This window comes from Equus asinus, chromosome 20 (genome assembly GCF_041296235.1).
Source record: "Equus asinus isolate D_3611 breed Donkey chromosome 20, EquAss-T2T_v2, whole genome shotgun sequence".
NCBI classification, from domain to species: Eukaryota; Metazoa; Chordata; class Mammalia; order Perissodactyla; family Equidae; genus Equus; species Equus asinus.
In genome coordinates this window covers 21,194,882-21,259,236 of record NC_091809.1, presented here as the reverse complement: position 1 = coordinate 21,259,236, position 64,355 = coordinate 21,194,882, and the positions used below count along the sequence as shown (strand labels likewise).

The 64,355-nt window shown below is 39.9% G+C and overlaps 2 protein-coding genes across 16 annotated transcripts; one reads left to right on the top strand and one right to left on the bottom strand.

The window, feature by feature from the left end:
- Window positions 1–4,913: 4,913 nt before the first annotated feature.
- On the bottom strand, window positions 4,914–56,689 carry LOC106824483 (zinc finger protein 426-like). 15 transcript variants are annotated; one of them, XR_011496130.1, is made up of 8 exons: window positions 55,425–56,675; window positions 41,428–41,518; window positions 40,696–40,822; window positions 40,008–40,085; window positions 39,178–39,260; window positions 15,513–38,703; window positions 9,418–9,583; window positions 4,914–7,933 (listed from the first exon to the last, which is right to left on the bottom strand). XR_011496130.1 is itself a non-coding variant. In XM_070491939.1 (7 exons), exons 2-7 carry the CDS (start codon window positions 41,458–41,460, stop codon window positions 25,923–25,925), a joined length of 453 nt encoding a protein of 150 aa, XP_070348040.1. In that variant the 5' UTR covers window positions 41,461–41,518; window positions 55,425–56,689; the 3' UTR covers window positions 15,393–25,922. The 15 variants fall into 15 exon arrangements, 8 of the variants coding, with proteins under 8 accessions (XP_070348040.1, XP_070348039.1, XP_070348042.1 ...); XR_011496136.1 differs by lacking the exons at window positions 4,914–7,933; window positions 9,418–9,583 and having other exon boundaries at window positions 15,399–15,964; window positions 20,764–20,865; window positions 21,455–38,703; XM_070491939.1 differs by lacking the exons at window positions 4,914–7,933; window positions 9,418–9,583 and having other exon boundaries at window positions 15,393–25,982; window positions 27,345–27,416; window positions 55,425–56,689.
- LOC106824486 (olfactory receptor 7D4-like) lies at window positions 9,590–18,860 on the top strand. Its single transcript, XM_070491933.1, has one exon. The coding sequence runs from the start codon at window positions 13,630–13,632 to the stop codon at window positions 14,566–14,568; it is 939 nt and encodes a 312-aa protein (XP_070348034.1). The 5' UTR covers window positions 9,590–13,629; the 3' UTR covers window positions 14,569–18,860.
- Window positions 56,690–64,355: the final 7,666 nt, after the last annotated feature.

Below are 64,355 nucleotides of genomic sequence, written 5' to 3'. Positions count from 1 at the left end.
AAATATTTTTGCAGCAGAATAGACTTACTGGTAGCACTTACTAGTTCTATATTGACTGTCCTTGCTTCATTTTAGTGTCCACAATATCATCTACAAATAATGTAATTATTTCTGACATTCAGTACTCAGGCTAATTTCCTTTTCTCATCTTATCAATCTCTTTAAATGTCCAGGAGCACATGGAGTGATGGAAGTTGGTGTTGACTGCCTTGGTCTTTTCATGAATTTAACACAAATATTTTAGTGTCTTAATGTAGCATATCCTGTTGGATGCAGTTTTAAAACTAGCATGCTTTATTGGGTGTAGAAGTTGTCCTCGGTTTCCTGTTTTAGTGAGAAGCTCTGACCTGTCTGCCAACCACAGTAATGACTGTAGCATTTTCTCAATTGCAGTTTCTATTATGGTTATTGTTATGGTTTCTCTTCATTGACCTATTTTTGTGGTGAATGATGTTAGCAAACTTCCTAACATTAAAACAATTTCCGGGGCTGGCCCCGTGGCCGAGTGGTTGAGTTCGCATGCTCCGCTGCAAGCGGTCCAGTGTTTCATTGTTTCGAATCCTGGGCGTGGACATGGCACTGCTCATCAAACCATGCTGAGGCGGCATCCCACATGCCACAACTAGAAGGACCCACAAGGAAGAAGGTACAACTATGTACTGGGGGGCTTTGGGGGAGAAAAAGGAAAAACATAAAATCTTTAAAACAAAAACAACAATTTCCTAGTTCTACAGTAGGTATTTCTTAATCATGATGTATTATTCTCTTAAAGTACATATGAATCCATTTGTTTTAAATTTACTGTTTTATTTTGTGTTTATATTCAGGCGTATGTGAGCTTGAAAATTTCTTTTTTGTGCAACAGTTGATGTGTTTGGTCTCTATTTTACGTCTCACATTTTTATGTGTGGAGCACCCACTATGTGCCAGGCACCATGAAAGTCCCTGGAAAGACAATGGTGAGCAAAAACATTCACATCCTCTGACCCACAAATTAACATAGTTGTACCAACATGAGAGGCACTTCGATATACCGTATAGGATGTTGGACTTGTGGGCCTCACTCACTCTGTCCTTCTGACCCTCACTCTCTGTTCTCTGTCTCACTGGCTCCTCAAATCCTTTCCATTCCCAAGCTCACTGATCCATACGGCTACCACAGATTTCGTTCTCTCGGCCCCAAACTCTTCTCTTTCCTTATCTCCCCTGGTTTACAATTACCCATCCTTTCTCTCACAGCTCAAATATTAATATTTCAAAGAAGGTTTTACACCCACATCCCAAGAATAAATTGGTCCTCACTGATTTTTTCCTCTCTTTAATTAATTAGCATTTTCTAGGCATTAATAATATGAGACTTTTTTTCCATCATGGAGAATGGAAACACTTATAATCAAATCTTAAATTTTCCTTTCAATTTTTAGGATGATTTGATTTATAGAAGCTTTGAATATTTTTTATCAAATCTATCAGTCATATTTTTTGCAATGAGCTCTAGTGGCTGTTAATACAACAAATCACTTCTGAACATGTACAAATGAGCACACATGAGCACATACACTTTGTATTTTATTTTTATTGGCTTGTGATTTTGTTCCTTCCTATTATCGATTTAGTCCACATATTTTCCCTGTTTTTGGAAGAGTCCACCTGGTGAGCAGTCTATGAAAGATGGAGCCATAGGGAACTTCATTACTTAGAAGTGCTGCATGGCGGTCAAAAGAGTAACAGACCTGTTGCGTTTACAATGATCATAATTCCACCTTTGATGGCTGCCTTAGTTCAAGGGGAATATTGATAATGGTAGCTACGCAAGACTGGTTTATAGGGACCTTAAGAATAGAAGCTCACATTTATCAAGCATCCACTGTATGTCACAGGAATCACACTAGAAAAATCACATGCAGAATCTTATGTAATACACTCATCAGTCCTACAATGTAGGGCATATTTACTGCTCCCACTTTAGAGGTGAGATATCTGCAGCTGAGAGAGATTAAGTAACTTTCTCAAGGTCACACAGATGGTATGTTGGTGGATCAAAATTCTATTGTAGGAAGTCTGACTCAAGATCCCATTTTCTGAATCAAATCTTTATACTGTACTTTGGTAGAGTAATATATTGAAAATAGTTGTCCTAAAAGGAACAGGTTAATAATGATTATAATAACTATCATTTATTGATATCCTACTGTGCACAAAGGCATTTCTAAACTGCACAAAGAGGTCAATAGCAGTAATCACATTTTTAGAAATAAAAAATATGGCACAAGAGAGTTAACTGTGACCTCAATAGGAAGATAGGTCACAGAATTGTGGCTGAGTTGAAAACCCACGTCTTAATCACTATTATAGAGTTATTAGAGTGAAGGTAGTATGGAGATTATCAAAGAAAAGATCTTGACTGTCTTCAATTATTTTGGAAGAGTCATATGAAAGAATAAATTTTTTAAGTCCATACATTCAGATAGGATAATTTGAAACCAATAAGTAGGAGATAAAAAGAGAGAGATTAGGGTCAGCTCAGTGGCGCAGTGGTTAAGTGGCACGTTCCACTTTGGCGGCCAAGGGTTCACCACTTCAGATCCCGGATGCAGACATGCACACCATGTTGTGGTAGGCATCCCACATATAAAGTAGAGGAAGATGGACACGGATGTTAGCTCAGGGCTAGTCTTCCTCAAAAAAAAAAAAAAAATAGAAAGAAAGAAAAAGAAAAGAACAAAAAGAGAGAGAAAAAGAGAGAGAGACTTCTACTAAACTAAACAAAGTCTGAACGAGTACAAACATTTAAGAAGGAAATGAGCTACCACTATCCTGAGTGAATCACTGTCATTGGAAGGACTACTCGCAGGTGAAGTTCGTTCATGCAAAGGTGGAATCAAAAGATGCTGTAGCTCAGGTGCCAGCTGGATGTTCATTGACCATTGTATTTCCTGCCTTCCCAGAAGATACATCAGCTACCTGGAAGCAGGAAACTACACAGAAGTATCAGAATTCCTCCTCCTGGGTCTCTCAGAGGATCGGGAACTGAAGCCCCTCCTCTTTGGACTGTTCCTGTGCACGTACTTAGTGACCGTGATTGGGAACCTGCTCATCGTCCTGGCCATTAGCTCTGACTCCCACTTCCACACTTTGTTGACATCTGCTTCATCTCAACTACCATCCCGAAGATGCTAGTGAACATCCAGGCACAGAGCACAGACATCTCCCACATAGGATGCCTCACTCAGAATTTTTTTAAGCAATTTTGCTGGAGTGGATAACTGCCTCTTGGGTGTGATGGCCTATGATTGGTTTGTGGCTATCCATCACCTGTTGCACAACATGGTCATCATGAGCCCACACCTTTGTGGTCTCCTGGGTCTGATGTCTTGCTTGATTATTTTATCTGTCTCACTGCTTGATAGTCTACTGATGATGTGGCTGACCTTCTGTTTAGAAACTGAAATTCCACATTTCTTCTTTGAACTGGCGCAGGTTCTCAACGTGGCCTGCTCTGACACCCTCACCAATAACATCTGCTTGTATGTGGCCACTGCCCTGCTGGGTGTGTTTCCTCTCACCAGGATCATCTTCTCTTACACTCAGATTGTCTCCTCCTTAATGAGGGTGGCCTCTACAGAGGGAAAATAGAAAACATTTTCTATCTGTGGGTCTCACCTCTCTGCAGTCTCTTTGTTTTATGGGACATGCCTGGGGCTCCACTTCAGTTCTGCCGTGACCCATTCTTCCCAGAGAAGCTCAGTTGCCTCAGTGGTGCACACCGTGGTCACCCCCATGCTGAACCCCTTCATCTACAGCTTGAGGAACAAGGATGTGAAGGGGACCCTGGGAAGGTTCTCAGCTGAGCAGCCTCTTGTCCATGGTGGGTCACTGGCCTCAGAACATAGTGAACATTGTGGGCCCCAAAGGCAATTATTGCAAATTTAAATCTCTTTTTTTCTTTTTCTCCCCTAAAAAACACGATTGATTTTTTTTCTGTTCCCAAAGCACCTTCTGACTTCACTTTTATTTGTTTGTTGTGTTAGTTTCTCCTCAACAACTCCCTCAGTAATTCCCTTTTGACTTTTCTTGCTTATCTGCTGTCCGTAAAGTTCCGTGTTTGGTCAGCTTTCTTGCAGCCATTCTTAAAGTTTCTGACTTTAGATTTAAAGGGCTTATCATACTAAGTGCTGATGTCGTTTCCCCAAAGTTATCCTCTCAAACGCTGATATTCTTCACCTTTATTTGTTTGTGGTCTTGTTTTCTCAAGAAGAAATGGAATGAAAGCCACACAATAGTCACAAGTGCTTACCACATCAGGGCTGTGCATGTTTCTTCACATGTATGACTTTATTTCATCTTGAAAACTTTCCTTTCAGATATTTTCTCTCATTCACCCCACTTTTCAAAAGAAGAGACTGAACCAAAACCAACTTTGCTGTCCTACTTTTCATAAAAACAGTGATGTGATTTTCAACTTCAAAATAGGAATGTAAGTTTGAAAGCTGGTTTGTTGAGATGATTCATAGTAATATACCACCTAGAATAACTATGATGTTGCTTCATTCTTTGTGATCCTTCTTTCCCTTCTTCCTTCCTTCTTTCCATCCATCCTTCCATTCACGCATCAAAACCTTCCTTCATTTTTTCCCTCCTCCCTTCCTTTCTTTCATTTGACCTTTATCTCCCACCATTGCAGTTTTGAGATACACCCTCTAAGATCTGAAAACATACATAATGAATACAATAGAATCAGAGTTGGTTTTCATCTGGCGAAGTTTTAATATTTTTTCTGGGACTTAGTGGAGGTGCCGTCAGGAATGATAGTTACACATGTGTGGAAAGTGTTCAGAACTTAGCTCACTTTTTGAGAAGAATGTTGGTAGAGTTGAGTCTGTAACGCAGGATGGAACAGTAGATGCTGTCAGCATCCTCTCACATTCTCTGGGATCCTCTCATCATCTCCATTGCATGACTGCCAATGGTGAGCACCAGCTGGAACCTACTTTGTTCAATATGTGGTGGCAGGAGTGACAGGGAATTATGCCCTATCAGAGACAGCCCTTGAGGGTGAAGGAGAGGTGTGGGGTATGCCATGTCTTTCACCCTTTAAGTTGGATAATTCTGAGATTTGGATTTTGTACCATTTTCCAGAATTTCCCCACAGGATGAAAACTCTCCTCATTTCCTGATTAATGCAAGTTTTACTTGATGTATTTTCTTCCCTGTGTCCATTTCTCCTCTCTTCCACCGATTCATTGCTCCTTCTAATAAAGTGCTTGTACTTGAATCCTTGATTAGCATCTGCTTCTGTGGGAATCACAACTACCACTTAGGTGATAAAGTCATTATTTTTTGCTTTCATTTAATGAGTGACACGGGGAGTCATTGCTGGGTTTTAAGCAGACATATGACATGATCTGACTTGGGATTTTAAAGGCTCATTTTGGCTTCTGGGTTGATGATGGATTGTAGGGTTTGGGAACCTGATTGGAGCTGACTGCAGCCAGCCAGGTAAGATGTAGGCAGCTATGACCTGGGGAGATAGTAGTAAAAAGATTGAGAAGTGGTCAGTTGGACTATATTTTGAAGGTAGAGCCAAGAGGATGTGTTTCCAGGCAAGATAAGGGTGTGAGAGAAACATGAGGGACAAGAAAGCCTCCACGGTTAGGAGCCTGAACAACTGAAAGAATGGAATTGCATCCATTGAGACAGGGAGGGCTGTGGGTGGAGCAAATTTGGAAAGGAAAGGCGACATCAGAAGTTCAAGTTTTGAAATATCAAAAATGAGATATTGCAAATTTATAATTACTGTCTGGTTCCACTCATGTGAGGTAACAAGAGCAGTCAACTTTGTAGACACAGAGAGTTCAGCGGTGGGGGCCAGGGTCTGGGGAGGGGCTGAAATAGGGAGATAGGGTTCAATAGGGACAGAGTTTCAGCTTGGGAAAATGAAAAAGTTTTGGAGAGGGATGGTGAAGATGGGTGACCAACAATGTGAATGTACTTGATGCCAAGTGTACAGAACTGTACACTTAAAATTGGTTAAAACTGTACGTTGTATGTACTCACTCCAAGCCTATGCAGTTTGCTTGCTGGATTTGCCTGTTAGACCAGGGAGAGGGGTCCCAAAACTCTGTCCACAGCAACACGCTAAACTCCAATCATTGATTCCTCTGTGTTTTGAATTTAATGACATTTTTCTGTAACTTTATTTCTTCTTCAAATATATATTTATGTTTTTATTTTTCCCATCTTACAATAGGGTCTGGGACCTCCCATACTAAGTTTTGACATCATCCTGATACCTGGCCTTCCTCATTTATTCAGGAATGGCTCTAAGGTTTCTCCAGTGGTCATGTCTGCTGTGGTTTTCAGTGGGTGCCCTTTGTGGAATTAATAAAGTTCTTTTAAAATTCTGTTTTACCAGCACATTTTACCAAGAATTGTTCATGTGTGTTATTAAATGTTTTATTCATCTATTGAATTGACAAATATTTTGCTATGTGAATATTTCATATGTTGCTATAAAAATATTTAATTTTTATGTAGCCAAAAGAGTCTTTTTTAAAAAATAATTTCTGGGTTTCCTGCCTTGCCTTAAAAATTCTCTTCAAACTCTAGATTACATGCAGATCTTCTAATTTCCTTCTAAAATGTATTATTTTCAACAACATTTTAATCTTTAATCCTCAAAGAATGTTTTTTGGCATGTGGTGTGGAATAGTGGATCCAATATTTTTCCTCCAGAAAGATGGCCACTTGTTGCAGTACCCATTTATTGATAAACTATTCTTGACCTACTGATTTGAAATTCCACCTTTACTAAACGATAAATTCCTATATATACCTGTATCAATTTCTAGACTCTTCCATGCCAGTAATATTTACTTATGCCCATATCATACTCTTTTGATTACAATAGTCTTAAATTGTTTTAACATTTAGAAGTAAAAATATAGTGGTAGCTAAAGCTTGTTGTACCTTATGCTCTAGGTGCTCAGAGACGTTAAATTTTTTATGCTCCTAATGATATACTTACTATCATGATTTTCTCTTGTTTGGTTTCTGCAATGGCTATATTGAGATATAATTTGCATGCCATAAAATCTACCCATTTAAAACTATACGATTCAATGTTGTTTAGTATGTTCACAAAGTGGTGCAACCATCACAATTTTAGAACCTTTGTGTCACCCCAAAAGTACCCTTTGACTGTCATACCCCCATTTTCCTACTTCCTTACTCTCTAAGCTGCCACAAATCTACTTTGTGTCTCTATAGATTTGTGCTTTCATTCTTTAGACATTTCATATAAATGAAATAGACAATTCTTTATTTCTAATTGGTGTGTAGTTGTATCTCACCCTTGTTTTATTTAGGTCCTCTGTAACTTTTTTCAGCAAAGTTTTGTAGTTTTCAGTGTACAAGTCCTTTATGTCTTTCACTAAATATATCCCTAGGAATTTTATTCTTTTTGATGCAATTGTAAATAAAGTTTTTAAAATTTCCTTTTCAGATTGTCAACCACTGTGTATAGAAGCACATTGACTTTTTAAAAAAATTTGAGATCATAACGGTTTATATCATTGTGAAATTTCAGTTGTACATCATTTCTTGTGTGTCACCACATAAGTGCTCCCCTTCACCACCTGTGCCCACCCCCTACCCCCCTTCCCTTGGTAACCACTGAACTGTTTTCTTTGTCCATGTGCTTGTTTATATTCCACACATGACTGAAATCATCTGGTGTTTGTCTTTCTCAGTCTGGCTTATTTCGCTTAGTATAATTCCCTCCAGTTCTTTCCACACTGTTGTAAATGGGATGAATTTGTCTTTTTTCTGGCTGAGTAATATTCCATTGTGTATATATACCACATCTTCTTTATCCAATCATCAGTTGATGGGCACCTGGGTTGCTTCCATGTCTTGGCTATCGTGAATAGTGCTGCAGTGAACATAGGGGTACATATGTTACTTTGGATTGTTGATTTCAAATTGTTTGGGTAGATACCCAGTAATGGGATAGCTGCATCGTATGGTAGTTGTAATTTTACTTTTTTGAGGCATCTCCATACTGTTTTCCATAGTGGCTGCACCAGTTTGCATTCCCACCAGCAGTGGATGAGGGTTCCCTTTTCTCACATTGACTTTTCTGTGTTGGTATTATACGCTGAAACCTTGCTGAATTTGTTAGCTAGAGCAGTTTGTGTGTGTGTGTGTGTGTGTGTGTGTATGTGTGTGTATTACACATATCCCTTGCTTCTCTTTGGTTTCATGGTATTGTATCATACAAGTGTACCCTCACTTATCTAAGTAGTTCCCTAGTGACTCATAGGCAGGTTCTTGCTGATACTTTTATATAACAAGCAATGCTGCAATGAATAACTGTGTACACAGAACATTTTACACGAATATGCATGTTCCTGAATGGCAAATTCTTATCATTGGCATTTCTGAGTCAACTTTAAAATCAGAAACAGTAGGGCCAGCCCCATGGCATAGTGGTTGGGTCCGGCACACTCCGCTTCAACAGCCTGAGGTTGTGGGTTCGGATCCCAGGTGCAGACCTACACCACTCATCAAGCCATGACATGGTGGTGACCCTCATACAAATAAAGGAAGATTGGCACAGATGTTAGCTCAGGACTAATCTTCCTCACCAAAAAAACCCAAAAAAGAAATAGCATACATGGAGACATTGAGGTATAACAAGGACAAGATCTGTTAATATAGCTACAAAGAGTTTAGTGTTATTTCATGAACATTAGCAATTTTATTACTATTTTATAAGCCAAAGCATCATTTTACTGCCCTTCTCCCATCTTATGATGTGTTTCCTTGAAAGCAGCCCTTCAACACAAAGGCTGTGTGCAGATGGGTTTTTTTGGGTAGAAATTAGATCTTAAGGAGTGGGAGTACAGAACAGTGGGAGTCAAACTGAGAAGGAAAGAAAAACGCTGAAAGGAACCATTATCATTTTGATCCCTCTATGGGTGACTGGTGCCCAATGCCACCAAACCCTTCTGAGGTGCATTATGAAATGCATCTCAGAACTTTCCCCTAGATAGATGAAATCAGCTCATGTCTTCTATTGGCCAAGGGTGATCCCAGAGGGATTAACATCCCCACATTTCTGATTTGCACATTTATGGGTACAGAGCAGATTCCCTCAGGTGTCACATACTATGGTATCAGAGAAGCCTCAGGGCAGGAAGCAGGAGGAATGTGGCATGGGCCTGAGGCAGGTGCTGTCCAATTGCAGCTGTGCAAAGCTTTTCACAGCCTCCAGTGAAATAATTAAAGAAGACATGACTGGAGTAAAAAGATGGGGCAAGAGGATCTTGAATTTTTCCTCCCCTAGTCAGCTAGGGCTGGCATAACAAAATACAATGACTAGGTGACTTAAACCACAGATATTTATTTTCTCACCATCCTTGAGGCTGGAAGTCCAAGATCAAGGTACCAGCAAGGTTGGTTTCCTCTGAGGCCTCTCTCCTTGGCTAGCAGATGGCTGCCTCTTGCTGTCTCTTCACATGGTCGTCTCTCTGTGCATGAATGCTGCCAGTGTCTCTCTGCATGACCTTATCTCCTCTTCCTATAAAGACATCAGTCAAATTGGATTAAGGCCCAGCCTAGTGACCCCTTTTTAGCTTCATTACCTCTTTAAAGGCCCTTTTCTCCAAATACAGTTACATTCTGAGGTACTGGAGATTAGGGTCTCAAGGAGTGAATTTTGAGGGCAGACAATTCAGTCCATTACAGCACCCAAGATGTGTGTAATATGCCCTTCTGTAACTATTCCCTTTTGTTCATCATGTGGGAAACATGCTGTCTAAACCATAGTTCTTGTTTCCTTTTCTATTCCATCATTTATACTACTATTAGATCTGGGTTTTTTCTTTACAGAGGCAAATTACCTAAATTTTACGTGTCAGTAAAATGTATATGAAAAAGAGGACATTCTGAAATTAACAGATGGATTAATGGAAGAAAGAAGGTGAAATCCACTCAACAAATTTCTGACAGTTACAAATGTTCAGTTGGTGTAGAAGAGGTCCAGTTTCAGGCAAAGACTGGGAGAGAGAGCAAATTGGAAACATATCTGCACCCCCATGCTCATTTCTAATTCTAGTATTATCATTGGTGTGATTGACAGTAGCTGGGTTCAGATCCTGTAGAAATTAAACAACCTTAAGGGACATCTTACCACATTTAAGTCAAACCAAAGAAGAATTTTTCTTTGGAGAAAATACCCTCTTTTTCCCCACTGTTGCCTGCACACAGACACAACATGGCTGAAAATTTTCCATTCTTTTATCTTTGTACCCCAAGGGAGCTGAGTTGTTTGGAAAGAGGAAAGTCAAAAGAGAAATTTATTTAATGAGGACCTCTGAGAATTCAACACTTGAGATGATAATAACATGTCCCTCTTGCCCTTTTCCTATAATTTTCTGATTCCTGCTTAGGTGAAAATCCAATTGGGCTTTGCAAGGACAGACCTCAGAGAACAGGAAGCTTCAGTGAGGGTCATAGTGTCCCAGTGAGGGCTGGTGGAGCAAAAAGGAAAAGAGGAGAGAAAGTGGATACTCTAGACTTACCTCTTGAGTGATGAGACTGGGACGGTCCCGTTTTTATTTAGTCTATGATGGTGCAGTCTCTAGACTTTGAACGTACTTTAGTTTCTACTGAAATCAATCTTTTCCAGCACTTGCTGTGTTTCCTTCTCTCTCTTCTGGAATCTAGAGCCTCTTTTCAATAAGAGTTAGTTTCTGGGGTGTCTCCATCTCTTCTCTACTCTTTCCCATAATTGTAGGCTCCTGTTGGACTTCCTATGTCCAATCATTTATTCACTACCTACTTACTGGAGATCCATTATGCACGAGGTACTGTCTAGTTAATTCCTAATGTGATTTGCTTTTTCTATTACCTTCTCTAACCATTTTACAGAAGATGTGACTCACTGATAGCACATAATAGTAACATAATAGTTCTGTATTGATTGTTATTGTTTCACCTTAGTGTCCACAATATCATCTACAAATAATGTGATTATTTCTGATGCTCAGTACTCAGGCCAATTTCCTGTTCTCATCTCATCAATATCTTTAAATGTTCTGCAGAGTATCGAATGATTGGAGTAGACAGCCTTGGTCTGTTCGTAAATCTAACACAAATATTTTAGTGTTTTAATGTAGAATATTCTGTTGGCTGAGGCTATAAAACAATCGCTCTTTATTGGTTTAAGAAATTTTCTTTAGTTTCTTCATTTAGTAAGAGGCTCTGTCTGGGTGCTAACCACGGTAATGGCTGTTACATTTTCTCAAAGGCATTTTCTACTGTGATTATGGTTGTGATTTCTCTTCAGTGACCTATTTTCATGATGAATTCTGTTAACTAACATCACAGTACTAAACCAGCTTCCCATTCCTAGAATAGGTGTTACTTATTTGTGATGTATTATTCTCTTAAAATAGATATGAACGCATTTGATTTAACTTGATCGTTCAATTTTGTGTCTATATTCAGGCATACATGAGCTTGCAGATTTCTTTTTTGTGTCATAGTTGATGCATTGAGTCTCAGTCTTTATTGTCCCTCTAACATTTGCAGGTGTTGGGCACGCACTATGTACTGGGCACCATGTAAGCCCTTGGAAAGATAATGGTGAGCAAAAACACTCAGGTCCTCTGACCCGCAAATGAACATAAAATTACCAAACTGAGAGGCACTCAAGGAAAAGTAGAGGAGCTGGACTTGTGGGCCTCACCCACTCTGCTCTCTATCTCACTGGCCTCTGAAATCCCTTCCAATCTCAAGCTCACTGACCCACAGGGCAACCGTGAATTCTGTTCTCTCAGCCCGAAATGCTTGTCCTTTCCTTATTTCTCCTGGTTAACAATTGCCCATCCTTCCTCTCACAGCTCAAATATTCATATTTCAGAGAAGCCTTTTCCACTCACCTCCCAACTAAATTGGTCCTCAGTGATTATTTTCTCTTATTAACTAGCATTCTCTAAGCATTAATAACACTGGCTTTTTTTTCTAACACAGAGAATGTCAACATTTATTATCAAATCTAAAATTTGCCCTTCGCTTTGTAGGATGACTTGATTTATTGAAGTTTTGAATAATTTTTTTATCAATCTATCAATCACGTTTTGAAATTAACTGCACTGATTTTTAATACAACACATACACATTTCTGAACATGTACACATGAGCAGACACTCTCACACATGTTTACACTTATTTTAATGGTTTTGTGATTTTATTCCCTTCCCTTATCTATGTAGTCCACAAGATTTCCCTTTTCTGGAAGAATCTATCTGACTGGCAGTCTCTGATAGAGGAAGCCATAGGGATCTCCATTAATTAGTGCTGCATGGTGGTCAAAGGGGTAACAGGCCTGTTGTGTTTATAATGATCAGAATTCCATCTTTGGTGACTGCCCTAGTTTAAGGAAAGTTTGATAAAAGGTACTCATGCAAGACAGATTTATTGTGATGTTACGAACAGAAGCTGACATTTATCAAGTGTCCACTGTATGTCACAGCAATCACAAGAAAAATTACATGCGTCATCTCATCTAATTTACTCATCAGTCACACAATGTAGGGCATATTTACTACTCCCATTGTAAAGGTGAGGGATCTACAGCTAAGAGATATTAAATAACTTACTCAAGATCACACAGATAGTAAGTTGGAGCAGCTAAATTCTATTTAGGAAGTCTAACCCAAGATCCCATTTTCTAAATCACAACTCTGTTTTGTACTTTGGGAGAGTTATATATCAAAAATGATAGTCACAAAAGGAACAGATTAATAATAGCTATTATTTATTGAGATGCTACTATGCACAAAGGCATTTCTAAACCTCACAAAGAAGCTAACAGCAGTAACTACATTTTTAAAAGAAAACAATAAGACACACGAGAGTTAATTGTGACATCAATAGGAGCATCAACTCACAGAACTAAAGTTGTTTGAGTTGAAAACCATGTCTGCTTTTTTTGGGTGAGGAAGATTGGCCCTGAGCCAGTATCTTTTGCCAACCTTCCTCTTCTTGCTTGAGGAAGAGTGGCCCTGACATAACATCTGTGCCAACCTTCCTCTATTTTGTATGTGGGTTGCTGCCACAGCATGGCTTGATGAGTGGTGTAGGTCTGTGACCAGGATCCGAACCCATGAACTAGGGCTGCTGAAGCAGAGCATACAAATTCAACCACTACACCACCAGGCTGGCCCCTGGAAACTCATGTCTTAATCATTATTTTATAGATTTTAGAATGATGGAAGTATGGAGATTACCAAAGTATGTCTTTAATTATTTTAAAAGAGTCATACCAAAGAATAAATTGGTTTATGTCCATAGGTTTGAATAAGAGAAGTAGAATCAGTGAGTAGGAGATTAAAAAGAGAGATTTCTGCTAAATTACAGGATGTCTGAATGATTACACACATTTAAAATGCAAATGGGCTACCACTTGACTGAGTGAATAACTTATATTGTAGTGACTCAACTGAGGGCAAAGTTTGTCCAGGTAAAGGTGGAACTAAGAGGTGCTGACTGGCTCAGTTGTCAGCTGGCTATTCCTTGAACACTGCATTTGCCTCCTTTTGCAGAAGACACACCAGCTACATGGAATCAAGAAACCACACAGAAATATCAGAATTCCTCCTCCTGGGTCTCTCAGAGGATCCTGCACTGCAGCCCCTGCTCTTTGGAGTGTTCCTGTCCATGTACCTGGTCACCGTGCTCGGGAACCTGCTCATCATCCTGGCCATCAGCTCTGACTCCCAGCTCCACACCCCCATGTACTTTTTCCTCTCCAACCTGTCCTTTGTGGACATCTGCTTCATCTCCACCACTGTTCTGAAGATGCTAGTGAACATCCAGACACAAAACAAAAACATCTCCTACAGAAGATGTCTCACTCAGATGTATTTTTTTATGGTTTTTGGTGGAATGGATAATTTCCTGCTGACTGTGATGGCCTATGACCGGTTTGTGGCCATCTGTCACCCACTGCACTACACGGTCATCATGAACCCACGCCTCTGTGGCCTCTTGATTCTGATATCTTGGGTCATTATTTTCTGTATTTCCCTGCTTCATATTCTACTGATGGTGCGGCTGACCTTCCGTATAGGCACTGAAATTCCACATTTCTTCTGTGAACTGGCTCAGGTTCTCAAATTAGCCTGCTCTGACACCTTCATCAATGACATATCTTTATATGTGGCCATGGCCCTTTTGTGTGTGTTTCCTCTGACGGGGATCCTGTTCTCCTACTCTCAAATTGTCTCATCCTTAATGAAGATGGCCTCCACTGAGGGCAGGTATAAAGCATTTTCTACTTGTGGGTCTCACCTCTCTGTGGTCTCCTTGTTCTATGGGACAGGTCTGGGGGTCTACCTCAGTTCTGCTGTGACCCATTCTTCCAAGAGAACCTCAATCGCCTCAGTGGTGTACACCGTGGTCACCCCCATGCTGAACCCCTTCATCTACAGCCTGAGGAACAGGGATGTGAAGAGGGCCCTGGGAAGGCTCCTCAGCCAAGCAGCCTCTTGTCTGTGATCATTACTGGCCTCAGAACTAAGTGGACCTTGTGGGCCCCAAAGGCAAATGTTGCAAATTGAAATCTCTTGGTTCTTTTTCTCCCCTAAAACAAGTGCTTGATTTCTTCAATTCCCGAAGCACCTATGACTTCAATTTTATTTGTATGATGTGCTAATTTCTCCCCAACAATTCTCCTCAATAATTCCTTTTGGATTTTTCTTTCTTATATGCTGCCCATTAAAGTCCCAAGTTTGGTCAGCTTTTTTTTTTGCCACAATTCTTCATATTTCTAAATTTAGATTTAAAGCGTTTATCCTGTCAAGTGCTGTTGTGGTTTTCCTCCAGAATATCCTCTCAAACGTTGATGTTCTTCACCTTCATTTGGTTGTGGGCTTAGTTTTCCACAACAAATGGAGTAAAAATTATACAGTCATCTCCACTGCTTACCACATGAGGACTGTGGTTGTTTCTTCACAACTATGACTTTATTTCATCTTGAAAACATTCCTGTGAGATATTTTCCCACCTTTACCCCACTTTTCAAAAGAAGAGACTAAGAGTGAGTTGGACTGTGGCCTGGCTAGCTGACACTGGCTTTGCTATCCTACTTTTCTTAAGAACAGTGATGTGATTTTCAACTTCAAAGTAGGAACATAGATTTAAGGACTGGTTTGTTCAGGTGATTCATAGTAATACCCCAACTAGAATAACTCTGAGATATTTCTTCATTCTTTGTGACCCTACCTTCACTCCTTCTTTCTTCCCTTCCTTCATTTGACCTTTTTTTCCCCCAACACAGCAATTTTGAGATACACCATCTAAGATCCTAAAACACATAGAAATGAATACAATAGAATCAGAGCTGTTTTCTCACATGGTTTAATTTTTTTCTGGGAATCTCTGGAGTTGCCATCAGGAATCATAGTTACACACATGTAGAAAGTGTTGAGAACTGAGCTCACCTTTACAGAAGAATGATGATAGAATTGAGTCTACAGGGAAAGATGGAGAAGTAGATGCTGTGAACATTCCTCTGACATTTCCTGGGATCCTCTCACCATCTCCAATGCATGACTGCCAATGACCAGCAGCAACTGGAACCTACTTTGCCCAATACATGATGGCATAAGTGGCAGGCAATTACGCCCCATCAGATACATCCCTTGAAGGAGACATGTGGGTTGTGCCATATCCTTCACACTTTAGCTGGGATAATTTTGAGGTTTGGATTTTGTATAATTCTCCAGAATTTCCCCACAGGATGAAAACTCTGCTCATTTCCTGTGGTAGCTGACTTAATTCAAGCTTTATTGGGTGTATTTTCTTCCCTGTGTCCACTTGTCCTCTCTCCCATCCATTCACTGCTCCTTCCAATAAAGTGATTGTACATGAATCCTTGGCTCAGTGTCTGCTTCTGTGGGAACCAAAATCAACACAGGTAATAAAGACTTGATGTCTCAAGACAATATCATGAAAATACTTTGGACTTTGAGAGAAAAAAAGAAAGTAATTATTAGAGACATAGTAAGAACTGAAAAATTACTCAAAAGTTATAATTTGCTAAAGATGAAAGGATTTTTTTGATATGGCCTCAATTCACTTTGATCCCATTAAGTTTGACCCAAAGTGTATTTGTTTTCTACTGTGTAAAAATTGAGGAGGGGACAAGAGAGGTACAAATGATTGCAATATAGAGGGGTGAGCATAATAAAATTGACGTGTAATGGATCCTGTGGAAAACAAAGGTTAAGGTTTTCAACTCACCTTGAGTAATTCCAGGAAAATCTCTGTAGACATTTATCTTTTGATGATTTTCATTGAGGTTAATTTACATACATGACATTCACCCATGATGATGTAAATTCAATTGTTTTAGTTAATTTATAGAGTTATGCATTAATTTGCCCAGTTGTCCATGTTAGGGGATACAGTTAACAAGCACAGAAATGTATGTTATCAGAGGAAGCATTTGATAGATTATATAATTTCTCAATGAATTTTAGATTGTCACACAAACATTGTACATGTGCTTTTACATGACTCCTTATGCTTAAGGGCATTCACCTGCTTTTTCATGTGCTTTAGCAGAGATGGCACATTGGAAGATGAATCGGGTATAAAAACACAGCATTGAGTTTGAATGATTGCATGTGTACCACCTTGGGATACAGTTAGAATACCTAAGTCTATTCTATTTTAAAGGACAGCCTTCCTCATTAAAGACATTTGAGTATTCAATAAGGCTATTCTTCCTTGACTAAGGTCAAGGTCTTTTCGAGTAAATTTAGTCAGGGTTTCTGTATGTTATATGACATCTTCTAGCCCCAAGGAAGAAACAAATATAACTACTTGTGGTCGTATGAGTGGAATACTGAATGAGCCTATCCGGCCTTAAGGAGAGAAAGATTAGCAACAGGTGTTAGCTCAGGGTGAATCCTTCCCTGCACCCAAGAGAAGCCCAGGGTGCAGTGTGCTCCCCATCTCGGTGCTCGCCAAGGCCAGAGGTTTGTTCAACATAATCACTGAGTTCCATTAGGAGCCACTCAATCATTGCCTGGCCTTTGAGACCAGTCTCTTTCAAAACAGTCACTTCTGGAAACCTTAAAAGGAACAATTGCAAAGTGGTTATATGGTTTAAGCATGACGAAGGTATACATGAGGAGATATTAGGTTGGGAATATGGGCCTGGTCTGGAGCCTTGGGACAGCTGTCTGTAAGAGATGCTATCTTCTTCTCATCCTGGTTTCGAGATATTTCTCTTGGTCAGTCGAAGTTGGGTATCAGAAATAGGAACTGAAACCCACGCAGGCTTCAGGTGGAGAAGGCTTTTGAGATGAGAAATGTGAATGCAAGAGTCTATGCCTTTTGATTTTGCAGTGCATGAATTGGTTAAGAGTACCTGGTATGGTCCTTTCCAATGGGGCTGCAAAGAGTCTTTTATCTGGTGTCTTTTCCAATAAACGAAATCTCAGGTTGTAGTCCATGATGCTTAAGGTCTTCATCTCCTGGGAGCTTGCTATCCAACATTTCTTTTTTACTTAAGTGTCTGAATGAGACCTTGAGAATAATGTAAGGTTTCTCATTTAAGCAAAGTTGGTTCATATATTCCCCTTCATATAATTGCATAGGTCATTTGTTATTATTTCAAAAGGAGACAGCCAATCTTTCCAAAATGCTTTACATATAAGATTGAAGAGCACTAGCAGAAGAGCTTTTGGCCATAAGAGATTAAATGCTTCTGAAAGCTTTGCCAACTGAGTTTTGATTGTGCCGTTAGTTAGTTAAAATGTTGCATTATTGGCCAAACATCACAAACAGACTTAATTATTTGCCTGGTGGAATGAGTTTCCTGGTTACTGTGTAACTCAACAGGAATTCCCAAACAGGAATTATCCTTTCCAACAATAATTCATCTACTGCTAAAGCCACTGCTCTTCTGCAAGGAATGACCTCAACCCAATGTGAGAACACACAGATTACCAAGATACAATTATATCCTTGAGACGGTGGCAACTGAACAAAGTCCAACCGCCATACCTCAAGGGGTCTCTTAGGAAGGGGAAAGTGGCTTTGTGACCTGTGAAGTGGTTTCTCAGGATTATATTTTGCACATACAGCAAAATGAGCATAAGCTTTATGAGCTACTGTGGGAGAAAGTTTCCAAAAGTATTCTTTTCTCCATAAACTCATCTTCTCAAGTGCTCAATGGGTTAACTTATGTATATGCTGGAGCAATGGCAAGTGTGTACAATAGACACTATGGATTTTTTTTTTCTTTTTTATCAGGACCAAGCTACATCTGCATGGTGGTGTCAAAAATTCCCCCTTTTCTTTGCTATGTTTGTTTCTCTTCTTCTGCAGTGACTTCTCAAGCCTGTAGAAGGAAATCTTTTACTGAGTTAGGAGAGTTAGTAGGAAGCAGCAGGCATTCTCAAGGCTGGACAGCACATTCAACGTGATAATGTCCTTGCTCATCATTTAAGTAAGACTCATCTGTAAACCAGATTAGATAATAAAATGCAGTCATGATCATTTTCCTCCTACCTGTTGGAAGCAAGGTAGTAGGGTTAAGATAATGAATAATATTCACTCATTCAACATAACCTAAGAAGGTTTATCATCATTTACTTGACAATACTTCCCATGGAATTTAACATAACAAATAAACCTAATTAGTTTAGTATTCCTTCTTCTTTTGTGTTTTTTTTTTTTTTTGAGGAAGATTAGCCCTGAGCTAACATCTGCTGCCAATCCTCCTCTTTTTGCTGAGGAAGACTGGCCCTGAGCTAACATCCATGCCCATCTTCCTCTACTTTATATGCGTGATGCCTACCACAGCATGGCTTGCCAAGTGGTGCCATGTCCACACCTGGGATCCGAACCAGTGAACCCTGGGCTACTGAAGTGGAACATGCGAACTTAACCGCTGCACCACTGGGCCAGCCCCAGTATTCTTTATTAATAGGAAGACAACAAATTCTCTGAGAAGTCCCAGAGGGCTGCTGGAAATTCTCAAAGTTATTTTTTAGATCAAAAGCAAGACTTCATGTAGGGTTTGAATTTGGGGAGAGCTTGTCAAAAATATCAGAAAGTTTAAAAACTCTTGGCCAAACAAGATCATAGGTCACTGTGAAACAATGCTTAGTTATCCAATTAAGCATGGTGAGTATTAAAGATTTTCAAGCAAATACAGAATATTAAAGAGCTGTAAGAGAAACCTTAGCTCCTGTGATTAAAGACCTGATAAAGACAATGCAGGAAATGTATTTTGATAAAATATAAAATCCTTAGTCTTCTGGCAGGCTACTTAAAGGTAATGAAGTAAACCTTTCATAATGTCTTTATCAAAAGCAGACTAAAAGTCCAAGGAAATTATTCTTTTAAATGAAAGGAAAACAAATTCTAATTCTGCACCAGCTTACATCTGATATTGAAACTCATTCGCTTAATTAAATTTAATTAATACACAAAACTCTTTCCTCAGCATTCCTCTTTCACAAAAATTTTATAACTTTCCTTTTACATTTAGAATTTGTCCCGTGACTTCCCTCCTTCCTAGTACTCTAGGACAAATTTATTTTTCTTAACAAAACAAAGGGAACATCTCCCTTTCTTACACCTTCTTTACTGAAAACATACATCCTACTTTCCTTAACTTTTTACATTGGCATTCTGTGGAGTGGCAGATCAACAAGGACTGACTAGAAACATGTGTGTATTCATCAAAAGTCTCAGTGCAACACAACACAAGTTTATCAATAAACCCAAGTATTTTTGAGTTTCTCTGTAATTAGAAGCCAAAGGTATATAAGTCTATGTTTAGTAATTAATATCTAATATTTTATCTTAGGTGGAAATGACCTAGATACTGAATAAATTTTATCATTTAATTTAGCAAAACTCTTAGGTTACAAGTTACCAAAAGGTTTTCAAGTTATTTTAAGTACATATACCATAACATAACTATTGTTAAAAAGTTCACCCAACACTTTTATCTTTTTCCTATCTATTTAGTTTACTTGTTCCCAATAATTATTTAGATTTGTTAATAATTATTAATGGCAATATAATTTCTGGATTGAAATGCTTATTTCAATCAAACGAACAAACATTTTTCCATTTGTATCCTATTTGGGAGACGGATCCCCCTGCAACATCTTCCTGATGTGCTCATTCTTTCACTGAAGCCCATATCTCATTCTGTGATAAAACAAATGAACAAATTTAGATCTTAGAAAAAAATGTTATGATAAAAAGTTCAAAATGATCAGGCTCACTTATGTTATTTTTCAAATTAAATATACTAAAAAAAGGGAAATATAGACTTGAGTACTATGGTTATATCAAAAATGTAGCAATGATAAAGACAAGGGGTCTACATTTTAACACTTTTTATGACAAAATTATTATACAAAAATGAAAAGTGATCATGAATAAAAGAAAATATCAAGGATGTTAATATGAAAGTCTAGACAAGGAGCTGATATCGAAATGATAAATTTAAAAAAGCAAAAAACAAAGGACATTTTGTGATCATTGGAAAGTTTCAGGACATATAAAACAAGAGTAAGGGAAGTTGAAGATGTCCCAAAACGTCAGACACCAATGGCCTCAGCCTTCTGAGAAAAGAGTGCATCTTAAAAATTTTCTTCCTTATAGTTCCAAATATACTGAACTTCTCACTGTCTATGGTTTTATCTTACAAACACTCACCTTGGAGAACATGTCCTTCCACTGTCCTCAATTCTTCTTGTTCCAACCAAGAGAGAAGATTCGGTTTCAACGGGTGACACCATGTCCACAGAGGAAGATACACTGATGGAAGAGGCTCATGCAAGAGATGACAAACCTTCCCACAAATCAGGCACTATATATCTAATGAAGCAGTAAGTTTATTTCAAAAGGACTGAAAAGGCAAACATCCTACCTCTCTGTACCCCCCAAACTGGTTCTCTTTGACCGTTGAAATCCACACTCTGGATTACGCACAAATTTACAAAGCCCCAAGGGTTTGATTTAAACAAACAAAGAAAGTGCAACACAGAGATCTGTCTTCTGATGAGGAAACCACTAGAGTGTTGGTTCTCGAACATTATAGTGCATCACAATCATGTAGACGGCTTTGTAAAACACAGAAGATGAGACAAAAACCACAGCTCTCTGATTCACTATGTCAAAGGTGAAGTCTAAAAATGTACATTTCTAACAGAGTGACAGTGATGCTGTTGGTCCTGGGGCCACACATTTTGAGTATAACAACAGTAGATTCAAACCCATGAGTGTGGGGAGTATGTTTCTGTTCTTTCTCATTGTATTCAGATTTGAATCAGCAATTCTGGAACACAGTAAGAACATAATATATATCTGATCCATAATAGGGTATAAATAGTGATGGCAGATTTACCTGTTGTGGCCAGGTTCTTGTAGTTCTCCAGCATCACATCTCTGTATAGGTGTCTCTGAGAGAGGGCCCGTAAACTCCACTCCCCCTGGATGAAGTCCCCAGCCACATCATCTACCATCACCGAGGCTGACTTATGCAAGTAACACCTCCACCAATGCTCACTGGAGAATGAGGACAGGAGACGCTAAACCAATACAGGGTTCTCAGATCTCCCATTATCTCCCCCAGGGTTCAGTGGTCCTAGGTACTCTTCACCCTGTCTACACTCTTCACTGTTTATCTCCATCAGTCACAAGGCTTTAATTGCACCTCTTACACATGAACTTCTCTCACTACAACCAGACCAGGAGATCTCATTTTACTTCTATCACTGAAAACTCTTGTGCGTATTGCACTGTGATAAATGCTGATGAATGAACAAATTCTTTGAGTAAAGGCACATTCATCTTCCTTACCTGCTGTGAGAGCACTTGGCAAAATAAGAAGCATGCAGCTGACACCACGAGGGTCAAGATTCATTAGGAATTACTGAACTACTGGCCTGATTTTCAGGATAATCCCTCACCAATATTTGAGGCTCAACTATGTGGGGAAACTCTACTGGGGTCTTAATTGAATGGGGCCTTATTTGGTTCAGAAGCTTTAGAGACAGGTCTATACAGAAGAAAATGTGTCTACCTGGTAGATGCAGGTATCTCATTCCTTAGGATAAGCTTTGTATTTACCTAATGAGCATCTGTCAGCTAGTCAGCCACCATTCTTTCATCCTCTGTCTTTCGCTCAGGAAGGCCAAAAAGTCCCGAGTAAGAAATTTAGGAAAGAAAGAATGAATGAGGATCCAGAGCTGACTGTAATTCCCACATTAACCTCATGGAAAATCATTCCATCACCATTTGAAATTCCTGAAATGTCCCTTCACACTCAGGCAAACTCACACAAATACACACTACTGCCATCAAATGCCAGAGGAGTCACCTGTCACTAGAGGAAGAAAAGGGATCATGAAGTATGCTGTCCAAGAGAAAAAGGTGATAGTCTTACTTTACACAGAAGGAAACTTCAGCCCTGAGAAATGGGACTCTTTATCTACCCCCGATGATTACGCAGCACCTTTCCCCAGTGGACGTGTAGGAGCAGCTGATTTATCACACAGCCTTCTTAGGCTGACTTCAGTTTCTCCTAAAAGCACCAGAACATTGCTGCTCAGTCCTAGACCATTGGGTACCATATTGGGCAGGGCTGACCTGAAGGGGCATCTAAAAAGGAGCATCACCTAGGACTCACCATAAAACAAATCCTGACATCCTCTGAGGCTGATGGTAACTCTCCCCGATACTCCTTTCCTTGATGTCAAGATCACTGCAGGGCACTCACCAAAGACACCTGGAGATTGTGGACTGATGGGCAACAAATGCCCTTCTCAAGATTGTTACAATATACCTAGATAACTAAGTAGGTGTTCTTGACACAATATAAATCTGAATTTTCAGGAATATACTTACTCTAAGAACAGGGCTGGGATGATTTCAAGGGCAGGTGGAGGGAAAACAAGTGCTTTGCAATGAAAACAAAAACATTGCTTATTTTTCTGCAAAATGACTTTTAACTTTGCTTTAAAAAATGCACTCTGAAATTACAAAATGATACAAATTAAGTGGAGGGTATCTGGCAAGATTTCTAACAACAAAAAATAGGAAACAAGTCAAATTTTATTCATGGATATCTCATTAAATATGATATAGGTATGAATGGGAAACTAATGGAAAAAAAGAAAGATATCTGTGAAGTGAGGTGAGTGATTTCCAGCATCTATTTTTAAGTGAAAATAGTAAGTGCAGATCATTGAGTGTTTGAGTAAGATTGTAGGCAAATAAGAACACGCACAAATGTGCATTGGAACACATAGACACACATGTATTTCTTGTTTGGGAAAGTAAAAAACACACTAGAATGATGTTAATGAAATGGAAGTGAGATGCATGGAAAACTTCTGAGTATACTTTCTCATATTGCTTTGACTTTTGAACCAAATAACTGTTTTATATGCTCAAGAAGTGAAACAATTTCAAAATTGGAAACAAGAACAAAAAGAATATATAATAAGTACAAAAAGAACTACTAAGAAACATGGAACTTTGGTGACATTAGAATCGCAATACTGCATATTTGTGTGTGTCATGTAGGATAAAGGAAATAAGAAAGAGACTACTGTTATCAGGAGCCAAGACTTAGAGAGAAACATAAATTTAAAATCTGAGACGGTTGGATAGAAAACGAAATATTAGCTTTGCGTTGTTAATATGTATACAAACTTAGAATTTAAAAAAAGTTTTCTAGTGCTGGAAGGGCCCTGAAGCCCTTGAACTAGATTTTAGCACAGGGAACAAACTGATGTTCATTTCTAAAAAGAACCAGGCTCTTTGGGAGAAATGTCTGATTCCACACGTGGGGCAGGAATGTACAAAGTGAACCTACAACACCTTCTCAGTCAGAAGGCAATAAAGTACTTAGACGTCAATGGGGGTGTGTCTAATGGAGGGAGCTTAAAGGAGCCACCCCCAGATAAACTCGAACTATCAAAAAGAATGATAATATATTGACTGTAGTACATTGAGACAGAATGCATGAGTATATAGTAATAATCACAAGGTAGGAAAAAAGATAAAAGAGGATAAAAAACTGCTAAGAATGAATGAACCATAAGACGACCATTTGGTAACACTCAATATAATATGTGATTCAGGAAAATATCATGAAAATTAAAAAATGTCAGGAAACAGGATATTCCCATAGGGCCAAGGTTTACCCTCCTGTTTACTAATTATTCTCCCTAAATTATGGTAAATTCAATTGCAGTTGCTGCTACTAACAAAAAGAAGCTTACATTGGGGCCAGCCCGGTGGCACAGTGGTTAAGTTCGCATGTTTTGCTTTGGCGGCCTGGGATTCACTGGTTCGGATCCCAGGTGCCAACCTACACACCGCTTGTCAAGCCGAGATGTGCCAGGCATCCCACATATAAAGTAGAGGAAGATGGGCACAGGTGTTGGCTCAGGGCCAGTCTTCCTCAGCACAAAGGAGGAGGATTGGCAGCAGATGTAAGCTCAGGGCTAATCTTCCTCCAAAAAAAAAAAAAGACTTACATCATCTCTTTTAAAAGACTCCTATATTTTGAAGTTCTGGGAAATTGACAGGGCTCTCGGGGTCAGGCGAGATGAGGTGGAAGCGGTACCCAGCTTTTCTGTGGTAATAAATTTCGTAATTATAGGCATTCTTTCACTCATGCATTTAATGATCTCAGATCCTCCCTACGAATGCTCTTTATCTTCCCACCTGAATATATTGAAGCAAACATAAATAACTGATGCCCACAACTGGAACAAATTCATGCAGAGCTCACCCACACTGCCAGAATGCCCAGGCTGGTGAGGGACTGAGATGCTTTTCCTTATGGAGATGGTGCAACAAATGTTGCTTAGGAGGCATTTTAGAAGGTGGAGCACAGTGGATGAAAAGGCCTCATGGACACTAGCTGACTGCACAGCCCGATGCATCTCCTGCCTGGCACAGATGCTCGGGGTGGGCCCCCCATCCCTTGCCACTTCAGAGAGAGGCTGTGGGCCAAGCAGGGAGAGCAGGTGGGGGTCACAGAGCAAAAATGGCAGTGGGAGGAGATGCCAGGTGGGCAGCTGGCAGAATACACACCACAGTGGGAGGTGAAGAGCCCAGCCCAGCAGGAAGTAGAGTGATACCTCTGGAGCTGTCTGGTGTCCACGCAGAACACAGGTACTTTCCCTTTGACCGCTCTGATCCTCCTGGTCCTGTTAGGTTCACCCAAGCCCAGGATCTCCAGACCAGACAGAGAAGGAGCAGCCAAGAGAGATGAGCTGGCTGAAGGCACGCTCTTCTATTTGTGGTGATGATCGGAGGGGCTCCAAGAACACAGGGCACGGAGGGGTGAGTGAAGCAAGGAAGAAATGGGAACCGTGACCTTCCTAAGCCAGAAGAAAATTCCAAGCATCTGCAGCAGAGGGGTGGGGACATCTCCAAGGGGCAAGGCACAGCCAGGACCAAGGGTGGGACCAGGCAGGTGTTCCTGATGTGAAAGTGTTGGGAAGGGCTCCTCCTCCCAGTGAGGGAAAGGACACTTTTATTTTTCCCCTTTATGGATGAGGAAATACACACACACCGATCAAGTGTGTGCCCATGTTCACCAAGTGAATTAAAATACGGGCCACTGGAACTAAATCCTAAGTCACTTGACACTTTGCAGTGACCTCCAAAGGATGCCTCTATATAAATATCAAACTAGGGGCAAGGGAGGGGGAAAATGAAAGAAATTTAAAGTACACTGGGGCTATGATTGTTAATACTTCATTTAGACACAAAAGCTGGGACTTTTCATATCACAAAAAACCTTTAATGAAAACACAAATACTGCATCATTTCACTTCTATGAGATCCCTACATTAATCAAACTTGTAGAGACAAAGTGTAGAGACAAAAAGTAGAACGGAGGTTGCCAGGGCCTGTAAGGAGAGGTGAAGAGGGATACATTGTATATTAGAGACAGAGTTGCACTTTTGAAGTTGAAAATGTTCCTGACATCTATTGCACAACAAAGTGCATATACTTAACACTAGTGAATTGTACACTTAGAACAATTAAGATGGTATATCTTATATGGTCTTCCACAATTTAAAATAAAATCTTTTTGTCAATTTTTAAAAATATCTAGGAAATAAACACCTGTCAAGATATGAAAGGACTTTATAAGTGAATGGGGATAGAATCAGAATTACCATATGAGGCAGCAACGCCATTTCTGGTAAAACGCCCAAAAGAATTGAACGCAGGGACTTGAATACACATTTGTATACTCATGTTCATTGCAGCATTAGACACAATAGCGCAAAAGTGGAAACAACCCAGGCATCCGTTGACTTATGAATGTGATACATATGTAGAATAGAATAGAGTATTACTAAGCCTTGAAAAGGCAGGAAATTCTGGCACATGCTATAGCATGGATGAACTTTGAAGACATGATACTAAATGAAATAAGCCAGACACAAAATGACAACTACTGTAAGTTCTGCTTATCTGAGGAACCTAGAGAACTGAGATTAATGCAGGTTTCATGGGATTGAGAGGAGGGGGAAATGGGGCATTAGAGTTTAATGGGTATGGTTCCAGTTTGAGAAGATGAAAAAGTTCTGGCGCTGGATGGGGTGATGGTCACACAATCATGTGAGTGCACATGCCACTGAATGGTACACTTAAAACAGCTAATTTTAGGTTATTTATATTTTACAAGAAAAAAGTGAATGAGGGATTATTATTAGTTTTAATTAACGTAGCCTCTCAAAGCAGAGATCTGCAGTAAAAGAAATTCTCATCCGGTTTGGCTGACAGTGCCTCTGGGAGAGACCTTATCAGACATACCTGCTCATAAATAGAAGGACCTCAAAGTGCTTGGGGTTTATTGCTGATATTAAATTGTTATATCAGAGTGACATCAGCATCATGGTGAAGTGAGCTGTTCCCTCTCTCTCGCCCACCTATGTTAAACTAAATGGACATCCAATAACCATTGGATTCCTTACACAGCACAACAAGATGCTTAAGAGATCTGTGCATCTATACATCCAAAGGTGAGTGGCCTAGAAGCAGTAGAAATAGGGGAACGGCCCCATTTCCCTCTCCAGCAGCAGTGATCCAGGTTATGGACCCTCACACACTTACAGCAACGCTGTGAGTGTAGTCACGTCCAGCCTCAAGCACCTAAACACTGCCTGCTGAGTGGCAGTGGCTCAGCCAATGTGAAGGCACCATGCCTGAGAGGTGGTGCTGCCCCCATGAGTGCAAACCACCCACTGAAGCATCCTCACCTTTGGGAATGTGACCCAAGAGTAGGTGATCCAGCCCATGCGAAAGCGACCTGCCAGTGACTGCAGCCTGGCCTGCAAAAAAATCAGAGTGGTTCAACTGGCACACCTAAGAGCAGACGAGGCAGGAATATAAAAAGCAGTCTCTGATGCCACTGCGGTGGCAGATTGAATCTGCAACCAGAAGCAACAGAAACCACAGCAGAGCGAGTGACACATTCCCCAGTGGTGGCAACCATGACACTAGCTCCACCACCACTGGGGGCTGTACACAAGTCCCTGGATTCCCAGCCCACTGCAAGCAACAATGAGACCCGTGAACCCAGGACACCTTGCGGTGGTGTAGCTGGCTTCACAAGAAAACTCGGAAACAGTAGTGAAGGTGGTGCATGGGACAGCAACATCTCAGCCTGCAGACACCAACTGGAAGAACATGAGACCCAGGTGACCTGAAGGAAAGTAACCAAAGCTGTACTCATATAAGAAAAGGTGATTACCACCACAAATGTGCCAGCAGAGGAGCAATTCATCAAACACCATGATGAAATACAATAACACTTCAAAACAGAAGGAAAATGACAAATCTCCAGAAACCAAACCTGAAGTCACAGAAGATTACAATCTAAATGACAGAGAATTCAAAATAGCTCTCATAAAACAACTCGGTGACTTACAAGAAAACTCAGACAGCTCAATGAGCTGAGGAATAAAATTAAAGAACAGAAGGAATAATTAAACAAAGAGAATGAAGCCCTAAAACAAATAAACAAACAAACAGAAATTCTGAATATTAAGAACACAATAAATGAGATGAAAAATAATTTAGAAAGCATAAAGAATAGAGCAGGCCTTATTGAGGAGAGGATTAGTAACCTCAAAGACAGAAATCTAGAACTGCTTCAGATGGAGGATGAGAGAAAACTAAGATTTTTTAAAAATGAAGAAATTATTTGAGAAATATCCATCCAATTAGGAATAGTAACATAAAGATTATAGGTATCCCAGAGGAAGAAGGGAGAGAGAAAGGAGCAGAGAGTTTGCTCAAAGGAAAAATAGCTGAGAACTTCTCAAACCTGGGGAAGGAACTGGATATACAAGTACATGAAGACAAGAGAAGTGCTAATTACATCAATAGAAAAAGACCTTCTCTAAGACGTATAATATTAAAACAGTCAAAACTCAATAACAAAAAGAAAGATTAACAGCAGCAAGAGAGAAGAAAATAACATACAAAGGAACTCCCATCGAGCATTTAATGGATTTCTCAGCACAAACGTTACAGGCTAGGAGAGAATGGAATGATATTTTCAAAATAGTGAAAGCCAAAAACTATCAGCCAAAAATACTTGATCCATTGAAATTATCCTTCAGATATGATGGAGAAATAAAAGCTTTCCCAGATAAACAGAAGCTGAGGGAGTTCATTACCACTAGACGTGTCTTACAATAAATTATGAAGTGAGGCCTCTGACCTTAAAGAAAAGGACAAAAGTTTACAAATATTTGAGGAAGGGGAGAAATAGAAAGACAAAATAGGAAAATTGCAGCTCTCCATCAGAACAGGTTAACAAACAATTATGACATGAAAGATAAAGAGAGAGAAAGCATCCAAAATAAGTATAAACACTTCAATTTAACCACCAACTCACAAAAGGATAACTTATGACAACAAAAACATGGAAGGAGAAGATGAAAGGGATGGAACCTACTTAGGCTAATGGAGATAAAAAGCTATCAGAAAATGGAGTATCTCACCCATGAGATCTTTTATACAAACCTCATGGTAAGCACAAAACATCAGAGCACAGTCACAAATCGTAAGTAAAAAGAAAACTGAGAAAACCATCAAACTGAAATAGCAGCCAGAAATACAAGGGAAAAGAAACAATGGAAATATACAACAACAAGAAACACAGAAATAAAACGACAGTAGTAAGCCCTCATATATTAATAATCACTAAATGTAAATGGATTGAATTCACCAAGCAAAAGACACAGAGTGGCTGGAAGGATGGAAAAACAAGACCCAATGTCATTCTGCCTCCAGGAAACACATCTCAGCTCTAAAGACAAACACAGGCTCAGAGTGAAGGGATGGGAGGTGACACTGCAACACAATGGCAAGGAAAAGAAGGCAGGTGTAGTCATACTCACATCAGACAAAGCAGACTTCAACATAAAAAAGATAATGAGAAATAAAGATGGGAGTTACATAATGATGAAAGGGACATTCCAGTAAGAAGTCATAACACTGATTAATATATATGCACCTAATACAGGAGCACCAAGGTATATAAAGCCACTATTAACAGAACTAAATGAAGAAACTGATACCAACACAATAATAGCATGGGACCTCAACACTGTACTTATGTCAATGGATAGATCATCCAGACAGAAAGTCAACAAGGAAACTGGCCTTAAATGAAACTCTAGAACAGATAGGCTTAAGACATATATAGAGAACATTCCATCCCAAAACAGCAGAATACACATTCTTCTGAAGTGCATATGGAACACTCTTAACAATAGACTGTATGTTGGGAAATAAGGCAAGCCTCAATAATTTACAAAGATTTTAATCATATCAAGCATCTTTCTAACCACAATGCTATGAAACTAGAAATAACTACAAGAAAAAAAACTAGGAAAGTCACAAATATGTGGAGCTTAAACAACATGCTACTGAACAACCACTGGATCAATGAAGAAATCAAAGGAGAAAGAAAAAATACCTGGAGACAAATGAAAATGAAAACACAACATACCAATTCTTGTGAGATTCAGGAAAAGCAGTACAAAGAGGGAAATCATACCCAAACAAGCCTATCTCAATAAACAAGAAAAATCTCAAATAAATGAACTATAACTAAAAGAACTAGAAAAAGAAGAACAAACAAATTCCAAAGTCAATAAAACAGGGAAATAATAAAAATCATAGCTGAAATATAGACTAAAAAAACAATAGAGGGGCTGGCCTGGTGGCACAGCGGTTAAGCTTGCATGTTCTGCTTTGATGGCCCAGGGTTCACCAGTTTGGATCCTGGGTGCTGACCTACACCCTGCTCGTCAAGCCATGCTGTGGCAGGTGTCCCACATACAAAGTAGAGGAAGATGGGCATGGATGTTAGCTCAGGGCCAGTCTTCCTCAGCAAGGAGAGGAGGGTTGGCAGCAGATGTTAGCTCAAGGCTAATCTTCCTCAAAAAAAAAAAAAAAAAGAAAGAAAGAAAGGATCAATGAAATTAAGAGCTGGCTTTCTAAGAAGACAAACAAAATTGACAAGCCATTAGCCAAACTTGCTAAGAAAAAAAGACTCAAATAAACAAAATTAGAAAAGAAAGGAGAAATTACAAGGGAAAATACAGATGTATAAAAGATTTTAAGAGAATGCTATGAAAAGCAGGATGGCAACAAATTGGATAACCTAGCAGAAATGGATAAATTCTTAGAAGCATACAACCCACCAAAACTGAATTAAGAAGAAACAGAGAATGTGAATGAACGTATCACAAGCAAAGAGATTGAAACAGTAATCAAAATCCTCCACCAAAACAAAAGTCCAGGACTAGATGGCTTTTGTGGTGAATTCTATGAAACGTTCATTGAAGATTTAATACCTGTGCTTCTCAAACTATTCCAAAACTTGGAAGACAATAGGATGCCTCCTTATCTCATTCTGTGAGGCCAACATTACCCTGAAAACAAAACCAGCCAAGAACACTACAAAAAAGGAAATTACAGGCCAATATTGCTGATGAACATACATGCAAAAATCTTCAACAAAATATTAGCAAAACGAATACAGCAATAGATTAAGAGGATCATACACCATGAGCAAGTGGGATTTACTCTGGGGATGCAGGGATGGTTCAACACCCAAAAATCAATCAATGTGATACAGCACATTAACAAAATGAGGAATAAAAATCACATGATCACCTCAATAGATGCACAGAAAACATCTGACAACATCTATTTATAATAAAAACTCTCAATAAAATGGGTATGGGAGGAAATCACCTCCACACGTTAAAGGCCATATATGAGAAACCCGCAGCCAGCATCATACTTAATAGTGAAAATCTGAAAGCCATTCCTCTGAGAACAGGAAGAAGACAAGGGTGCCCACTGTCACCACTCATCTTCAACATAGCACTGGAAGTTTTTGCCAGAACAAACAGGCAAGAAACAATAAAAGTCACCGAAATTGGAAAGGAAGTAAAACTCTCACCATTTGTGGATAACATGATTCTATTTATAGAAGCCCCTAAAGGATCCAAGAGAAAACTATTAGAAATAATCAACTACAGCAAAGTTGCAGGATACAAGATCAACATATAAAAATCAGCTGCATTTTTATATACTAACAACAAACTACCAGAAAGAAAAGAGTACAATCCTATTTAAAAATGCAACAAGAGGCTGGCCTGGTGGCAGAGCGGTTAAGTTTGCATGCTGTTTCAGCAGCCCAGGGTCCGCCGGTTCTGATCCCGGTCATGGACCTACCCACAACTTACCAAGCCATGCTGTGGCAGTAGTCCAACATACAAAGTAGAGGAAGATGGGCACAGATGTTAGATCAGGGCCAATCTTCCTCAGCAAAAACAAAGGGGGAGTGGCAGTAGATGCTACCTCAGGGCTAATCCTCCTCAAAAAAAAAAAAAAAACCAGAAGATGAAATCAATAATTCAAAGAGACTTATGCACCCCTATATTCACTGCAGCATTATTCACAATAGCCAAGACTTGGAAAAAACCCAAGTGTCCAGCCATGGATGAATAAATATTTGATATATATATAATAAAATACTCCTCAGCCATCAAAAAGCCACAAAATAGTGTCATTTCTCACAACACGGATGGACTCTGAGAATATCGTGCCAGGCAAAATAAGCCAGAGAAAGACAAACACTGGGGCGGGCCCCACGGGTGAGTGGTTAAGCTCACGCACTCTGTTTTGGTGGCCTGGGGTTCGCGAGTTTGGATCCTGGGTGCAGACCTAGCACTGCTCATCAGGCCACACTGAGGCAGCATCCCACACAGCAGAGCCAGAAGGACCTACAACTAGAATATACAACCATGTACTGGGGTCTTCAGGAAGAAGAAGAAAAAAACATATTGGCAACAAATGTTAGCTCAGGTGCTAATCTTTGAAAAAAAAAAAGACAAACACCATATGCTTTAACTCACGTGTGGAAGATAAACACACAGATAGGGAGAACAGAACAGTGGTTACCAGACGGGAAGAGGGTGGGGGAAGGCAAAAGGGTCAGAGCGGCACAAATGTATGGTGATGGCTAGCAACTAGACTATTGATGGTAAACACAATGCAGTCTATACAGAAACTGATATGTAATAAAGTACACCCGAAATTTACACAATGCTATAAAACTTATGTCAGTAATATAATTTTTAAAAAATTTGTCCAAATTGGATCTTCAAATTCTCTAAGGTTTGAGACTTTTCAAAAGTAGAATGTGGAAAAAAGTACACTTAGTCTAAACACCCTGTGACTGGTAAATTGAATTATTCCAGAACGAGTATAATAAAGCCTCCACCCTCTTCTCCTGGAGGCCACTGTGCTGAAGCTCTGTGCAGATGCCTAGGACGTTTGAAAAGACAGGTGAGTCTTCTTGATTGTCTTTAGTAGAAAGACTTGTCTACATACGATTACATTTATATACAGAAACATGCACATCATAGACATGTAAGAAGGTACCTTTCTACCTGAATGTAATGTGTCAAAAATAAATGAAGGACCCAAAAAGACAACACCAAATTCCCACATAAAATATTCTTTTGCATATAAAAGTAAACAGAGGCCCTCTTGAACCAACATTTAGCCAGTGCCCCCCAGAATAGGTCAGACTTGCCAAACCATGAGGATGGGAGGATGTGGGGGCTGAGTCAATGTCACTCCAACAATGGAAATTCTTTTCTGGAGACAAGTCACAAAGGTTACTTAGAAGGCTTTCAAAGAGGGAACTCAGTGGATGAAAAGCCCCTGGGCATGTGCCCTCACAGCATTTTACAGCTCAAATCTTTGCGGGGAATGAACGCCTGAACAGGCTGTTGGACCTGGCTGTGCTGGAAAGCCCCAGGGCCCCAGCAGAAGCCAGCAGCGCACACCAGGACTGTGTAAACAGGTCCCTCAGTGGTCTGGACCAAACATGCCCTTTGACTTTCACTTCAACCCCGATATCATCCTGTTTCTTCAGACTTCACCAAAGCCGGGCTGGGCTGGACCACCACCTATGTGAAAGTCCCCAAGGTACTGGGAACAGGTGGAAGAAAATCTCCAATGAACAAGTGACCACACTTCCGCTTCCTGCCTGGGGATGGCAGAGCTCTGAGGCTCAGTCTGTCCATCAAAATAGACCACCTCAGACTGAGAAATTCTAGTTAACAACTGTGTGGGTAGATATGGGCTGAGGTTGGCTCAGTGCCGGGCTGGAGGCACAAACAGCCCTAGCCAATGTTGAGTCTAGACCCAGAGCTCCAGGCAGGGCTACGGGTCGAGGGCAGGGCCCTCACACGGGGTGGGGGTTGAACCTGGGAATGTTCATCAAATGTTCATCGCCTTCCTAGTGCCCTTACAAAGGCTCTCCCATGATATGCCAGCCAATCCATGAAATAGTCTATTTCCTCCATTCAGCCTTATCCTTAGTCTTTATTTCCCATTTTTATTTTATGCATATTGGACACCATGTTAAAATCTGTTCATTCCTTTGTGTTTTTAACATAACGTTTTCTCTAAGTCTTCTAGCTTTTCTCTTTTTCAAATAACTGCTCTCATTTTTCTGATTTTACTCTATGGCCCAAGACCTCCATACTAGGTAGTGAAATCGCACCCATACCAGAAATTCTTCACTTAGGACGGGTTCTAAAGTTTCTCTCATAACCATGTTTGCCGTGGATTTCAGTGGGTGGCCCACATGGAGTTAATAAAGATCTTTTTAAATCCTGATTTAATAAAACACTTTATCAAGAATTGCTTAAGGAGGTTATCATATGTAATTTATGCATCTATTGAATTGCTATGTTTTGCTAGGTTAACGTTCAATCTGTTGCTGTACAAAATATTAAATGTCTAGGTAACCAAAGGAATCTGTTTTTTAAAAATAATTCCTGGATTTCGTCTCTTGCTTGAAAACATCTCTTGAAACTGTCTATTATATGCAAACTTCTTAATTTAATTCTAAAACTTACTACTTCTAAAGACATTTGAATCTCTAATCCTCATTGAGTGTATTTCAGCCCAGGGTGTGGGGTAGTGGATCCAACTTTATTTCCTCCAAAAAGAAAATTGTTGCAGTAGTACTTAGTGATAAAATATCCTTGACTTAACGACTTGAAATTCCACATTAAACACTGTATTCCTACATGTACCTGTATTAGTATTGAGACTGTCCTGCATAGTAATATATTTGCCTATGCCCATATCATACCCTTTGATTATAATATTTTATATTAAGTTTTAATATTTAGTGGTAAAAACAATATGGAAGCTAACATTTGCTGCATCTTACCATGCTAGATGCCTCACAGACTACAGGTGTATTATGCTCATAACCTCCAAATGGAGTAGGCACTATCACAATTTTCCCTTTTGTTTCTTGAAACAGCTTTCTTGATATAATTCACATAGCATACAATTCATCCATTTATATAATTCAACATTGTTTAGTAAATGTAGAGGCTTTTAGAATGCAGAGAAGTGTTAGAATATTTTCATCATTTCCAATGCAGCTGTTGGCAGTCAAAATCCCCATTTGCCTTCTCACTTTACAGGTGAACACAAATCTCCTGTCTCAATAGATTCAGATTTTCTAGACACTTCATATATATGGAATCATACAATTTTTAATCAATAGCTTTTTTCCACTTAGAATATTTTTAAAGACTCACTGTGTTGTAGCATATATGGCTCACATCATCTTGGCTTTTGGAGTGTATTCACATGAATATGCCCATTTCTCAGCCACTAATCAACAAAAGCTGGGACGAAATCTCCTCCATTTCTCTTGCACAGCCCTTTTTGAGGATGCTGCCACTATAACAGTGCAGGCAGCAGGATAAGGCCAATCTGCAGAAGTGACCTCAAACACTACCCACAAGCTCTTAGACTGTGGCAACAGTGACAACTTCTGATAGGACCACCAGGTCTTCTTACAATCAGGATCTCATCTAAGGTCAATCCACGACCTTACACTACACACAAAAGGTTAAAAATAATCAGCTGATCTTTGGTGTTGTTGCCAATAATTAAAAGGACAACAGAGGCACTGAATAACAAAATACCTACCCCAGGTGAACCACAACATGACATACTCCTCCAAACACACAAACATGTGACACAAACATAACACAGAATTCTTGTTCGGGACTTATTAAGCTTGATTTAGATTCTCATACAGTGCTTCAAGTCACAAGAAGGTGTCATCAAGCATCTGCATGCCTGATGGCCATACCTGACACAGCCAAGGTTGCTTGAGCATCCAAACCATGTGAACGTGTATCACTGAAGGTGAAATGATATTGTGCTGGTCTGTCTACATCCAGGGTTCACACTGAGGCGATGCCCTCCCAAAAAGGGCCTGCAGCACAGCAGATTATCCAGACCGGGTATATTGACATGAGTTTTTCTATTTCCACAGCCCATGGATCGAATGACAAACATAGAAGCAGGTCCTATCACCAGTAACAGTTGCTTGAGGCAGACAAATGAGATCATTATTTTGCCAGGCTGTGGTGGGGTATGCTGTGAAAGAGAACATTCCTGATTCTCACCATCATCCTGTACAGCTTGAGGTTAAAAGTCCTCCCGAGGTAGTAGGGTTGTTGTTCACCCACAAAGATCATGAGATCAGGGTATCCCACATTGTAAGTGTTCTCTCAGTTCTCTCTCAACTACACCATGCTTGAAACTGACTTTTTATCTGAAAGGATCTCGTGTGAGAGGGAAAAGATAATTTTATAAAATTTACAGAGATGTCTTTTTACCACCAAATACGGTGGCCAGCATGACTCACCCTAAATGAGTTCAGTGAGCACTCCACACAGTCAAGCAGACACTGCCTTCACAATGTAAGACCATGTCAATCCAACAAGAGAGATGAGGTAGTTAGAAGAGGATTAGATGTGAATGGTGTAGACCAACTTTTGACCAGGGTGCAACTTGGAATGTGGGGGAACTAGACTGGCCTATCAGCAGAAAGAAAGAGACATCATGCACAAGAATGGTTAGGGCCTAATCACAAAGGCTTAAAATAGATCTAGAGAACCACCCAGGATGCTATGCATCTCAGAAGACCCTAAGATTCACACACTCAGGGTAGCACTTCCCCTATTTCCTGTACTCACTTCCTCTTGACTGTAGATCACCACCTTTACTAAAGATGAGAAATGATACAACGGGAAATAACGACTCTACAACATTTCTTACATTCGTAAAGCTTTTCTCCAAAGTGAAATCACAAGTGAACACTGGCAGAACAATTTTCCCACCTATCAGCTGGATTTGTCTCCACTGTGAGATCTCTCACATGTAAGAAATACATATTTCACTGAGGAAATAGGGAAGGGCTTTCCATGTTTCTTAATACTATGGCTTCACTGTTAGTCCTTACATGCTGGGCTGTGAGGAGAATCTCATGGCTTTCCTTCATTTCTTAATTGGAAAGCATCTCTGCAGTGCGGTCCTTTCATACCTTTGGAGTGAATAAGGACTCCTGAGGGTTTTACCACATTCCTTATGCTAATACACTTTCTCTCCAGGGGATTTCCTTCATGACACCAAAAGGAACTGGGAAACTGAAGGATTTCCAACATTCCTTACATTTCTAAGGTTTCTCTCCAGTGTGAGTACACTTCTGAATCATAAAGTACCAAGAACTGGTAAATATTTTCCTACACACGTTACACTCAAAAGGGCTTATGTCTAGTATGGGTCTAAAATGTTTATCAAGATTTGAGGAACTATCAAAGGTTTTCCTATATATGTCACATTTAAAGGGCTTCTCTCCACTGTGAGCTTTTATGTGGTCAATACAGCCTGACGATTTAGTGAAGGCTTCCCCAAATTCCTTATGTTAATAGGGTTTTTCTCCAGTATGAGTTTGCTTGTGAATCCTAAGGTGACAACATTGAAAGCCCTTTCCACATTCCTTACATTTACAGGGTTTCTCTCCAGTGTGAGTACGCTTGTGAATGATTACATATGAAGCCCTAGCAAATTTTTTCCCACATATATTACAACCAAAACGCTTTTCTCCAGTATGAATTCTAAAATGTTCACCAAGATTTGAGGACATAGCAAAGGCTTTCCCACATTTGTCACATTTAAAAGGCTTCTCTCCAGTGTGAGTTCTTCCATGGCGAATAAGGCATGCATATCGAGCGAAGGCTTTCCCACATTCCTTACATTCATAGGGTTTCTCTCCAGTGTGAGTGCTCATGTGAATGTTAAGATGCACAGGACGTGTAAAGCCTTTGCCACACTTGTTACATTCATAGGGTTTCTGTCTGGTGTGAGTTTGCTTGTGACTGTCATGGTCTATAGAAGAACTGAACTCTTCCCCACATTCCTTACATTTATAGGGATTCCCTCCAGTGTGAGTACGCTTGTGAACGATTAAGTATGAAGATCTGGTAAATCTTTTTTCACATATATTATACTCAAAACGCTTCTCACCAGTGTGAGTTCTAAAATGTTTACTATGACTTGAGGAAGAAGCAAAGGCTTTCCCACATTTGCCACATTTAAAAGGCTTCGGTCCAGTGTGAGTTCTTCTATGGACAGTAAGGGACTCATATCGAGTGAAGGCCTTCCCACATTCCTTACACTTAAAGGGTTTTATTCCAGTATGAATCTGAACGTGAGAGTTCAGGTATGGAAACCTTTAAAGGATTTTCCACATTCATTACATTCATAATGACTATTACCGGTGTGAGTTTGTATATGTACACCAACACTTGTGGAGTGAATAAAAGATCTCCCACATTCCTTCCTTTCATGGAGTTTTTCTCCATTGTGAGTTCTCATTTGGGCCCAAAGGTAAAAGTGATCAGCAAAGGCTTTTCCACCATCACTGCATTCAAAGTCTTCCCCTTGCATGCTAGTTTTCCAGTACACAATATCTAGAGTCGGGCTGATGGCTTTTCCCAACTGATTCAACATGAAAAGCTTCTCTCCAGTAGAGGTTTTCTTCTGCAGAGTAAGGAAGCTTTTCCCATACTGATCATCATCATGAGGGTTCCCTCCATCGTGAGCTCTCCTGTGTGTCTCAAGGCATGAACATTCACTGAAGTGTTTCCCACACTGCTCACAATCATAGAGTTCCCACCCACTGGGGATTCTTTCCTGTTGATGAACAGAAGAATAATTCAAAGATTTCTCCAACTCATTAATTTATCCTACCCATCTCAAAACAGAAACATCATGATGCTGATTTCTATCACTTCCATTAAATTCATACACTTCCTACCATGATATCTTTCAAGTCGAATGAGGGAATCCTTCTACCAAAATGATATACCATCTAGTCTAATCTTAAAAGATTCCTGTAAAGTTTCATGGAATTATTTAACTCAGTATCAAGTTACGTAAGTAGGAGTGAGTCCTTGAGCGAATTCGGAAGCAACAAATTTCAAGCTAGGTTTAAAATATTCTTAAACTCACATTCAGAATACCTCTCCAGAGACATAGCTCTCTCTCAGGTGAATGCTGCTCATCTTACACATCAATCACTTGTGCCCATGTGTGATCTAATGAAAATCTCATCCTTTTAAAATGTGGAAAATAAGAAATCTCTCTTCTGAAACTTATTGAGCTTACCATTTCTATCCTAGCAGATGCTTTTGCCTCAGAACTAACCTGCTGAATTGCTGAGTCTTTGGTTTTCAGTTGTATTGCCCATTCTAAAACAAAAAATAAGAAAACATTGGAATTTATAGAAAGAAATGTACATTAAAGGAGTTAAAAACAGTAAGGATCATTTGTATTATTTCTCAACTAAACATACTAATTAAAAGGCAAGACAGATTTTAGGTGCTTGGCTATGTCAAAAGTTTACAATGCTGGGCTGGCCCAGTGGTGCAGTGGTTAAGTTTGCATGTTCTTCAGTGGCCCGGGGTTCACCAGTTCAGATCCCGAGTGCGGACACGACACGGCTTGGCAAGCCATGCTGTGGTATGCATCCCACGTATAAAGTAGAGTAACATGGGCACAGATGTTAGCTCAGGGCCAGTCTTCCTCAGCAAAAAGAGGAGGATTGGCAGCAGTTAGCTCAGGGCTAATCTTCCTCAAAGAAGAAAAGTTTACAATATTAAGGATGTGTAGTCAAAGGTTCACTCGTTGATTAATACAATTTTATGAAAATTAAATATGTGGAAAAGGACAGAATATTATCAGGAAAAGAAAGTAGGAAAGCTCTGGATAAAGACCATATGCTAAATGATGAACTTAAAAAAAACAGAACAAGATGAGATGAGTGGAAATTGTGAGTAAATGTAAAGTATGAATGTATGAGAAGTTGATGATACCTCAAAGCATCAGAGACCAGTGACCTTAGCCTTCTAGAGAAAGCATGTCTTACACCTTCCTCATTGTCATTCCAAACACACTGAAATTTCCATTGATCAGGGAAGTTCTACACAATCACTCACCTTCGAGGACTCTCTCCACTGTCCCTAACTCCTCTTCTTCCAACCAAGAGATCACATTGGGTTTAAACAACTGATACCCTATTCACAGGAAAAGATGTATTAACAGAAAAGCCCTGTGTACAAGATGACAAATTTCCCACAGATCAGCTCCTTTATTTTTAATGAATGTAGGAAAACTATTTCAAAAGAGATAAAAATGCAAACATCCCCTCTCTCTGTGCATCCACGAGATCAGGTGTCTCTGGTCCCTGAAACCCACGTTCAGATATCTATATACAGATTACAAAGCATTAGGACTTTTATTGAAATAGGAAATAAAATAAGCACAAAAAGAGATGTTTGTTTTCATGGAGAAACCACTACACCCGTGGTTGTCAAACTTCGTTGTCCATCAGAATCATGTCCTGTGTTTTCATTAAAATAAAGATGTCAGGGTGCAGTGCCACAGTTTCATTCACTATGTCAAAAGTGGAGTCTGAGAATGCACATTTCTAAGAGAGTGACGGGGATGGTGTTAGTCCTAGAACCACAGTTTCACAGAAATCACACTGGATAAAAAGCCAGTAGTGTAGAGACTAGTGTTTGTTAGTTTTCATTATGTGCAGACCACATCACCAGTCATGGAACATAGTAAATACATCATATATTTCTGGTCCATAAGAGGCTACAGGAAAGATGGCAGCCTTACCTACTGTGGTCAGGTTCTTATAGTTCTCCAGCATCACGTCTCTGTATAAATTTTTCTCAGTCAGGCCCAGTAAAGTCCACTCCTCTTGAGTGAAGTGCACAGCCACATCGGCAAAGGAAACTGAGTCCTAAATCATGATACACAAGCTGGCTTCAGTAAACTAACATTTCCACCAGTGTTCACTGGGGAATGAAGATGGCAGACCAATGGGAACAGAAGGTGTCAAACTTTCTCAGCAGCTCTCCCAGGGTGCAATGGTCCTAGGTACTCTTCTCTCTAATAACACTCCTCACGGTTGACTCCAGTTATGGTTTTAACAGAATCTCTAACAAATGAACTTATCTCACCACAACCAGGCTAAAAGCTCCTCTCATCTTAACTTCTGTCTTGCAGAACAGTCCTAAGCAAACTCTAGAGACTTTTAAAAGCTGATTAATGAATAAATTCTTTGAGAACACTTTCCTCTTCATTACCATGTCACAGCAGCCAGCTAAACAAAAAATATGCAGTTGTCATCATGAGACAATAGTAGAAAGTAATTACCGAAATACTGAGATTAGTCACAGGAACCAATATGAGAGGCTCCACTTTGGGAGGGAATTCAACAGGGACTCAGTCCTTGAGTGGCTTGATTTCTTTAAGAAACCTTGGAGACAGGTCTACCTAGAAGGAAATATGTCTAACTGGTGGATGCAATATGTCACTTTGTAGAAGGACACACCTTGTAATTACCTGAGAACAACTTGTCAAACAGTCAGTCGCCATCCTTTCTCTACTTGTATTTTTTCCTCAGGAAGGCAGAAAATGTCCTTAGAAAGAAGACCTAGAAGAAAGAAGACATGAGGACCCAGGGATGACCATAATTCCCACATTCACCTGCCAGGAAGTCATTCCATTCTGGATTGAAATTCCCAAATATCCTGCACACTCAAGAAACCTCACACAAATACACACCACTGCCATCAAATGTCAGAGGAGTCGTGTCTCACCTGGAGCCACAAAAGGGGACTGTGGGCCACGCTGCCCATCAGGAAAAGCATAATGGTTTGATTTTATAGGTAAGCAAACTTAAGCCCTGAGGAATGTGACTGTTCATTGTCATAATAGTGATGAATGAGATTGCGCAGCAACTCTCTGTAATGCATGTATACTGGGAAGCTGACTTAGAGAACTGCATTCTCTGGTCCACTTAAGCTCCTCATAGATAAACCACCAGCATGACGGCTCAGGTCTGGACCAAAGTAGTCTATAGTGCAGGGAAAACCTAAGCTGCTAAAACAGTACGCTCTATGACAAGAGCATCAGTAACATCAACTGCCATTTACTGAGGACCACTGTACCAGATGTCTCAGTAGGAGCTTACAGCTCACTCAAATACTGGGAACAACTTGAATATTTAAATCTACTCTTTCAACTCTTAACTTTGTATGATCTGAACACAAGTCAAGTATATCTCAGAAAATTACAGTCTAATGAGTTTAGAACACTTTAAATGTAGAAAGTGATGTAAAATATCTCAAGTTTTTAATATTCTTTATATGCTTAAATATTTTCCATACATATATGATCTACACATTCCACTGGATGGCCCTGGTTGAGACTGTTCCTGAGCATATGAAGCGAAGAAAAAGGAAATATTTTATTCAGTCAACCCTTGAGCTTCCCTTGATGGATGCTGCAGAAGTCTAAAGCTCTGGGCCTGCCTCCTTTAAGTTCTTAAAGCTCCTTTACTCCTTTATTCTGTCAGTAAATAGTGAAGTTATGTCCCTGTCTAGTCACTCAGTTGAGAGCAGTAACACGTACAAAAACATGTCACAGGGGTTCAAGATCCAACATTGATACACTAAAGTAATAACTGATAGACCAACTCAAAAGTGATAGAGGAAAATAAGCAGGTAAGAAAATAAAGGGTGTCTTACACACACACACACACACATACATATACAGAAAGCAGTATTTTCTGTTGGTTCCTGAACAAGAAAATGGAAGAAAAGGGAAATAATCATTACATCTTTCACATCTGACCCTAAAAGATTAGAAAAAGTACATCAATCTTTATACAAAAGAACTCGGAAACATTAAAGTACTGGGAAGTCCTCACAGGTCTTGGTTAGAAACACTCCAAATACGTATGTGCTCCATCCTGGCCTTGGGAATGGGCAACGCTACATCATAGCTTGCCCAACATTTTTATACTTTATGAGTCTTTTCAGACAACCACCTTTCCATTTTACTTATCAGTTTCATTTTCCACTCAATTGGATTTCAAATTTATTCATTTCTCCCACAGACTAACTTCATGTTTCTTAAACTGTCTTTTAATATTTTTCATTTGAAGGTTAACTTCTTTGTGTTAAAATTCAATAACCTTTGGAGTGATATCAGCATCATGGCAATTGAATTCTTCCGTTGGTTTCTTGCTCTAAGTTGAAACCAGTAGGACATCCATAGACCAACAAAGGACTCTGCACAGCACGCCAGAAGACCCAAGTAATCGATACATCTACACATCCGAAGGTGGGTTGACGGACCTTCCTGGATGTGGTGGAACCAGGGGAGCAGAGGTGGCAGCTCCCGAGACCGTAAGTTCCAGGATCTGTGGCTACACCTGCAACCAGAGGCTCCAAGAACTGAGGTAACACACATGACTGGAAGCCCAGGAATCCAGGAGCCATGCTACTGTAGCTGCCCGCAATCCCTGCAGGCCTTGACTGGAGCCTCTGAGAACTGCAGTGACACCTGTAACCCGGCCCCCTCCCTCTCCCTTGGTGGCCACACCTCCAACACTGGCCCTTCCACCAGCAGGGGCTGCATCCAAGACCCAGATAACCCTGGCAGTGACAGTGGTGCCCGTGACCAGACACTGCAAGTGACACAGCAGCACTCATGGCTCAGCCCCTCTGCATCCTCAAGCACTGGCAGTTGGTACGTATGACCTGAGGTTTCAGAGTCACAGTGGTGCCCATGACCCAGCCCTTGGCACTGCCCCTGATACCAGCCCTGCCAGCAGCAGGTGCTGCATACAACACCCCAGGTCCCTGGTAGCAGTGGCGGTGCATGTGACCCAAAGTTCCAGGAACCACAAGGTATCAGAGACTAGAACTTAGGGAGCCCCAGTGGCACTGGTGACCCAGGTACTCCTCCCAGTGTGGTGGTGAGAGTGTCATTCATGAACCTGGGCAACCCAGAAGCAGCTACAACACTTGCAAATCTAGCACCCCCAGGAGTATTGCTGCCAACACCCCCAAATAACCCAGGAGCCCCAAAACAGGGGTTGCACAGGACAGCAGCATTCCAAGCTGTGGAGAGCCAGCAACACTGAAAATGGGCCCAATGACTCCAGTCCTCCCTAGAATTGCACCTGCAATTTCCACCCCCCCCCCCCAACCTATAGCAGCAATACCTGCAGACCCAACAAATCAGACGAGGTGAAGGTGCTCGCGACCCCAGCTACTGCCCAACTCTCCCTGTGTACCCTACTGTAGTGAGGGAACCTATAACCCAGGCAACCCCAGAAGTAGAAGAGGTTCTCATAGGCTGGTGACAATGGGGGTGACATTGTAGGCAGCAAGGTACCAGCAACCTCAGAGGCACAAAAAACACAACGAAGGTACTGACATCTCCTCTGGGACAGACAGTGGAGGGTGGAACGTTCAAGCTCACAAATACAACAGGAAGCTGCTCAGAATCAAAATAAACAAAGCCTTACCAAAATAAGAAAAGCGTTTCCTACCCCAAATGCACTGACAGAGAAGTGCCATGAAGAACAACAGTAACTCAGTATCATAAAAAGAAAATGATATTTCTCCAGAAACCAAACTTGATGTCATGGAAGACTATGATCTAACTGACAGAGAATGCAACATACCTGTCATGAAGAAACACAACCACTTTTAAGAAAACTCAAGACAGTTCACTGAGCTCAAGGATAAAATTAACGAACAGAAGAAGTACTTCACCAAAGACATTAAAACTCTATAAGAATAAAAAGAGGAAATTCTGGAGTGGAAGAGCACAATAAATGAGATTAAGAGTAAAGTAGAAAACACTGGAAAGAGAAATCTAGACACGATTCCTGTGGAAAGTAGAGAGAACTAAGATTTCTCAAAAATAGAGAAATGCTATTAGAAATATCCGATTCAATCAGGAAAAGTAACACAAGGATAATGGGTATCTAAAAAGAAGAAGAGAGAGAAACAAGCAGGGAGCTTAGCTAAAGAAATAAGAGCTGAGAACTTCCCAAACCTGGGGAAGGAACTTGATACATAAGGACATGAAGCTAATAGAACACCTAATTCTCTAAATACAAAATGACCTTCTCCAAGGTACATTATATTAAAAGTGTCAAAAGTCAATGACAAAGAAAGAATATTAAGAGTGGCCAGAAAGAAGAAAATGCTTTACAGAGAAACCCTCATTAGGCTATCAGTAGATTTCTCAGAAGGAACTTTACAGGCCAGGAGAGAGAGAAATGATATATTCAAAATATTTAAAGATAAATACTGGCAGCCAAGAATACTCTATCTAGCAAAGTTATGCTTCACATATGAAGAAGAAAAAAGGCTATCACCAACAAAAGTTGAGGGAGGTCATCATAACTGGACCTGCCTTACAAGAAATCTTCAAAGGAGCTCTTCTATCTGAAACGAGAAGACAAAGGTATACAAAGCTTTGAGCAATATGATCAGTTTAGACAAAATCGGAAAATTTCAACTCTCTAACAGAATAGGTTGCTATGCAATTATAACATAAAGGCTAAGTGGAAAGAAAGCATTAAAAATAACTATAAGCAGTTTACCTCGGTCACTAACTCACATTGCAAAAATGGATAATAAGCATTTCAATTTGGTCACTAACTCAATGCAAAAAGGGATAACTTGTGACAACAAAAATATACAATGGGAAGAGGGAAAAGAGGGAACCTGCAGAGGCAAATGGAGATAAGATGCCATCAGCACAAAAAGGACTCTCTCATCTATGAAATCTTTTATACAAACCTCATGGTAACAGCAAAACAAAAATTCAGAGCAGAGTCACAAAACATAAAAAAAACAGGAAACTGAGAAACACATCACAGAAAACCACCAAAATGAAAAGGAAGACAGAAACACAACCAAAAAGAATGGAAATACAGAAAAACCAGAAAACAAAAGAGAAAATGCCAGTATTAAGCCCTCATACATCAATAATCACCCTAAATATAAATGGATCACATTCACCAATCAAAAGACACACAGAGACTGGATGGATTAAAAAACAAGACCCAGCAATATGCTGCCTCCAGGACACTCATCCCAGCTCTAGAGACAAACATCAGCAGAAAGTGAAGGGAAGGAAGATGATACTCCAAGCAAATAGCAACCAAAAAAAAGCATGTGTAGCCATACTTTCATCAGACAAAACAGACTTCAAGGCAAAAAAGACAAGAGACAAGGATGGACATTATATTATGATAAAGGAGCCATTTCACCAAGAAGACAGAAATTTAATTAACACATATGCACCTAACATACGGATACCAAAGTATACAAAGCAGCCATTGACAGAGCTAAAGGGACATAGTAATAGTAGGGGACTACAATAACCACTAACATCAATGGATAGATCATCCAGAGAGTAAAAAGGAAACACTCGCCTTAAATGAAACAAAACACCAGAGAGACATGATAGATATAAAAAACATTCCATAAAAAGCAGCAGAATACACATTCTTCTCCAGGGCACATGGAACATTCTCAAAGACTGACCATATGCTGGGAAACAAACCAAGTCTCAATAAATTTAAGACTGAAATCATATCAAGCATCTTTTCTGACCACAATGGTATGAAACTGGAAATCACTTACAAGAAGAAAGCTAGAAAAGTTACAACTATGTGCAGACTAAACAACATGCTAATGAACAGTTAGAGATCAATGAAGAATTTGAAAAATACCTGGAAACAGAAAAAATGAAAACATAACATATCAAAACCTATGACACCCAGGAAAAGTGGTATTAACAGGGAAGTTTAAAGCAATACACCACTACCTCAAGAAATAAGACAAATCTCAAATAATCTAACACTACACCTAAAAGAATTATTAAAAGAACAAGGCCCCAAGTCAGTAGAAGGAGGGAAATAATAAAAATCATGGAAATGAATGAAATAGGACTAAAAAGACAACAGAAAAGATCAATGAAACTAAGAGCTGGATCTTCAAAATGATCAACAAAATTCACAAACCCTTAGCTAAACTCACTACAAAAAAGAGAGAAGGCTCAAATAAACAAAATCAGAAATGAAAGAGGATGGGTCAGCCCTGGGGCGCTAGGGGCTAAATGTGGCGTGCTGCACTTTGGCAGCCGGGATTTGGATTCCTGGGCGTGGACCAACACCACTGTCTGTCAGTGGTCACACTGCGCTGGCGGCACACATACAAAAAAGGGGCAGATTGGCAGAAGTTGGCTCAGGGCAAATGAAACAGAAGAAATTACAACAGACACCACAGAAATATAAATGATTATAAGAAAAAACTATGAAAAGCTATACACCAACAAACAGATAAACTAGAAGAAATGGATACATTCTTAGAGTCATACCACCTCCCAAACCTGAATCAAGAAAAAACAGAGAACCTGAACAGACCTATCACAAGCAAAGAGATTGAAACAGTAATCAAAAATCTCCCTAAAAACAAAAGGCCAGGACCAGATGGCTTTTCTGGTAAATTCTACAAAACATTCAAAGAGTTACTACCTAAACTTCTCAAAGTCTTCCAAAAAACTGAAGAAGATGGTATGTTTCCTAACTCATTTTACGAGGCCCGCATTATCCCAATACCAAAATCCACTAATGACAACCCAAAAAAGGAAAATTACAGACTAACATCACTGATGAACACACATGTACAAATACTTAACAAAGTACGAAACTGAACACAGCAATACATTAAAAGGATCACATTCCAGGCACAGAGGGATGGTTTAACATCTGCACATCAATCAATGCAAAACACCACATTAACAAAATGCAGACTAAAAATCAGAGGATCACCTCAACAGATGCTGAGAAATAATCTGAGAGGATTCAACCTCTGTTTATGATAAAACTTTCAATCAAATGGGTATAGAAGGAAAGTACCTCAATATAATAAACACCATATACCACAAACTCACACATCATCATACTTAAATGCTGGAAAACAAAGCTATTCCTCTAAGAACAGGAAGAAGATGAGGATGCCCACTCTTGCTGCTCTTATTCAACACAGCACTGAAAGTACTAGCCAGAGTAATTAGACAAAAAAAGAAAGAAAAGGGATCGGAATTGGAAAGGAGTAAGTAAAACTAATCAGTATTTCCAGATGAAATGTTTCTATATGTAGAAAACCCTAAAGAATCCACCAAAAGAACTATTAGAAATAATTAACAAATACAGAAAACTTCCAGGGTACAAAATCAACATGTGAAAATCAGTTGAATTTCTATACACAAACAACTGGAAGAAAGAGAAGCAAGAATACAATTCCATTTACAATCATATCAAGAAGAATACAATAACTAGGAATAAATTTAACCAAGGATGTGAAAAACCTATACACTGAAAACTGTAAGATACTGTTGAAAGAAATTAAAGATATAAAGAAATGGAAAGATTTTCCAAACTCAGGAATTGGAAAAATTAACACAGTCAAAATGTGCCTATTACCTAAAGCGATCTATATATTCAATGCAATCCCAATAAGAATCCCAATGACATTCTTCACAGAAACAGAACAAAGAATCCAAAAACTTATATGGAATAGCACAAGACCCCAAATACCCAAAGCAATCCTGAGAAAAAAAGAGCAAAGCTGGAAGTATCACACTCGCTGATTTCAAAATACACCACAAAGCTATAGTAATCAAAACAACATGGTGTTGGCAGAAAAACAGACACACAGATCAATGGAACAGAACTGAGAGCCTAGAAATAAACCCACACATCTATGGATAGCTAATTTTTGAGAAAGGAGCCAAGAACATACAATAGAGAAAGTAAAGTCTCTTCAATAAATGGTGTTGGGAAAACTGAACAGCCACATGCAAGAGCGAAAGTAGACCCTTATCTTATGCCATACACAAAAACTTACTCAAAACGGATTCAAGACTTGAATGAAAGACCTGAAACCATCTAACTCCTAGAAGAAAACATAGCCAGTACTCTGACATTGGTCTTAGCAGTCTTTTCAAATAACATGTCTACTCAGCCAAAGGAAAAAGAAGAAAAAATAAAACAGTGAGACTGCATCAGACTAAAATCTTCAGCACGGCCAAGGAAATCATCAACACAACAAAAAGACAACCTACCAACTGGGAGAAATATTTACAAGTCATCTGACAAGGTGTTAATTTCCAAAATACAAAGAATTCATAGAACTCAACAACAACAAAATGAACAACTCGATCAAAAGAATGAGCAGAGGATATGAACAGACATTTTTCCAAAGACAATATACATATGACCAACATGCATATGAAAACATGGTCAATATCTCTAATTATTAGGGAAATGCAAATCAAAATTACATTGAGATATCAACTCACACCCCTCAGAATGGCTACAATTAACGAGAGAAAGAGTAACAAATGTTGGAGAGGATGTGGAGAAAAAGGAACCCTCATCCACTGCTGGTGGGATGCAAGCTGATGTGGCCTCTGGAAAACAGTATGGAGATTTCTCAAAAAAAATTAAAAACAGAAATATTATATGATCCAACTATTCCACTATAGGGTATTTATCCAAAGAACATGAAATCACTTATTCAAAAAGAAATATGATCCCTATGTTCACCACAGCATTATTCACAATAGCCAAGTTGTGGAAGCAACCCAAGTGCCCATCAACAGATGAATGGATAAAAATGTGGTATATATACAATGGGATACTACTCAGACATTAACAAAGACAAAATCGTGCCACTTGTGACAACATGGATAGATCTTGAGGGTATTATGCAAGTGAAATGTCACACAGAAAAAAACAATCATGAGCATGACTTCACTCATATGTGGAAAATTAACAAACACATAGATTAGGAGAACAGATTGGTGGTTACCAGATGGGAAGGGGGTGGGGGAAGGTGAAAGGGCTAAAGGGGCACATGAGTTTGGTGACAGATAAAAACTAGACTATTGATGGTAAATATGATGCAGTCTATATAGAAGCTCAAATATAATAATGTACACCTGAAATTTACACAATAGCATAAGCCAATATGTCTAATATGTTATTAATAAAATAACTCAAAAAGAAAATGGGCAGAAAATATGAAAAGATAGCTTCTACAGATAATATAAAGACGGCCAACTGGTAAATGAAAAGATATGCAACATCAGTAATTATCAGGAAAATACAATCAAAACTCCAATGACATATTACCGCACACCCGTCCGAACGGCTATTAAAAAGACAAGCTATAACAAGTGTTGGAGAGGACAGCAACAAAAGCAAATGCTCATACACTGCCTGTGGGAATGTTAATTGGAGAAGCCACTATGGAAAACAGTATGGGGATTCCTCAAAAAAGTTAAAAATAGAAAGTAGCATATGATCCAGCTATTCCACTTCTGGATATTTACGTAAAGAACTCAAAAACAATAATTCAAAAAGATATATGCACCCCAATGTTCACTGCAGCATCATACACAGAGCCAAGACTTGGAAGCAACCTAAGTGCCCATCAACAGCTGATGGATAAAGAAGATGTGGGTGCATCTATATAAAATGGAATACTACTCAGCCACAAATAAAATGAAATCTCACTATTTGCAACAAGGTGGATAGACCCTGAGGGTATTACAGTAGGTGAAATAAGTCAGACAGAGAAAGACAATTAACATATGACTTCCATCCTATGTGGAAGATAAACACACAAACACATACATATAGAGAACAGACTGGCTGGTGGTTACCAGGGGTGAATCAGGTAGGGGGAGGGTGAAAGGAGTCAGTGACAGATGGCTGCTGCCGACGAAATGAAAACACGAACACCGGTTGCTGTGTAGTCTCTCGAGTTTCTCGAGCTCTTTATTCTTATAGCCTCTAAACAAAGCCGGCCTTTTGCCAAAGCAGTGAGTCAGCGACCTAAGCCTGCGCAAGCGTCCCACAATAATGACCTTTCCCCTACACATCTGTTTATAACAGGTTCCTTCATAATGTTTCAAACTCCCAAGGCCCCAGGCTTGTTCCTTTTGAGGAACTGATAAAACACCCTTGTTTGCAAGCAATGTTTTCCCTGGGGCCTTGTGAGTTCACCAGGCAGAACATTCTGTTTGCAGAAAAGTCCAGCCAGCTTTGTGGATGCCTCGCGTGCAAGCACAACCACATTTCATGCCAGGTCTCCTTCAGATGGCAACTAGATTTTTTTTTTAAAATACTTTATTTTTCCTTTTTCTCCCTAAAGCCCCCCGGTACATAGGTGTATATTTTTAGTTGTGGGTCCTTCTAGTTGTGGCATGTGGGACGCCACCTCAGCATGGCTTGATGAGCAGTGCCATGTCTGTGTTCAGGATCTGAACCGGTGAAACTCTGGGCCGCTGAAGGAGAGCATGCTAATTTAACCACTTGGCCACGGGGCCTGACCCAAGCAACTAGATTTTTGGTGGTGAACATGATGTAGTCTATACAAAAGCAAAACATAATGATGTACACCTGAAATTTATATGTTACAAATCAATATCACCTTAATTTAAAAAAACCCAAAAAACCAATAACCTGTAATCAATCAAACACAGACCAACAGGCCAAATGCTGATCTACAAAACGGTATTCAAATGACAACCACCACTGACAATTCCACACTTCATTATCTATGAACCGTATCACCCTCACAACCCGACAGTCCTTATTCTGCGGTTCAGAAGACAAAAACCCAGAAACACATACGGTCACAAAAACTGTGTGCGCAGATTCATATAACTGTCCTTCGACCAGGGGTCTCAAATGGGGATCTTTGGGCTAAACAGGCCCACCAAAGTGTTTAGTCATGTGGTGCCTGAATAAAATGTTTTACTCTCCTTTCTATTTTGTAATTGAGATATAATTAACGTACAATTAAATATGCACATCTTAAGCATTTAGTGGATGAGTTATGACCATCTCCTATGCTCATGTAATCCCCAGCCTAAACAAGATACACAACATAGTTATCTCCCTACAAAGGCTTCTTGCTCCTTCCAGTGTGTTCCTTCCCCCTTGCTCCAAGAAGAGCAATTTCTGAGTTCCATCAGTTACTAGACACACTATTCTGTAAATGTACATAAGGCAGTTCACATAGCATTTCCAAAGTATATCCTAATTGATTTTTCCTCTACTGTTTAACAATATGGGTAAAATTTATTAAAATCTCCCACTAGAATTGGGGACTTGTCTATTTCTTTAATTCTGTCAAGCAAAGCTTTATATATTTGAAACAATATAACTGAGTGGATACATATTTAAATTTTTCTATTTTTGGAGAAACAGAACATTTTATCATAATGACCTCTGTACCCGTACTACTGCTTTTTTAAAAATGTTGTCTGACATAGGGTTGGCTTGGTTTGGAGAGCTTTTCTGCATCTCATGGGTAGCACTACGTCAGTTTTGGATGCCAATGTTTGCCAGTACAGAGTGGCAAAGAGCCTGGCTCACTGAAGGCACCCAGGGATTGGTGATCAACAGGCAACTGGGATCCTTCACACCACTCTTCATGTATACCTGGATTATAGCTAAATAATGTTCATAACACAATATGTATTAGTTTTCAGAAATATATTTAATTAGCTTAAGAACACAAGGGTGAGAGGAACACTGTCTTCTTCCGAGCACTCATCCACCAGCCTCGGCTTCTCTGCACACCAGTCGGTTGTTTCCCACGGCCTCCTTATCTGGATCCTTAGCGCACTATGTCTTGCACTGATAGTGGCACTGGACTCCCTCAATCCTTTTGCCCACCATTCATGACTTGTCTGCACCCACAGGGTTGCTTACTGTCTTCCCAGTGACTGCTGACTACCTCTGGTCCTGGCAACCTAGAAAACAACTTCACCATCCAATGGGCTGCCATCCAATACCTTCTCCATCAAGGTCTGAAGTCTAGTCTTAGGGGGGCCAGCCCCCACCCCAAGTTTGGCTTTCCTTAGGGACTCTCCATCAACTCTAGGACATCTCTTAAAAATCCACCTTACATCTTTATATGAAACTTCTGTTATTTAAATCAAAGTGTGATTTCTGTCTCCTGATTTCACACAGACCCATACACAATTGAGAAGAACAGCGATCCCTGGAGACAAATGAGTAAAGAGGAGATTCGGGGACAGATTTAGTCAGGTCTTTGGACCTAAGCAATGAGCCGAGCTCCTCGCCGATAGGAAAGACATTCACAGAATCACAGTATCAGCACATCCACACGAATTTTATCTTCAGAACCCTTATCAACTGTTTCACTATGGCACAGCTAACTCATTGAGACACCATGTGACAAACAGAGTGGGTAACATAGATACTATCGAGCCTTCAGTGCATTCTGGCACCCTGCATTATCAGCGGAGTCTTCTAGTCCTTTACCTGTGGAGTGATTCTAGCCCCCTAGATGTGTGTCTATAAAAAGTCAAACAGGAGGGGTTACTCTGGATGTTCAGTCAGGGAATCAAAGGCCTGAGCTGGGCAGGAGACAGAACCTCCAGGTGGACTACAAGACCACTCTATGTCTATTAACATAAATAATGCTAACATTGATAATAACAAGTGAATTACTGATTCTGATTAGCTCCTTGAATGAATCTACTACTCATAAAATTAAAACACATCCACACTTTCTTCTATTTTCTTTTGATTCATATCACTTGAACAGATATCACATATTTTTCCCATCAGGTATATAGTGAAGATTAGTTTCCTCCCTCAGCACTTTTCCCAACCAAATAAAAGGTCTCTACTGTCAAATCCTGGCGTAACCCTTGATGCTCTCCCCTTTCTCACCCTAAAAATGAGACCAACCAAATACAGAACGCTTTCCCATCTCCTACTAGCGTCCCTTCCCACATGGCTAACTCCTATGCCTCGTCTTTTTACAACTTAAATATTCATCAACTCTACTTCCTACGTTCACCCACTTCCATATAAAGATAAAGAAAATAATACTGTCCTCTACTTTAGCTCAAGAGCCCTAATAAATTTGTAATAATTCATTTACTTTCTTGCAGAGATGTTTGCCTCCACGAACAGTTTACAAGTTTCCTAAGAACACTTCTGGGTTAAATTTTTTCACTAAGTACTAACCAAGCACTCGAATATTCATTAAGCGGAGGTATATCCTTTAGTAAATAATAAATGAAGGAAATGCCTGGATTCTTTCAATTTCACCTTCTATAAAACTCTCAAATCACTTCATTCATTTTCTTTCCCATAACAATCATCCACATCTAGGTTCCATAATAGCATTTTAAAATTCATTCATCATAAGATTTATCTTGACTCCACGCCTATGCTCATCTTTCCTCAAGTCCATTCCCAAGGCAGGAGTTAGTGGGTTCTATTTAAGCTGTAACGGATTCAAATCACTCTCCTGCTAAAACATCTCAGAAGATTCCACGGCCTTAGAATATTGTCCAGAGCATCTCACTCCCCTGTCCCTGCTCTCCACTCTATCTCCCACCACTCTGTCTGTTCCACTTCTGCGAACCCTCTCTCCTCAGTTTAAGAAATACACCAAGGTCTCAACTATGCTGGATTTTGCTCATCAAGTTCCCTTGACCTGAAATTTCCTCACCCACTCTACAAACCTCACAACAGCTCAAGGACCTGACCAGGTCAATCCTACTTAGGTGTTGGTTTACAACTTAAATACTGATCCCTCCCAATATGTATTGCCACCTCATATTAAGCCTTCTGATGTCCATACCACAAACTTGTCAGCATTCATTGAAAATCTGTATTCCAGGGCCAGCCCGGTGGCACAGCAGTTAACTGCACACATTACGCTTCGGTGGCCCGGGGTTCACCAGTTCAGATCCCGGGTGTGAACACGGCACCACTTGGCAAGCCATGCTGTGGCAGGCGTCCCACGTATAAAGTGGAGGAAGATGGGCACGGATGTTAGCTCAGGGCCAGTCTTCCTCAGCAAAATGAGGAGGACTGGCAGCAGACGTTACCTCAGGGCTAATCTTCCTCAAAAACAAAAAGAAAGAAAAAAAGAAAGAAAATCTGTATTCCTAAATGAGACTGGAAGCCCCATGATGGCAGTACTATGCTTTGAGCGCCTTTCTTCTCTGTCCCTGGCACAGTTCCTAGCTCATTAAACAATTTCAGTCACCATTTGTGGAATCTCCAACAACTGCCATTCCCCATAGAAATGTTACAGTACAGTATGCACAAATAAAAAGAACAGAAAATAGAATTACAACGTAAAAATCAAATTAAGACACATAAAATGTCTGCACACAATATAACAGAAACCGAAACAGTACTTTTGAAAACATATTTCTGTATTTTTACTCAGAAAAACACTAGACAGGATATTCTTTCTGAAAACAAGTGTGTGCAGTTAAAATTAAAATTTGTTCCTTATGTTTCTCCATAGTTCTCAGACATGTTATTAACAAGCGAAGTGGCGTCACCTTTATGTAATGTTCAGAAATAACGCGCAAAGGCCAAATTCTCCGGTGACATTCTGTCGCCCAGGAAAAGCAGCAGAGGCCCCTGACCCACTTTCCCCCGGACTCACAGCCACACGGCGGGGTCGCAGGTCCTGAGGACCGGAAGGCGCGGGGCCTGAGCAACGGGACTCGCACAGCGGAGCTGCTTCTCCTTCTGGGGAAAAGTCTCGAAGGTGACGCGGAGGCTCTGACCAGGGAAGCGCAGGGGACGCCAACGCCCCGCACGGCGCCCTTCCCGCCCCAGCTCAGCGCGGGGCCCAGCGGCCGGGCGGACGAGCGGAGGCGCGGCCTCTCTACGGAGCCCCTCGGGTCCCGGGCCGCACCTGTCCTGTAACGCCCTCCGTGCGCCCAGGGCCCTCCCTTCTCGGGCCGCACCGAAGACAGGGCGAGCGCACAATGACCGATATAACAACTCCACCACACGCGGAGGCCGGGACAAAAATGACGACGCGAACTAGTGACGCAACTTCCGCTTCCTGCCTCAGGCAGTAAAGGGCGGGGCTCCAGGGCTCGGGCTGCCAATCACGTCCGTCCACTTCCGGCAGAGAACTCGTAGTTCTCCCCGCGTGGGCGCTGATGGGCCCTGGGGTCGCTTGGCGCGGGGCTGGGGGGCGGCAACAGGCTCCGCGGCTCAGGTGGAGGATGGAGGCCGGCCTGTGGGCTGGGCTACGGCCTGGGGCGGGGCCTCTACCCGGGGGCGGGGTTCGGGGACGTAGAGCGAGGCCCAGCGTGGGGTTTAGACGTACGAAGGGCGAGGCTGGGACTGGGGACTCTGGCTGCCTGGTGCTCATCAAAAGCTTTTTTGCCTGCCTGTCCTCACTTGCCTAGAGCCCTTACCATGATTCTTCTGTAATATGCCTCCCAGTCCATGAAATGGTCTGTCTCCCCCAATCGATCAATCCCATATTTAACCTTAATTGCACCTTATTTGCTTTTATTTACGTTGGACATGCTAAACACCGATCATTGATTCCTTTGCATTTTCAGTGTAACAGCCTTTTTCTGTACTTTCGTTTTTTTTCTTCAAATATGTATTTCTTTTTAATTTACCAATCTTCTACGGTCCAGGGCTTCCCGTACTAAATTGTGAAACAGCGCTGATACCAGGCGTTCTTAACTCAGGAATGATTCTGAAGAGTCTCTAGTAATCAGGTTTGCTGTGAGTTTCAGTGGGTGGCCTTTGTGGAGTTAATAAACGTCTGTTAAATCCTGATTTACTAGCACACTTTACTAAGAATTGTTCATGTGCATTATTAAATGTTTTGTGCATCTGATGAATTAATAGCTATTTTGCTACAAAAACAGCTGTTGCTTACAATAGTGTTTAACAATTAGATAGCCAGGAAAGTCTTTTTTAAAAAATAATTTCTGGGTTTTCTGCCTTGCCTTAAAAATTCTCTTTGAACTCTAGATTAGAGACAGATTTCTTAATTTTCTTCTAAAAATGTTTTTAATCACATTTTAATCCTTAATCCTCACACAGTATATTGGTATGTGGAGTGTGGTACTGGATGCAATTAATTTTCCTCCAGTAAGACGGTCAGTTGTTGTGGTATCATTTATTGATAAACTATCCTGACTGACTGATTTGAAGTTCCATCTTAATTAAACAATAAATTCCTATATATACCTGTATAAGTTTCTAGACTCTTCTCTGCCAGTAATATTTATTTATGCCCATAAAACGCTCTTTTGATTACAATAGTTTTATATTAACTTTTAATATTTAGGGGTAAAAATATAATGGTAGGTAATGTGTGTTGTATCTTAAGGGCTCTAGGTGCTTCGGAGACATTAAATTTTTTATGCAGCTAAGGATGTCACTACTCTCATGATTTTCTCTTTGGTTCATGTTTTGGAACAGCTATATTGAAAACGAATTCACATGCCATACAATTTCCCTGTTCAGAACAATACCATTCCATGTTTTTTAGTATGTTCAAAAAGTTATGCAACCATCACAATTTTAGAACCTTTTCATTACCTCCAAAGCACCCTTTGGCTGTCATACCCCCATTTTCTTACTCCCTTAATATCTAAGCTGCCATGAGTCTACTTTCTGTTTCTATAGATTTTTGCATTTTCTAGATATTTCTTGTAAATGAAATCATACAAACTTTTGTCAATAGTTTCTTTTCACTTACTATGCTTTTCAAGGTTCATATGTATTGTAGCATATATTATTCCTTTTTATTGCTGAATGATATTCCATTGTATGGATATAATGCATTTTATCTCTTGATCAGATGATAGACATTAGCATTGTTTCCACATTGTGGATGTTATGAATAATGCTGCTATGAAAATTTGTGTGTATCTTCTTCTGAAGACATCTTTTCACTTGTCTTGGTTTTTGTATCAGTCAGGGTTCTCCAGAGAAAGAGAACATATGTCCCTGGACCATATTCTAAGATCAGATAGATCATTTATACATATAAAAATAATATAATGAGGGGCCGGCCCTGTGGCCAAGTGGTTAAGTTCACACGTTCTGCTCTGGTGGCCCGGGGTTTTGCTGGTTCAGACCCTGGGTGCGGACATGGCACCGCTCGTCGAGCCATGCTGAGGCAGCGTCCCACATGCCACAACTAGAAGGACTCACAACTAAAAAAAATATACAGCTATGTACCAGGGGGCTTTGGGGAGAAAAAGGAAAATTAAAATCTTTAAACAAACAAACAAACAAAATATAATGAAATTTATTTCAAAATATATATCTAATGAAATTTACTATAAGGAACTGACTCATGACTATGGAGGCAGAAAAGTCCCATGATCTGTTTGCATTTGCAGACAGAATGCGAGACAAAACTCACTTACTGACTGTCTCATCTACAGCTCATTGCTCAAAGTTTCCACCTGCTGTCATACAGGCTTTAAGGATTAAAGAAATCAACCAAACTTCATCAACTCAGCTTTATTTACTCAGTTCATACAATGCCTTGCCTCCACCACATGGAGGTTTATTAGAGAACAAAACAGCAAGAGAAGATGGAGTGCCACCTTTGTTTAGTTGATTTGAATGTCCTAAAGAGGCAAGTGGGAAAACTAATACAAAATCAATTCACATGAAAGTTTTTTGAGTAAAAGATTTTATTTTGGTGATAAGCATGCAATAATAAATCACAAAAGGTGACCCAAAAAAGCTAGAGGCCAGGAAACCCAGTGATGCATTTCAAAGGCCTGAAAGCCAGACAGCCAACGGCACAGCTTCCAGTCCCGTCTCAAGGCCTGAGAACCAGAGCACCAAAAGCAGGGGAACATTATCCCCGCTCAACAGTGCGGCAAACAAAGAGAATTCAACTTTCCTCCACCTTTTTGTTCTATTCAGGCCCTAAAGTGGATTGGATAATGTCTACCCACATTGGCGAGGGCAATCTGCTTTACACGGTCTACTGATTTACATCCTGATCCCTTTCTAAAATAGCCTCCTGGTTGCACCCATAAATAACATATTCCCAGATATCTAGACTTTCAGTCATGCAGTCAAGTTGACGCATAAAATTAACTATCACACGTATATACCTAGGAGCAGAATTGCTGGGGCATATAGCGACTATATGTTTACCATTTAGAAGAACTACCACACTGTTTTCCAAAGTGGCTGCATCACTCACAATCCCACCATCAATGTATGAGGGTTCCAGTTTCTCCACGTCCTTGCTAACACTTGCTATTGTCTGTCTTGTATATTGTAACCATCCAGTGATATGAACTATCTCATTGTGAATATGATTTGCACTTCCCTAATGATTAGTAATGTTAAGCATCTTTTCATGTGGTTGTGACCATTTCTATGTTTTCCATGGAGAAATGTTTTCCAATCCTTTGTTCATTTTAAAATTAGGTTATTTGTCTTCTTATTTTTGAGTTGTAAGAGTTCTTTATATATTTTGTACATAATCCTTATCATGTATATGGTAACATATATGAATTGCAAATATTTTTTCTATTCCATGATTGTCTCCGCTTTCTCGAGTGTGTCCTTTGTATTACAAAATTATTTCATGTTGATGAGTCTTCTTTGAAGTACAAAAGATCTTAATTTCTTTTTTCTTTGAGGAAGATTAGCCCTGAGCTAATATCTGCTGGAAATCCTCCTCCTTTTTGCTGAGGAAGACTGGCCCTGAGCTAACATCCCTGCCCATCTTCCTCTACTTTATAAGTGGGACGCCTGCCAGAGCATGGCTTGACAGGCAGTGCAAAGGTCCACACCTGGGATCCAACCGGCAAACTCTGGGCCACCAAAGCAGAATGTGCAAACTTAACCGCTGTGCCATTGGGCCGGCCCTGAAAAGTTCTTAATTTTGATGAAGGCCAATTTATCTATTTTTTTCTCCGGTTGCAAGATGCTTCAGTTATCACATCTAAAAAGTCATTGCCAAATGCAATGTTTTGAAGATTTTCACCTGTTTTTCATTTAGCAATTTTATAGTTTTTGGCCTTACATTTATTTCTTTGATCCATTTTGAATTAGTTTTTGTAAATGGTGTAAGGTAAGGGCCTAACGATATTCTTTTGCAGGTGGATAACCAGTTGTCCCAGTACTATTTGATTAAAAGATTATTTTCTTTTCCCCATTGAATTCTCCTGGCACCCTTCTCAGAAATCAATTGAGAATATATGTGAGGGCTTATTTCTGGACTCTCAATTCTATTCCTTTAATCTGTGTGTCTGTCATCAAGCCAGTAACACACTCTTTTGATTACTGTAAATTTGCAGTAAGTTTAAATTACAACTTCAATTCAAAGAAAGGAAAAAGAGACAAATGGAAAACACAATAAGATGACTAAATGGAATCCAAACTGCCGGAGTCCAGCTCCAGCAGAGTCCAGGTTCCTGAGGGAGAGACGGAGTCGGCACAGTGAAGAAGGGGACGTGAGACTTGAGTCAGTGCAATCAAGTCTGTCTTTACTGCACAAGCGTCGTTTTTATATTTTTCAGGATTAGTACAGAAATAGCTCTACAAATATTCTCAGAGAGATAAGGAAGTACAAAGCAAGTCTGTCTTTACTGGTTTAAACAGCGTTTTTATATCTTTTTTAGCAGGGGATAAATATAGCAGTACAGATGTTCTTGCAGAGTAAACCACAAAGCATTCATTGATAAGTATAATCTTACAGGGAACAGAGTTAACTTTTAGGGAGGAAAGGTTAACTATCTTTTCCTGCACAAAAGCGACTTCAGCAATTAAGAAAAGACTTCTATAATGTTTTGCCAAACATATGCAGGGGAACAATACACTTTTTAACAAGTAACACATGGAGGAACACTCCAATCAACTACAGAGGAAGAGGTGCATCCACGCCCACCAGGGAAACTGGGGGAAGAGCAAAACATCAACCAGAAGGAGGCAGCTGCTTTGATCCAAATACTCTCTTCAGAACGAACCCCTCATTAGGGAGAAAAGTTCTCCCACTACCTATGTGCGTCAGGGGGAACTTGCCCCTTGCGATATTCTGAAGGCTTATGCAGGTGGTCACATATTTTTCTCAGTACCAACCCCGCGGGGAGAGCATGCTCTTTTCTCTAAAGTGGCCATCTGGAAAATTACAGCATGAGTAGGAAAATGGGGTATAAGACAAAGGGAAGAAAAACAAGTTTTTAAAGTTCAGCATAGCTTGGGGAAAGGCCGGCTCTTCATATTCTCGCGGAGGGGCGCCCTGCACCCCTCGGCTCTTCTTGATTGGCTGGACCCTGTCAAACAGCCGATCAAATGCTGCCTCGGCCCCGGCACAGAACTAATTAGAGTTACATTATTTATAAATGGATTGAGTGCATCCATAACGGTAAGGATTATTAGTTGGATTTTATACATATCAAGATTAATGCAATGGAATCATTTGAATTGAATACTAGCCTACATAAAGGACAAGCAGGAGAAAATGTCAAATTCGAACGAGGTGTGTCAATTAGTTAATAGTATTTTATCAATGTTAATTTCTAGGTTTCATAATTACACTGTGGTCACCTAAGATGTTACCCCTTGGGGTAGCCCAGTGTGGGATATACAGGACACCAATGTCCAATTACGACCTCTCTGGATGCCTAATTTTATTTCAACATGCTAAGTTTACTAAAAATCTAGATTTCAAAAGTTTCACCTTTATGATGTTTTTAAAGAGACGTAAAAACTGGATATACTAAGATTGAGAAATAAAAGGAAAACAATATGATATAGCTACATAAAAATCTGACAAAATAGATTTTATTGGAATGCACATTCTTATACACAAAAAGGTTACAATTTTTTTTTTAGATTTTATTTTTCGTTTTTCTCCCCAAAGCCCCCCGGTACATAGTTGTGTGTTTTCAGTTGTGGGTCCTTCTAGTTGTGGCATGTGGGATGCCATCTCAGCATGGCTTGATGAGCAGTGCCATGTCCGAGCTGAGGATCTGAACCGGTGAAACCCTGGGCTGCCGAAGCGGAGGGCGCGAACTTAACCATTTGGCCACGGGGCCAGCCCCTATAGACAATTTTTGAAAGGTTCAATTCACCAAGGAACTACAATTCTAAAACAGTATGCACCTAATAACACAACCTGCAAAATGTAGCAAACAAAAAGGGAGCAAATGAAAGGAGCATTACAAAGCCACCATCACAGTGGAATATTTTAATACACCCCTCTCTGGATGAGACAGTGCAAGGAACAAACATTCAACAGTCATCAGAAACTTGAGCAAAACAGTAAACAAGCTTGACCCATAGACACAGATAGCACAGCTGACTACAAGGAAAAATACAGATTCTTTTCAAGCTCACATGGGACACTTATGGAAATTGAGCACAAACAGGCCCAGAAAGTGTATCTTGAGCACTTCCAAAGATTAATATAATTCCCTAAACACAATGCAATTCACTTAGCAATCAATAACAAAAACACAATAAAAACACTGTATGTTGAAAATTTGGAAACATATTTTGAAAGAAGTCATCTGTCAAAGCACAAACTGTAGAAGAAATTAGATATTTATAATAGAAAAGTTAAAAAAACCCTACTTAACCAAACTCTGTTGGAGATTCAGCTACAGCAATATAAAGATAGTGAAAGCCTAAAATGATTACATAATAGGAACAGAGGAAGTCTGAAAAATAATGAGGTATGCATTTCATGTTAGAGGTACAAAAAGAATAATAAAATATAGTCATGCATTTCTTAACAATGGGGATACATTCTGAGAAATGCCTAGTTAGGCAATTTTGTCCTTGTGCAAACATCAGAGTATACTTACACAAACCTAGATAGTATAGCCTACTACACACCTAGGCTGTATGGTACTAATCATACGGTACAACCTATATATATGTGTGGCCACCTATGTCATATGTGGTTTGTCATTGACCGAAATGTTGTCATGCAGTGCATGACTGTAAACACAACAAAACCAGAATGAAAGCAAAAATAAATGTAAGAACAGAAATTAACAAAATAGAACATTCAGTGGATTGAAGTGTGTCCCCCCCAAGATTCATCTCTTGTACCCCTAATCCCCAAGGTGGTGGTATTTGGAGATGGGGCCTTGAGAGGTAATTAGGTTTAGAAGACATCATGAGGGTGGGCTCCCCAAGATGGTGTTAGTGCCCTGATAAGAAGAGACACTGTAGCCAAATTCAGTGGGTTTCTCTCTTGGCAAGTGGACAGCAGAAAAGCACAACCAAGGCAGACGTAGGTGAAGAAAAGTTTTATTGCTGCCCAAGCAATGGAGAACAGTGGGGACGGCTCCCAAAGCAGCGTCTGAGCTCAGTGCTGGTGGACACTTTGTACACCAGGGAGCAGAAGATACAAAGTTTACTTGTAACAACTGTGTTCATTAAGGCACAAGTGTAGCATGCATATATGTTATGACATACATTGCATGATCTAAAAATGGCTGTTTGGAACCTCCCAGAGGAGGAGAACTTAGGATGCCAATGAGTTAAGGTAACTTTAGGACAATTCGTGCTGGACCAATTCGTGGGGCTATTGCTGCAAATGTGAGAGTTTCTCTGCAAGATAGCAACATCTGCAAAAAGGGGCTATTGCTGCAAATGTGTGAGTTTCTCTGCAAGATAGCAACATCTGCAAAAAGGGGCCAGAAACTTCTGCAAAACAGAACACACAGTTTCTTCTTGTCTGAAAAACATTTCAGAGACCATGTTAGTTGTGGATCAGATCCTCAGTAATGCTTCCTTTGCCTGGTTCCCTGGTCATAACACCAGAGAGCTTGCTGGCTTTCTCTCTGCCATGTGAGGACAGAAAGAAGGCATCATCTACAAGCCAGGTAGAGAGCTTGGTACTAGGAACCAAGGTACTAGGAATGTACCTTGCTGGCATCAGAACTTGGAATTCAGCCTCCAGAAAATCAATTTCTGGTTAAACCATTCAATCTATGATATTTTGTTACGGCACCTGAGCCTAGTAATATAAAACACAAACCAGATATACAGCAGATTAATAAAACCAATTTTCTTTGAAATGAATTAACAAAACTGAATAAATTCTCTCAGGATTAATAAAAAAAAAATGAAGAGTCACAAGAAAATGATAGTAGGAATGAAAAAGGGGATATAAAAGGTATGTGATCACAAAAGACACAACTACTACAAACATAAGAAACAATAAATTTGAAAATAGAAAAATTCCTGTAAAACATAACTTGTCCAACTGCCTTTCGATAAATTGGAAAATTTAGCAGTCCTACGACGATAAAAACAATTTAAATTATTCCAAATATGGAAACAAAACAAGCAACAATGGCAACAGGTAATCCAGCTTCAGATGATTTTTCTTTTCTTTCTTGTTGAGGAAGATTCGCCTTCAGCTAACATCTGTTGCCAATCTTCCCTTTTTTAATGAGGAAGATTCACTGTGAGCTAACATCCATTGCTAATCTTCATCTATTTGGTATGTGAGCCAACATCACAGCATGACCACTGATAGACGAGTGGTGTAGGTCTGCGCCCAGGAACTGAACCTGGGCCACCAAAAAGGAGCATGCCAAACTTAACCACTGGGCCA

Bases quoted from the DNA above. Each gene is read 5' to 3' on its own strand.
- LOC106824486 (XM_070491933.1), top strand. From the start codon at position 13,630: ATGGAATCAAGAAACCACACAGAAATATCAGAATTCCTCCTCCTGGGT.
- LOC106824483 (XM_070491934.1), bottom strand. From the start codon at position 41,460: ATGGCGACTGACTGTTTGACAAGTTGTTCTCAG. The intron at 40,823-41,427 runs GTAATTACAAGG...ATCATGATTTAG, and splicing joins GTTTGACAAGTTGTTCTCAG to GACTCAGTTTCCTTTGCCGA. The intron at 40,086-40,695 runs GTAAGGCTGCCA...TCCTGTGAATAG, and splicing joins TAAGAACCTGACCACAGTAG to GGTATCAGTTGTTTAAACCC.